Source organism: Furipterus horrens, unplaced genomic scaffold, assembly GCF_987537825.1.
Source record: "Furipterus horrens unplaced genomic scaffold, mFurHor1.1.pri manual_scaffold_12, whole genome shotgun sequence".
Lineage (NCBI taxonomy): Eukaryota > Metazoa > Chordata > Mammalia > Chiroptera > Furipteridae > Furipterus > Furipterus horrens.
Window position 1 is genome coordinate 48,009,772 of NW_028327182.1, and position 72,089 is coordinate 48,081,860.

Consider the following 72,089-nt stretch of genomic DNA (forward strand, 5'->3'; position numbering starts at 1 on the left):
AGATGTTCCTAAGCCTCTCTTTGTTTTTTTTTTTCAATTCTTATTTCTTCATTCTGTACTGGTTGACTATTTATTTCTTTTTTATGTTCCAAATTGTTGATTTGAACCCTGGTTTCTTTACCTTCACCATTGTTTTTTTGTGTGTGGATTTTCCTTTGTTTCATTTTGAATAGCTTTCATTTCTTCCCTTCTGTTTTGCCATACTTCAACATGTCTGTCAAGTCTGTGAGCATTGCTATCACCAGTGTTTTGAACTCTGCATCTGTTAGGTTGACTGTCTCCTCATCACTTAGTTCTCCCACTGGAACCTTGATCTGCTCCCTCTTTTGGACCATACTTCTCTGTCTCCTCAACTTGTCAGCCTCCTGTGTTTGCCTCTGTGTCTTAGGTAGAACTGTCACACCTGTTACATTGTAAATGGCGGAGCCTTAGGTATTCATCAGTGCAGGGCGACCCTTTTCACTATGTAATGGCACTGTATGTGGTGGAGGAGTCTGATAAGGAACAATGCTTCTTGATCAGCCCCCTCCCCTTTTCCAGGCACTTCTCCCACTTCCCATATGCAACTGGAGCCCCTCTAGCTGCTGTCTTGGTTGTGTTTCCCAGAGTGGGTGGGTTTGTGGACATTCTAGGACCATGGGGGCCCTCTAAATAAACAGACTCTGCTTTGAGGCCAGTAGTTTCTTCCTCCACTCCAACCACACTGGTTTGCACAATCAGAAGCAGAGGATTTATTTTCCCCAGCGCTGGAACCATGAGCTGTACAGTGTGGACTGGGGCTGGGATCACTCCCCAGGTGTCCCTGCAGGCTTTGATAATGTGTGACTTTCTGCCATCCTTGCTGCCACCACCATCACATCACTGCATCCTCTCCACCCTGGCTCTCCCCCTCCTACCTGTCTAGATGAGTATTACTTTTTTATATCTTTGTTTTTTGGACTTCTATGCAGTTCAATATTCTAGTAGTTCTGCTTGTTTTAGTTTTGAGGTAGTTTTATTCCTTCTTATGGTTGTAGAGGGAGGCGAAGCATATCTACCTATACCTCCATGTTGGCCAGAAGTCTGAACTTTTTACTTTATTTCTCTGAAACTCTCACTTTTCCTAGCTTTAATAAATACATTCCTAAAATCACCTGGACACCTGTTGTGAAATCTTGCCAGCACAAAGTGAAGAATCCACACACTACCAATCAGCCTGAGGCAAACTTGGCCCAGTCCCTGTCTGATGTTACCAACATGTATGATATAAACCCTTTGGCATACAGATATTACCCATTCACACACCAGCTGAGGGGTTACAGTTCTCTTCAAACTCTGACATTCAGTGAATGAAGGTATTAAACCAAGACATCTAATCAAATTAACCACCACATGAGTGCCTATTATCCGCAAGCTACTTCACTAAATGCTATAATGAATGAATAGGAATGAACACTTACCAGTATTTAAACCAAAGATAAATATAATTAAAGGCCATTTAGACATGAAATTGGGGTAGTTAAATGGGGGTAAACAAAGGATTATACTTATTCAATTTGTTCAGCTACCCTGTGTTAGGGTCCGAATTTTTGCGAGGCACTGTGTCAGCAGCTGGGGTATAACAATGACACCATGTGCTCTCTGCCCTCCTATGCTCATGGCCCAGCAAGGCAGACAGGCAATGCAATTATCAACCTCACGGTCCCAGCACCAGGGAAAATCAAGCCTCATTGCTTCTGACTGTGCAAACCAGTGGGAGTTGGGACAGAGGCAGAAACTGCCGATCTCAGCAGAGTCCACTTGTTTGAAGGGTCCTCACGGTCCTAAAACATCCGCAGTCCCACCCACTTTGGGAACAATGGCCAGGGCAGCAGCTAGAGGGGTGCCAGTCCAGTGCGGAAGTGGGAAAGGTGCCTGGAAAAGGGGTGAGTGATGGGAAGGCGGCATTGTTCCCTCTTGGACTCCTCCCCCACATACAGCACCACAACGTGGTGAAACAGGTCGCCCAGTACTGATGAATCCCTAAGGCTTCGCCCCTTACAACATAACAGGAGCAACACCTCTATCTGGGACGCAGAGGTAAACAAATACAGAAGGCTGTCAGAGTGAGGGGACAGAGAAGTATGGCCCAAAAGGGGAAACGGTTCAAGGTTCCAGTGGGAGAACTAAGGGACAAGGAGACAGCCGATCTACCAGATGAGGAGAGGGACAAGCTAACAGATGCAGAATTTAAAACACTGGTGATAAAAATGCTCACAGGCTTGACAGATATGCTTGAGTATGGCAAACGCATATGAGAAGAAGTGAAGGCTATGCTAAGTGAAACAAAGAAAAATCCACACAAAACCAATGGTGAAGGAAAGGAAACCAGGGTTCAAGTCAATAATTTGGAACATAAGAAAGAAAAAAACAGTCATCCAGTGCAGAATGAGGAAGCAAGAATTTTTAAAAATGTGGAAAACTTCCCAAATTTTGTGAAGGATATAGACATACAGGTCTGGGAAGCACGGAGAGTCCTGGGCGAGCTGGACCCAGAGGGGACCACACCAAGACACATCATTACTGAGATGTGAAAGGTGAAAGATAAGGAGAGTCCTGGGGACAGCAAGAGAGAGGTGAAAAGTTGCCTACAGGGGGGTGCCTATAGGACTATCAGCTGATTTCTCAGAGGATACTTTGCAGGCAGGAAGGGACTGGCAAGCAGTATTCAATGTGATGAAAAGCAACCTACAACCAAGATTATTCTATCCAGCAAAACTATCATTTAGAAAGAAAGGGCAAATGAAGTGCTTCCCAGACAAGGTGAAGCTAAAGGAGCTCATCATCACCAAGCCATTATTACGTGAAATGTCAAAGGGACTTACTTAAGAAAAAGAAGATCAATACTATGAACACTAAAATGGCAACAAACTCACAACTATCAACAACTGAATCTAAAAAATAAAAACAAAATCCAACTAAGTAAACCAAAATAGGAACAGAATCATATGTATGGGGATCATTTGGAGTGTTATCATCTGGGAGGTGTGAGGGGGAGAAATGGGGAAATGGTACAGGGACTAAGAAGCATAATCGGTTGGTACAAAATAGGATGAAGTTAAGAATAATATAAAAAAGAGTGAAGCCAAAGAACTTGTATGCATGACCCATGGACATGAACTAAGGGAGGTGGAATTGCTGGAGGGACGGGGGGTGCTGGGCAGAGGGTAGCAAAGGGGAAAATAATTGGAACTACTGTAACAACATAATCAATAAAATATACTTTTAAAAAAAAAGGACACAGGATAGCTTGCAGGATCCCTGAGAAAGAAAGGACCAGGCCCCCACTCTATGCAGCTGGAGCAGTGCCCATAATAAGGCCTTAGAAACACTGGTGTTGCTATAGACACCAGACAACACAGCTTCCTCCACTGAAATCATTGGATGCCACCAAGGTCACTGTCATTGCCTGTCACCAAAATAGATTCTGCCCTGCACCTGTCCTTCCAAATACCAGCTTTCTAGTTAAAGTCAGGGTAAATGTATCTGACTAGCATGTACCCTCATTTATATTCAAGGAGGCTGGGAAAGCAAGTATCCAGTATTTCTGATTCTATCGTGAGTGCAGGCTCTGTTCAAATAGAGAAAATGGCTTCAGCATTTGGATAACTAGCATGTTCTAGATTCCCCTCGTGCCTAGCTGTCCCAGACCTTAGGGGTAGGGTTGCCAGGTTTAGCAAAAAAAAAAAACAAAAAACCATGTCCAGTTAAATTTGAATATCAAACAGTGAATAATTTTTTAGTATAAGTATGTCTAATACAATATTTAGAACATACTTATACTAAAAATTATTGCTTACCTGAAATCAAATTTAATTGGAAATTCTGTGTTTTATCTGACAGCCTCCTTAGAAGTATATTTTTCATATGACACTATACTTTTCTACATTATACCAGGGCTTGCTTTCTGCGTATGCTAAAGATAATACTGTGCAAAATTTATATTCAAAGCAATAGCCTAACTGCCTAATCTTGATTTTGAATGCCAAAAATTGGAAATTATCTATTCTTTTTCTTTGCTTTTTTCCATAAAAAACTTTCATCTCCTCCACATCAGATATATATATATATATATATATATATATATATATATATATATATATATAATCTTTGGGTCAGCAAAGGAGAGAAGCACATTAAAATTTAAAAACCAATTACCCAGTTGCAACAAGAAAAAATAGGATAAGCAGTGCAAAAATATTTCATGAATTTTTTATACTAGGCTCTCTCAAATTCTAGGACCTCAATTTACTATGACTCACACATAACAAGGATTTAATAGAAGGTGAAACTATAAAGTAAAAAAACTGATTTTCATGAGTGGTGTATGAAAATGGATCTGTGTATGTCAACAATTACTGTTGCTCTCACCTCACATGTGGCAGGGTGGATCCATTTCCCAGCTCTCAATTTGTTCCTTTAATGTAAAAAGGCAAATGATTTTCTAAGCCACTGTATTTCAATATATTATAGACAAAAATCATTGAACTATTTCCTAATGTTGTTTAAAATAGTAAGTTACACAAATAGGATACACACTTTGCCAAATTCTTCTAAGGCTGTGCACACAAAGACTTTACTCATTTACCCAGGTCTTACACGGAGAATAATTAGACCTTCCCAACCACAGTCAGATTTCTCTGGGCTGCCAGATGAACCACAGTGGATATTTCTAAGGACAGAAAATAAATGGCACTTTACAGAGCTGTACAAACATTAGAATATATTTCACTAGCCATAAGGATCAAGTCCTTGGAAGAGAAATAATTTATGTATTTGCTTAAATTAAACCTTTTTAAATTCCTCAAACATACCTTGTCTCTCCCATTTGGTGCCCTTGTTTGTGCTGTTTCCTCTTCCTGGAACACACTTCCTTGCTTCATCTAGTTAATTCCTTTAGATCTCTGCTCAAAATCATTTCCTCAGGGAAAAGTCAATTCCTTGACTCCCAAGACAAGATCAGGACTTCTTTTAACATTTTCAGAGTTCATTATTTGCAAGTTTTATCATAGTTTATAAATATATAGTTAAATTTCAGAGTGAATAAAAAAAGGTACCCTCCAAAAGTTTTTTCGATATTTCTTCCTTTTCACTCAATTTTCATATATGGCTTTACCCCTAGGAGCCTCTTGTAAGGTCCCCTCCTATTATTATAAATAAGTAATTTGGCTCCCACATTCCAGACAGCCAACCATGATCAAGAGTCTTGATCTTAGAGGTCAATGTTGCTTAAGGCTGTCTCATCTCTCTGCCATTGAAAAGAATGTTTCAGAGATGCTGCGGTCACAATTAAAGAGCAGCCCTTTGACTTGGGGAAGGAAGTACGTAGTTAACTTTTTCTGTATAATTTTTTAAGTATATTTTATTGATTATATTGTTACAATAGTTCCAATTTTTCCTCCTTTGCTCCCCTCTGCCCAGCACCCCCCACCAGCAATCCCACCCCACCCCACCCCCAAGTCCATGCCCATGGGTCGTGCATACAGGTTCTCTGGCTTCACCCTTTCCTATATTATTCTTTAAAATTTTTTTAATTATTTTTATAACAATAAAAAATAACAATCCCCACCTCTCAGACTTAAGACCCTTTATAATCTTATCAAGGACAATGGGCAAAGATCTCGTGCTCCTCTAGCTGCTTCAAGCTAGACATTGTCATCGTCCTACCTACCCTTGGGTCCAGAAATCCCTAATAAGAGTGGGATGTTGAGGGGAGGGTGGCCTTCCCACATGGGGAAGGATCTTGCAAACTCCATATCAGCTGGCTGTCCCCAGACCACAGCGTGCTTAGTTTAACAGGCTGGCATCCTTGTTGTATTCTGGGGGCAACAGATTTGGCAATAGGGTTAAAAGGCATCATTCAATTCAAAACCACTAGATGACAAAAGACAGAGATTTATTTTTCAATCTCCCACATTAGGGAAAAAAGGGGCTCCTTTGGAGGAAGGTGTGCCAGGCACATCACACTTGTTTAAAACCCTTTTGCCCACTATACTTAGTTTGGGCTGAGGGGAATATTTCAGGTTTCCTCCTCTCAGAGCACTGGGCCCTTCTGTCCAAGCTATTAGGATAGAAAAGAGAAACCAGTTTTAAAGTGAAGCCCACAGACCACCCCATTCTTCACCAACCCAGCCACTTTGTTCAGTCAAACTGTTGAGTGTCAGGAGGCAGCAATGCAGACAGGGTTAAGTGAGGCCTATATGTACAGACAATCACTCAGATAATGAGATCATAGGCTTATGCCCTTTGAAAACAGAAAATACATGTTAATTTATGCAACATAACCCACAAACCAGTCTCTAAATCTGTAAGACTGTCTTATTGGAAAGACATCCAGTTGCAAGGCATTTGACATTCTTCTTACCTGTAAATTAAGCATCTTTGATGATGCCACAGACCTAGTTTAACTTTCAAATGAAAAGAAACTTTAAATGAAAAGAAACTTTAAAGACAACTGCATTACCTTATTATAGTCTACCATTTTTCTGTATAATTTTTAAACAACTTTTTCTATACCATTTATAATTTTGCATAAATGCATATTATATGTGTTTTTGTTGTTTTAATGTTTTCACTTTTTTTTTCTACTTGGTTTCTTCCTTTCTTCTTCTTTTTTTTTTTTACCAACATCAGACATTCTCACACACACAAGCCAGATCACCAGCCAAGTATGAGTCCTCCCATATTTTTCTCCATGCTCAAAAAATCACATATAGAGGGTTTTGTGTCATGTTTTTTCCTTTTTCTTTTTACAATACAAAGTGAGATTCCACTATACACTTTTCTGCGTCTTTTTCTTCTCATTCAACAATACCTCATGGAAACCTCTCCAAGTCAATTTATTTAGATTTGATTCAGTCTTTTTAATGGCTGAATAATAATTCATGGTGATGGTATGTCATAAATTACAGTATTCAGCCATGGGCTTTCTTTCCAGCTTTTTGTCAAAATAAATAATGTTGCAATAGCATACATGTACATGTGTTTTTATGAATAGTGGTTTTATCTTTGTGGGGTAGATTCCAAGGTGTGAGCTTTCTGGGTCAAAGGCACATTAATATTCAATCTTAATAAATATTACCTCCAATTGCAATTACATGTTTTTGTAGAGTCATCTTTTTTTCCCCTTTGCTCCCTATATTTTTCTTTACCACTTCTCTGCAACATCCTTTCTCTCTTTTATTTTTTATAATTAAACTCTTGACATGTTCATCTTAGGTAATTTTATAGTCTAAAATATAAGTTATTTGTGCTAATCCATGAAAATACAATATTTTAAAATATAATAAACCATCATTTTAAAAGGCTCAACAGAAGGAACCCTCTTCTTCAAGGAGCCAGGTGATTAAGAATATGACTATAGGTATGTAACATGATACTGATCTTTTTCTCTTTCTGTATTTAATTGAGATATTTTTTCACATCCCTGACAGGGTGGCTCAGTTGGCTGAAGCTCTTCCATGCACCAAAAGGTTGTGGGTTTGATTCCCAGTCAGGACACATACCTAGGTTGTGGGTTCAGTCTCCAGTTGGGGCACATACAGGATGCAATGAATCAATGTTTCTCTCTCACATTGATGTGTTCCTCTCTCTCTCTCTCTCTCTCTCTCTCTCTCTCTCTCTCTCTCTTTCTCTTCCCCCTTTCTCTCCCTCTAAAATCAATGAACATATCCTCATGTGAGGATTAAAAAAAAGATATGTGTTCACAAACACCCAAGCACTATGGCAACTGAAAATTATCAGCAGCATATAATACAATCTCTTCCCAATGTTCCCTAGGTAATTCACTATGTGGGACACTGATTTTCTGAACATACTCTTCCCCCAAAATCTCATTCCTAGGACTATTTATTCGCTTGACAAATATTTATGGAGTTACTGGTATGTGCTAGGCACTGTACTAGATGGTCGTAGGCATGTAGCAGTAAATAAGATGAACAAGGTCCCACTCACACAAAGCTTCTAGCTGAAGGGAAAAATATTAAACTAATTACACATGTATTTGAATAATATTTCCACTGTGATAATATACATATAACTTTAAACTTGTTTAAGCTACTGTACTGCATCTCTTATTAAAACAACTTATATCCAGTGAATGTAGATTTAAACATTTTTAAGTGTACAGTTCAATGGCATTAAGTATATCCACATTGTCGTATAATCATCGATACCATCTGTCTCCACAATTCTTTTCACCTTGCAAAACTGAAACTCTATACCCATTAAACAACTTCCCATCTCTCTCCCCCCAGCCCCTGATAATCACTCTTCCACTCTGTCTCTACATATTTGATTCCATGTATGTCTTTTTTGTGACTGACTTATTTTACTTATCATAATGTCCTAAAGATTCATCCATTTTGTAACATGTGACAAGATTTCATTCCTTTTTAGGAATGAACAATGTCTTATTGTATGTATATAGACCATATTTTATTTATCTATTCATCAGTGGATACTTGGTTTACTTTCACTTTTTGGATAATATTTTTAAATGTTGTTAGTTAACTTTTTAAAAAAGAGGTTTAAGCCTCCACAGTAGATTTACAGAGCTGGTAAAGACTGGCAAATTATTTCTCCCACATAACTTTAATTACATATTCCCAGAGTAAATGTATGTTTTACTTACTATTTTTTTTAAAAAAGGTTAACCAGAGTTTTTTCTTTATAGCTATTTTATTTCCTCTTCTTGCTTTATGCCTGTAAAAATAGTGAAGCTGTGTCCATTGTCCAAGAGGTATGGCAGGATAAAAAGCTCTTCTGAGGGTTTCTCTGGCTGCTGTTGTCCAATGGCCTAGATGCTTAAGGGAAAGGAACCAGATAGGACTCTAGGTATCTTCACAGACAGCTTCAGGAACAGATTATCACTAAAGACAAAGTGGTCACTCCCAATGCCTTCTTTTCCTCCTCTTCCTCTTGAACTATAAAAGCTTAGTGCTACAGAACTATAGAACCCTTTGGGACCCCAAATTGACTTAAATTACATTTCTACCACCATGGTTGAATGAGATCATGAAGTGTCTTGCTCACGTGAGCTATAGACTGGGATCTCTACTCTTATACACTATGAATGATTTAATTACAGTGGATTACATACTGTGATGAGAGCCCATGACAGGGACCTGACTCATTGGGGCAAGTTGGTGGCACGTAGTCAGGTTAGGGTTCATTGAATCTGAGCTGAGATATCAAGGATGAATATGAAGCATCCTGACAAAAGATAAGAGCTCAGCAGTCATGTCTTATCTCCAATGTTGTTAGCCCCCAACATACCCGTGTCATCTCACTGAAAAAATATTTCCACCATTGCTTTTTTACCAGGAAAAATTGTCCAGCACATTCCCTTGCAATAACCCTAGCTTCCCAACTCTTATCAGCATTCTTTAGATGCATAAAGCTCCATGTGGATGTCTTCATTTTCTAGTTTTACACTGAGAATTCTCAGTGTATATCTGTTAAACATCTGAGCATTCTTCATACAGCACAGACATATCAACTCAGATTTTTCTTCTGTAGTATCCATATTCAATCCTACCATCCATCCTTCATCATACAGAACCATCATGTTGAAAACCAAATAAAGAAATAATAGTTTCCCCACATCTTTAATTATTGTATTTTTAAGCAGACACAAATACATTTCCTCTTCGGCCTTGGAACAGCTAGTAGACCAGCTGGGCTTCCCGGGGGCTTTAAGAGTCTTAATCACCAGAATGAGCTTTATTCTTCTTAAGGAAAATAAGACTAATTAAAGGCACACTCAGATATTTTCCTTCTGGTTAGAACAGGCACAAAATCTAGTGATATATTTTTCATGCACCCACCACTGATTTTACTATAATTTCAGTAAAATGTTATTGAAATATAAGCAAATTATAATTTAACCACTTAACCTAAATCTATTTTCTGAGCTCCATAGTCATAAAATATTTCATGGGGCTCTAAAAGGGGAAAAAATATGTTTTAGATCCACAATGTTTCTGATTCTAAATGTGTAGGTTTTTTCCCACAACAAGAAATTTCTAATTCTCTATGGACACTGACTAAATGTTCTACAATTCATTTTAATTCTGATACTGTCTACCTGTAAATAGCCAAAGATGCCACAAGTTAAGGCCCCAGTCCCACAAGATCACCCCCACTTCAGACACCAATCACTGGTCCCAGGTGTTAACTAGCTATAAATCAAGGGTTCTCATGATGCCCTTCTTGGGTTTGATAATTTGCTAGAGTGGCTCAAAAAATTCATGGAAACATTTTACTTACCATTACTAGTTTATTATAGAGGACACAACTCAGGTATAGTCAAATAGAAAAATTGAGTAGGGCAAGATATGGAGGAGAGATGTATGTGTGGAGAGCTTCCACGCTCTCTCTGCATATGAGACCCGCCATCTTGAAAGGTCTCCCAAACCCTGATGTTAGAGTTTTTATGGAGATTTCATTACATAGGCATGATCAGTTGATTCATTGGCCATTGGTGATTAAGTCAATCTCAGCCCCTCCTTTCACCCTGGAGGCTAGAGTGTGTGTAAAAGGGTGGGTCAGGGGTGGGGACTAAAAACTTCACCCTCAAGTCACATGGCCACCTGCTATAATGACCAGCTCCATCCTCCAAGAGCCAAGTCACTAGAATAAACTAAGATATGGTTGGAAAGGGCTTATTATAAATAACAAATGATGCCCCTCTAAACCTGTCACTAAAAATTGCAAAGGTTTTGAAGGCTCTGAGAGCAGATATCAAATGTATATTTCTAGTTATGTCACAGCATCTCAAGGTAATCATATCCAAAACTGATATATTTTTTTAAAATGTATTTATTTTATCCTCACCCATGGACAGATGCACTGGTTTTATTTTATTTTACTTCTTTGATTTTAGTTATATTTTATTAATTATGCTATTATAATTGTCCAATTTTTCCCCCTTTTCCCCCTCCACTCAGCAGCCCCCCCACTCCTCCAGGCAAGACCCACACCACTGTTCATGTCCATAGGACATGCGTATAAGTTCTTTGGCTACTTCATTTCCTATACTGTACTTTACATTCCCCTAGCTATTGTGTAACTACTTGATTGTGCTTCTTAATCTCCTTACCTCTTCACCTATTCTCTCTCTTTTTTCTTTTTTTTCTTTTATTTTTTGGTTTTTCAATTACAGTTGTCCCATTTTTCCCCCATTGCTCCCCACAACCAGCCCATCCCTTCTCCCACAATCATATCCCTCCCCGTTGTCCATGTCCATGAGTCATTCATACATGTTCCTTGACTAGACCCTTCCCTTACTTATACCCTTTCTCTCCCTCCCCTCTCCCCCCTACTGACTACTATTCTAGTCTTTGCCTATTTAGTTCATTTGTTTGTGTTGCTCTTTAGTTTCCTGTATTAGCTGATATCATATGGTATTTTGCTTTCTTTGCCTGGCTTATTTCACTAACCATAATTCTTTCTAGTTCCATCCATGTTGTCGCAAATGGCAGGAGTTCCTTCTTTCTTTCTTTCTTCTACAAAGTATTCCATTGTGTAAATGTACCACAGTTTTTTGATCCACTCATCTACAGATGGGCACTTAGGCCGTTTCCAACACTTAGCTATTGTAAACAGGGCTGCTATGAACATAGGGGTGCATAGGTTTTTTTGAATTAGGGTTTTAGGATTTCTCAGGTATAATCCTAGCAGTGGAATCACAGGTTCAAAAGGCAGTTCCATTTTTAGTTTTTTGAGGTAATTCCATACTGTTTTCCATAGTGGCTGCACTAGTCTGCATTCCCACCAACAGTGCAGTAGGGTTCCTGTTTCTCCACATCCTCATAGGCATTTGTTGTTTGTTGATTTGTTAATGATGCCATTCTGACAGGTGTAAAGTGGTATCTCATTGTGGTTTTTACTTGTATCTCTCTGATGTTGAGAATTTTTTCATGTGCCTATGGACCTTCTGTATGTCCTCTTTGGAGAAGTGTTTGTTCAGGTCCTTTGCCCATTTTTTAATTGGGTTGTTTGTTTTCTTGATGTTGAGTCATATAAGCTCTTTATGTATTTTGGAGATCAGTCCCCTGTCTGTGATATCATTGACAAATATGTTTTCCCATATGGTTGGTTTCCTTTTCATCTTGCTGATGTTTTCTTTTGCTGAGCAGAAACTTTTTAGTTTGGTGTAGTCCCATTTGTTTATTTTTTCCTTTATTTCTCTTGCCTTACGAGATGTATCTGTGAAGATATTGTTACGTGAGATATCTGAAATTTTCCTGCGTATGTTTTCCTCTAGGACTTTTATGGTGTCACAGCTTACATTTAAGTCTTTAATCCATCTTGAGTTTATTCTTGTGTGTGGTGTAAGGTGATGGTCTAGTTTCATTTTTTTGCACACCCCTGTCCAGTTCTCCCAGCACCATTTGTTAAAGAGGCTCTTCTCACTCCATTTTATGTTCTTTCCTCCTTTATCAAATATTAGTTGACCATAGAGTCCTGGGTTTATTTCTGGGCTCTCTATTCTGTTCCACTGATCTATATGTCTGTTCTTATGCCAGTACCAGACTGTTTTGATCACAGTGGTTTTGTAGTATTGTTTGATGTCTGGTATCGTGATCTGTCCTGCTGTGTTCTTCTGTTTCAAGATTGCTTTTGCTATTCGGGGTCTTTTTTGGTTCCATATGAATTTTTGGAGTATTTGTTCTAGGTCAGTGAAATATGTCATTGGTATCTTAATAGGGATTGCATTGAATCTGTAAATTGCTTTGGGTAGTATGGCCATTTTGATGATGTTGATTCTTCCCATCCAAGAACATGGTATTTGATTCCATTTATTTGTATCTTCCTTAATTTCTTTCTTCAATGTTGTATAATTTTCAGTGTAGAGGTCTATTATCTCTTTGGTTAAATTTATTCCTAGGTATTTTATTTTTCTTGTTGCTATAGTAAATGGTATTTTCTTTTTTGCCTCTGTCTCTGATATTTTACTGTTGGTGTACAGAAATGCCTTAGATTTCTGTATATTTATTTTGTACCCTGCTATTTTGCCAAATTCACTTATTATATCGAGTAGTCTTTTAGTGCAGTTTATAGGGTTTTCTAGATATACTATCATGTCATCTGCAAATAGTGATAGTTTTACTTCTTCTTTCCCAATTTGGATGCCTTTTATTTCTTTGTCTTGTCTGATTGCTGTGGCTAGGACTTCCAACACTATGTTGAATAGAAGTGGGAAGAGTGGACAGCCTTGTCTAGTTCCTGATTTCAGGGGAAATGCTTTCAGTTTTTGTCCATTGAGTATGATGTTGGCTTCAGGCTTCTCATATATAGCCTTAATTATGTTAAGGTATGCTCCCTTTATTCCCATTTTGCTGAGTGTTTTCATCATAAATCGGTGTTGTACTTTATCAAATGCTTTTTCTGCATCTATAGATATGATCATGTGATTTTTGTCTTTCATTTTGTTTAGGTGATGTATTATATTTATTGATTTGTGAATATTGAACCATCCTTGAATCCCTGGGATGAATCCCACTTGATCGTGGTCTATGATCTTTTTGATGTATTGCTGGATCCTGTTTGCCAAAATTTTATTGAGGATTTTAGCATCGATGTTCATCAGTGATATTGGCCTGTAGTTTTCTTTCTTTGTTGTGTCTTAACCTGGTTTTGGGATTAGGGTAATACTGGCTTCATAGAAAGAATTTGGGATTTTTCCCTCTTCTTGGGTTTTTTGGAATAGTTTGAGGAGGGTAGGAGTTAGTTCTTTCCTAAATGTTTTGTAAAGTTCGCCTGTGAGGCCATCCGGTCCAGGGCTTTTGTGTGCAGGGAGATTTTGGATTACTGTTTCAATTTCCTTCTTTGTTATTGGTCTGTTGAGACTTTCTACTTCTTCTTGATTCAGTTTTGGAAGGTAATATGTTTCTAGAAATCTGTCCATTTCTTCTAGGTTGTCAAATTTCTTGTCATATAGTTGTTTGTAGTAATTTCTTATAATTGTTTGTATTTCTGTGGTATCAGTCGTGATTTCTCCTCTTTCATTTCTCATTTTGTTTATTTGGGTCTTCTCTCTTTTTTTCTTGATGAGCATGGCTAGAGGCTTGTCGATTTTGTTTATTTTTTCAAAGAACCAGCTTCTAGTTTTGTTGATTTTTTGGATTGTTTGTTTAGTTTCTATGTCATTTAATTCTGCTTTGATCTTGATGATTTCCTTTCTTCTTCTTGCCCTAGGCTTTGTTTGTTGTTGTTGTTCTAGTTCTTGTAGATTTAGGATTAGATTTTTTATTTGAGATTCTTCTATCCTTTTCAGATATGCCTGTATTGCTATGAACTTCCCTCTTAGGACTGCTTTTGCTGTGTCCCATACGTTTTGGGCTGTTGTGTGTTCATTATCATTAGTTTCTAGAAATTTATTGATTTCCCCTTTGATGTCATTGTTAACCCATTCATTATTTAATAGCGTGTTATTCATTCTCCATGAGTTTGGTTGTCTTTGATTTCTTTCCCTGAGGTTAATTTTTAGTTTCAAGGCATTGTGGTCTGAAAAGATGCTTGATATGATTTCAATTTTCTTGAATTTGTTGAGGCTTGTTTTGTGTCCTATTATGTGGTCTATCTTTGAAAATGTCCCATGTGCACTTGAAAAGAACGTATATTTTGCTTCTTTGGGGTGAAAAGTTCTATATATATCAGTTAGATCCATGTGGTTTAGTGTGTTGCTCAATGCCTGTATATCCTTGGTGTTTCTTTGCTTTGATGATCTGTCTATTGTTGATAATGGAGTGTTGAAGCCCCTACTATGAGTGTGTTGTTGTTAATATCCTTCTTGTGGTCTTCTAGTATTTTCTTTATGTATTTGGGTGCTCCTATGTTGGGTGCATATATGTTTATCAGTGTTATATCTTCTTGATGGATTGTTCCTTTAAGTATTATGAAATGTCCTTCTTTGTCTCTTTTTATTGCCCTTGCTTTGAAATCCATTTTGTCTGATATAAGGACTGCTACCCCAGCTTTTTTTTCAGGTCCATTTGCTTGGAATATATTTTTATATCCCTTTACTTTCAGTCTATGTAAATCTTTTGTTTTGAGGTGTGTTTCTTGTAGACAGCAAATATGTGGGTCCTGTTTTCTTATTCATTCCGTTACCCTATGTCTTTTAATTGGAGCATTTAATAAATTTACAATTAAGGTTATTATTGACATGTATTTATTCATTTCCCTTTGTATCTCTGTTCCTCTACTCTTTCTTTGTGTTTTCTCTTCCTTTTTCTTAGAATATTCCCTTTAGCATGCATGTCTTGCAATGCTGGTTTGGTGGAGATGTATTCTTTTAGTCTTCCTTTGTCTGAGAAACTCCTTATTTCACCTTCTATTTTGAACGAGAGCTTTGCTGGGTAGAGTATTCTTGGTTGTAGGCCTTTGTTTTTCATTGCTTGAAATATTTTTGACAATTCCCTTCTGGCTTGTAATGTTTCTGTTGAGAAATCGGTCTATAGCCTTATTAGAGCTCCCTTGTAAGTTATTTGCTGTTTTTCTCTTGCTGCTTTTAGGATTCTCTCTTTGTCTTGGAATGTTGCCATTTTAACTATGATATGCTTTGGAGTGGGTTTTTGGGGGTTCCTCTTTATTGGAACTCTCTGTGCTTCCTGGACTTGCATAACTTTTTCTCTCATCAGGTTTGGAAAATTTTCTGTCACTATTTCTCCTATCAGTCTTTCAATTCCATGCTCCTTTTCTTCTCCCTCTCTTATTCCAATGATCCTGATATTATTTCTTCTCATGCTATCCTGTAATTCCATTACATCTTGTTCATATTTTTTCAATCTTTATTCATTTTGCTGTATCGTTTGAGAATTATTTCCTACATTATCCTCTAACTCACTAATCCGATCCTCTGCTTTGTTTAGTCTGCTTTTGACTGATTCTACTGTGTTTTTCAGTTCAGAGATTGCATTCTTCATTTCTTCCTGGTTCTTGTTGATAGTTTCTATGTCTTTTTTTATGCTGGTGTAGTTCTCTGCAAGTTCCCTGTAATTTTCTTGGAGCTGTTGGTAACTTCCTTGGAGGCTGTCATAGTTCTTTTTGAGGTTTTCGAGCATATTGAGCTTCTTCACCACCATTGTTTTGAATTCCATGTCTGACATTTAGGCTATGTCTATTCCATCTACCTCTCTTTCTGGGGATTCCTCTTTTCTTTTCATTGAGAGGTTGTTTCTGCATCTTACCACGTTGGATTCTTCTTGTTTCTTTTTGTTATTTGGATTTGTCTGCTTTGCCTTCCCACCTTTGTGGTATGAGATTCTTTATGGTAGATCTGGGGGTTTCAGTGGTGCGGTCTCTTTGATCCCCTGAGCCTGATGTTCTTGGGGTACCTTTTATATCGTTTGTTTATTCTGTCTGGTTATATTGCAGATGTTTTTTGTTAGGATCTTCCTTCTGGCTAGTTGATTGAGAGTCACTCTATCCACTTTATCTTGAATTCTTTTGTGGAGATGTCAGTTCAGCCTTTGTGTGTTGTCTTGTTTTTCTGTATCCACAGCTGGTCTAATAAGGTGGGTCAGAGGTTCCTGTTCCTTGCAGCAGTGGGCCCCTGCATGGCGCGTTCCTTCGGTGTCTGTTGGAGCTAGCCAAGGTGTCTTTGCAGGCACGCCTGTAAGCGGGTAAGGTGGCCCAAGAGCTTGCCTCAGGCCTGTCACGCAGCGCTCCAGGAGTTTCCCAAGGTGGCCAGGGCGTTATCCTCAGGTCTGCCGCACTGTGCTCCAGGAGATGGTCTCTCGCCTGCCAGTGCTGGGCCCCAGATACTCGTGTACAGTGGAAGTGAGCGATTGGTGCCTATTGATGTCGGCAAGGTATTTTTGCACTTGCGCGCCCCTGCTCGTCCAAGGCAGCCAGGGAGCTAGCCTCTGCGCAGCACTCCGTGTGAGTGTCTGTGAGTCACTGCTGCCTGCAGTTCCAGCGCCACAGCTGCCCACCGTTCCCGCACCCGCCTGGGCGGCCATGAGCAGAGCCTGAGCAAATGCTTTATACTCCGGCCTGGCACTCAGGCCTGGCGCCCACTGGAGCTGGCCAGGGGAGACTGCACACAGTCTTCTGTGTATCCAGAGGTCCCTCCCTGCACCCGTTTGGGCACTGGACTTATGTTTGTTGGGGTGTGTCTGAGGGGCCCCTGGACTCTCGGCCCTGCGTACCTGGGCCAGTGAATGAGGGCACTTCCCTATGCACGCCCGCGACCCAAGGGGAGGCTTGGGGAGTGAGCACAAACACTTCTGTGCCTGTGCTCCTCAAGAATGTGCTTTCACCCCCAAACTTTCCCCCCCTCTCCGCAGTTCACAAGAGAAAAATATAAAGAAAAAAATTATGATTTCACTTGCTCAGCAGCACGCTGTCTCCCGTCTTTCAGCACCTATGCCGTCTGGTCGAGTCCTGTCTCTGCCAGCGGGTAGAGATCCGCTTTCCTCCTGACTTCCCTCTGGGGAAGCCTGTGGTCGCCAAAAAGCCTTTGTGTCCTTTCAGTCACAGCTCGGGGTGCCACCCCAGTCAGGAATTCCATCTCATCCCTTTTTCCTCCGCTATCCTCACTAAACATATTGTTCCCAGATGGCTTTTCTCTAATCCAGCAGTGCCAAGGCTCGACTCCTGCCAGTGTCCAGCTGCTCACTGAGATGTTCTGTCTGCAATTAGTCCAAACTACAGACGAATCTTGGGAGCCTGAGAGTGCAGCCTCCCCTCACTCCTCCACCATCTTCCTTCTCTTCAACTATTCTCATATACCCCCTTCCATCTGGCATCCATCAAAATTCTCTCTATAACCATGATCCTATGTCTATGTTCAATTAGTTTGCTTTTTAGATTCAGTTATTGTTAGATATGTACTTATTGCCATTTTATTGTTTCTAGTTTTTATCATCTTCTTTTTCTTAAAAAATAGTCCCTTTAACATTTCATATAATAATGGTTTGGTGATGATGAACTCTTTTAGCTTTTTATTGTCTGGAAAGCTCTTTATCTGCCCTTTGACTAAATGATATTTTTGTTTGGTAGACCGAATTTGGCTATAAGTCCCTGCTTTGCATGACTTTGAATATTTCCTGCCAATTTCTTCTAGCCAGCAAAGTTTCTTTACAGAAATTAGCTGACAGTCTTATCAGAACTCTCCTGTAAGTAACTAACTGCTCTTCTCCTGCTGCTTTTAACATTCGTTCTCTTTTTTTTTTAATATGCTTTATTGATTATGCTGTTACAGTTGTCCCAATATCTTTACCCTTTGTTCCCCTCCACCCAGTGACACTCCTCCCTCCACTTGTTCCCCCTCCCCCTTAGTCCATGCCCATTGGTTGTGCATATAGTTCTTCTCAACATCTTCCTGTCTACTCCACTTCCTCCTATGCTTCTTAATTCCTATACCATCTCCCTCCCTCTCTTCTTATCTCTTGCTGCTTTTAATATTCTCTCTTTATCCTTAATTTTTGACACTTTGATTATAATGTGTCTTGGTGTGGTTCTCCCTGGACCCAGTTTCTTTGGAACGCTCTGTGCTTCCTGGATCTGTAAGTCTATATCCTTCCCCAAGTTAGGGAAGTTCTGTTTCATTATTTTTTCATTTCTAGTTCTTCTTCTTCACCTTCTGGCAACCCTATGATTCAGATATTGGCCCGCTTATAGCTGTCCCAGAGGTTTCTGAGCCTCTCCTCATTTTCCTCACTTCTCGTTTCTCCTTTCTGCACTGGTTGACTGTTTGTTCCTTCCCTATGTTCCAATTTGTTGATCTGATCCCTGGTTTTCTTTACCTCACCACTAGTTTCATATGTGTTTTTGTTCATTTCAGCAGGACTAGCCTCCATTCCCTCCCCATCTTGTTTAAGATCTGCTGTTAGGTCTGTAAGCATTTTTATAACCAGAGCTCTGAACTGTGCCTCAGAAAGATTTCCTATCTGCTGCTTTGTTAGATTAGATATTTGCTGGCTGGTCAGCTGAGTCACCAGGATCTCTATCATGATCTGTGCCATCCTGACAGTTTTGTGTTTACCTTTGCTTCCTGGGCAGGGCTGTCACACCTCATATGCTATAGGTGGCAGAGCCCTGTGCACTTGTCACAACTGACTGACCCTTCTCACCATGCTTTGGTGTTTTCTGTGCGGGTGGGGGTCCAAGATGGATTTCTGCCATTCATTCTCTGCTGAGAGACCGGGAGCCTCCTCCTCCATTCCCACCCCCTCCAGGTCTCACAGTCCAAGGCAACAGAGGTCTGCCTTCCCCAGCATTGGAATCACAAGCTGACAGGTCTGGTCGGCAGCCAGGGCTACTCCCAAGGTCCTTCTTACCTCCCCATAAACATGGGTGTCTGTGCTTACTGCTGTGCTGCTGCCATCACCACTGCTGCCCACCACCAGCACAACTTGACCTCTCCACCCTGGCTTCACCCTTCTTACCTGTCCGGACAAGCACCATTTCCTTATAATTTCATACATTGGACTGCTATTTATTTTCTGGAACTTCTGGTTATTTCTGGTTTTGTGGTAGATGTATTCCTTCTTAGTCGTGGATGGAGACAAAGCACATCAGTCTAGGCCTCCACCTTGGCGGGAAGTCCAAGATTCTCTCTATCTTTAACTCTTGGCATTTTAAATGTGATGTGTCTTGCAGTGGGCCTCTTTGCATTCATCTTGTTTGGGACTCTCTGTGCTTCTTGGACTTGCATGTCTATTTCCTTCCCCAAATTAGGGAAGTTTTCTTTCATTATTTTTCAAATAGATTTCCAATTTTTTACTCTTTCTCTTCTCCTTGTGACACCCCTATTATGCTAATGTTGAAACGCTTGAAGTCCCAGGGGTTACTTACACTATTCTCCTTTTTTTGCATTCTTTTTTCTTCCTGTTGTTCTGATTGTTTTTGTTTTGTTTTGTTTTTTTGCTTCCTTATGCTCCAAATCATTAATTTGATTCTTCCCTTCATTCATCCTACTATTGTTTTTTTGTACATTGTTCTTTATCTCCATAACTTTATTCTTCATTTCTGACTGGATCATTTTTCTGCTCTTGAGATCCTCATTAAGTTCTTTGAGCATCCTTACAACCAGTGTTTTGAACTCTGAGTCTGATAAATTGCTTATCTCCATTTTGTTAATCTTCTTTTCTGGAGTTTTGATGTGTTCTTTCATTTGGGCCATGTTTCACTGTCTCTTCATTTTGGCAGCCTTCCTGTGTTTGTTTCTATATATTAGGTAGAGCTGCTATGACTCCATGTCTTGGTAGTGTGGCCTCATATAATAGGTGTCCTCTAGGGTCCAATGGCACAGCCTCACCTATCACCCAAGCTGGGTACTCGAGGTGTGTCTTTTGTGTGGGCTGAATACACCCTCCTCTTGTAGTTGAATCTCAGTTTCTGTTGGCAGATCAATGGGAGGGAGTTAACCAACAGGGAGGATCAGCTGTGCAGGGGCAGGGTAGTGGTGCTCTGACATGGTCTTTAGCTGTCCACTGGGTGCACAAGCCCTGGGGTTTCTGGGGTGGTGCAGGCCAAGTTCAGCCCCATTTGTGTTTTGTCTGGGGCTGCACTGCCTGAGATATAGAGCAACCTGAGATGGCTGCCACTTGTGCTGGCCTTAGAGATTCTCAGGCAAAGCCAAGCTGTGAATCTATACTGACTGCTGCTAGTGCTAGGCCTGGAGCCACTTAGCAAGAGGTATGGGAGCTGGGGGCTCACTGATGCCAGCTGTGGCTTATTTGAGAGGATTTAGGAAGTTGTGAAGCTTGAGCCAAGACCAGCCATTCATATGGGAGAGCCACTGTTAACAGCTATAAGCTGGGTGGGACGGAACCTCAAGGGATCTCCAGGGCAGGACAAACAGTGTTAGCCAGGTTGATGGAGCCTCAGATATGGTCCCTGCTTGCCACCTCCTGGCTCTCTGGCTCTGCCCACTTTTCTGTCTCAGAGAAAGCTGCCCCCCAAGCTCTTACCTTGATGCCAGATACTTCAGATTCTCCCTGTATGCCACTGGTGCTGGAGCTCAAGGAAGTAAGTCTGAGTTTGTATGTGGGTTCTTTAAGAGGAACTGCTTAAGACTATAGAAGTTTCTTCTACCGACTCAATTCCTGATGGGTTTTGCAGCCAGACATTATGGGGACTTATCTTCCTGACACTGAAACTCTGGGCTGGGGGACCTGACATAAGGCTGGAACTCCTCTCTCCCAAGATAATCCTCCCAAATTTTTACCGACCACATGTGTGTGTGGGACCAGCCTGTTCTGCATCTCCATCTCTCCTACCAGTCTGGATGGATGTCATTTCTTTAATTCCGTAGTTGTCAGATTTCCATTCAACTCAATTTCTGATGGTTTTGAGCAATAGTTGTTCTATAATTTAGTTGTATATTTGTTGTGGTTGTGCAGGGAGGCAAGCTCTGTTTACTAATGCTGCCATCTTTACTGGAAGTCCTTGCTCAGTGATTTTAGAGAGAGGGAAAAGGAGAGAGAGAGGGAGAGAAACTTCACTGTGAGAATCATTGATCAGCTGCCCCTAGCATGTGTCTCAATCATGGACAGAAACTGCAACCTACGCATGTGCTCTGACAAAGAATCAAACCCACAACCCTTTGGTATGCAGGATTATGCCCTAACAAATGAGCCACAATGGCCAGGGCCAAAGGTGAAATCTTGATCTTCCTCCCCAAATTAATAAATACTGTCGATATCCCTTATTTGTTGTTTCCAAACACACACTGTCCTTCCTGCCTGGAATGCTACTCCCCGCTCCTTATCTGAAAGTGTTCTACTTTATTTCAGGCTTGAACTTCAGTGTCACTTTGTCAAAGAGGTCTTCCCAGACCCTATCCCAGTCTAAACGAAACTCTTTAATATTCCCTAAGATTCTCCTTCATAGCACATCACAGTTTTTAACAGGTTTGGTGATTATTTGTGTGCTGTCTGGCTTCCCCACTGGTGTGTATGAAGAGACTGGATTGCTAGCTCTTCCTATGAGCTCCCAGCAAACTCCCTGCCATATGCAAGGTCTGTTCAGACGTATCCAGCCATGTAATGTGAAAAATAGAAACATTTACTGAAGAATATACAGAAGATAAGAAACATTGTACATAGGGCAATGATACCTCAGTCCCCTTCAAAGTAGGCACCTTGGGACCTCACACAGTTCTCTCAATCACCATCAGCTACCCTGTCATATTTTCTTGAATTTCATTGATGGTCTGAAATCTCTTTCCTTTCAAATGTGATTTTAGTTTTAGGAAAAGCCAAAAGTTGCAAGCTGCCAAATCTGAGTCATCTGGGTGATCTGATATTTTGCCAAAAATCTCTGCACAAGATATGATGAATTGGTCACATTGTTGTGATGAAGCTGCCAATAACCAATGCCCATAGCCGCTGCCTTCTGAATCACCTGAACAGTTTTTGAGGATGAATGTTCAAGCTTAATGAAAAATTTGATGCAGATTTGTTGCTCTATTCCCTCAATCATTTTGAATGTGAGGGCCACACAGTACACATGCTCACTCAACAGTGTCTACTGTCCCCAAGGACTAGTACAGTGAAGTTGTCATTGTTCATGATGTACTTTCCAATATACTCTCCTTGGATGCCAGGTTACATTGATATTTTGAAAACCATTCTCATCATAATAACGATGGCTGGACTTTTTCCAGACAGACCTCATATAGCAGCCACTCATATTTGTTGACTGAATGAGTGAATTGTCTATATCTGTGTTTCTTAAAGTAAGCTCTGAGAATTTTTTCTCCTGGATGATAATATGTCTCCCAATATAAAGGTTTGTAGCCAAATAAATGTAACAAATAACTGAATTAAACAAAGTTAGACAGGTTTCTGTATTGGAGGATATCTCACAGCTTATAATATGCTAAGGAATATTATGAATACAATACTCAAGAGGGAAAATAAATGTGAGGTTACATCACAGAATATCTTTCAAGATGAGTGTTCTGTGAACCATAGAAGGTAAAATCCTAATAAACAGTAATTATTTAGCATTTAACTTAATAAACACTCCATATATACATGTTGGAGCAAAAATAGGCAGTGTGAGTATGTGAAATGCAAAAATTACCCTTGTATTTTTACTTATAAATTATTGATTAACTACTGTATTATATTTTTTAATTTTTAGTTATTGATTTGAGAGAGAAAAAAGAGAGGGAAAGAATGAGAAAAAACATTGATTTGTTGTTCTACTTATTTATGTATTTATTGGTTGATTTTTTAAGTATATTTTATTGATTATGTCATTACAGTTGTCCCAATTTCTTTTCCCTTTGCTCCCCTTCACTCAGTACTCCCCTTCCCTCCAACAATCCCACAACCCCTAGTTCATGTCCATGGGTTATGCATATAAGTTTTTTGGTTTCACCCTTTCCGATACTATTCTTAACATCCCCTTATCTGTTTTGTACTTACCAATTGTGCTTCTTAATTCCTGCACCATTTTCCCATTTCTCCCCTATCCTCTTCCCAGCTGATAACCTCCAAATGATCCCCATACCTATGACTCTGTTCCTATTCTGATTGTTTGCTTAGTTTGTTTTTGTTTTCTTTTTTTTAGATATTGTTGTTGATAGTTGTGAACTTGATGTCATTTTACTGTTCATAGTTTTTATCTTCTTTTTCTTAAATAAGTTTATTTTACATTTTATATAATAATGGCTTGGTGATGATGAACTGCTTTAGCTTTACCTTCTCTGGGAAGCACCTTACCTGCCCTTCCATTCTAAATGATAGCTTTGTTGGATAGAGTAATCTTGGTTGTAGGTTCTTGCTTTTCATCACTTTAAATACTTCTTGCCTGCAAAGTTTCTTTTGAGAAGTAAGCTGATGATCTTACAGCAACCCCTTTATAGGTAACTGTTTTCTTTTCTCTTGCTGCTTTTAAGATTATCTCTTTGGCACTTTAATTATGGTGTGTCTTGGTGTGGTCCTCTTTGGGTCTATCTTGTTTGGAACTCCCTTTGTTTCCAGGACTTATATGTCTATTTCCTTCACCAAATTAAGAAAATTTTCCTTTATTGTTTTTTCACACAAGTTTTGGATTTCTTGCTCTTCCTCTTCTCCCTCTGGCATCCCTGATTTGTATGTTGACATTTAAAGTTGTCCCAAAGTTTTCTAAGCCTATCCTTGATTTTTTTCAATTACTGTTTCCTCATTCTGTACTGGTTGACTTTTTTCTTCCTTATGTTTCGAATCACTAATTTGAACCCCAGTTTCTTTTCATTCACCATTGGTTTTATGTAAATTTTTTTGTTTCACTTAACATAGCCTTCACTTCTTCCCTTATGCATTTGTCATACTTCAGCATGTCTGTCAAGTCTGTGAGCATCATTATCACCAGCATTTTGAACTCTGTGTCTGTTAGGTTAGCTATCTTCTCATTGCTTAGTTCTCCCACTGGAATCTTAATCTGCTCCCTCTTCTGGGCCATACTTCTCTGTCTCCTCAACTTGACAGCCTCCTGTGTTTGCCTCTGTGTCATAGGTAGAGTTGTCACACCTATTATGTTGTAAGGGGTGAAGACTTAGGTATTGTTCAGTGCAGGGAGACCCTTTTCGCCATGTTTGGTGCTGTATGTGTGGGAGGGGTCTGAAAGGAAACAATGGCACTTGCTCAGCACTCACACCTTTTCCAGGCACTTCTCTTAATTCCTGTATGCGACTGGCACTCCTCTAGATGTTGCTTGGTTATGGTTCTCAGAATGGGTGGGTTTGTGGAAGTTCTAGAACCATGGTTGTCCTCTAAACAAGCAGACCCTACTGAGAGACTGGCAGTTTCTTCCTCTGCTACAACCCTCACTTGTTTTCACAGTAAGAAGGAATGTGGCTTTATTTTCCCTGACACTAGAGCTATGTGCTGCACAGTCTTATCTGGGGCTGAGATTGCTCCCCAGTTTTATAATGTATGACTGTGCTTTCTGCCTGCCTTCCATGAAGTTCAATTACCTAGTACTGATGGGTTTTTTTTTTTAGTTTTGAGGTAGTTGTATTCTTTCTTAGTTGTGGAGGGAGACTAAGCATTCATCTTTGCTTGAACCATCATGGGTTGATTCTTATATGTGCCCTGACCAGGATTGAACATGCAACCTTGGCATATCGGGACGACATTCTACCAACTGAACTACCAGGCCAGAGTATGATTATTGAATTGTTTTCCGTATGAACAACAGTAAAACCTACTTTTGCCCGACCATATATATTAATTTTGTGATCACTATCTAAACTTCTTATAAAATATTATTGTATTTACCTTTTGTTGAGACTGTTTTGTTTAGAGTAGTTTTTGGTTTACAACATATTGAGAGAAAATAAAGAGTGGAGATAGGACTTCCTGCCAAGATGGAGGCATAGACAGATGCGCTGCTTCTCCCTCCACAACTAAGAAGGATTACAACTACCTCAAAACTAGAAACAAACAGAAATTCCAGAAAATAAAAATGAATGGAAGTCCAGAAACCAAAGATATAAAGAAGAAATACTCATCCAGAGAGGTAGGAGGGGCGGAGCCGGGGTAGAGAGGACACACTCTGGTGGCAGCAGCGGTGGTGGCAGCGGCAGGCTGGCAGAAGGTGCACTCACACTTTTTAAAGTCAAGAGGGACACCCGAGAAGCTTCTCAGCTCGTCACCGGACCTAGTGGCTCACAGTCCCAGCACTGGGGAAAATCAAGCCTCATTGCTTCTGACTGTGCAGACCAGTGGGAGTTGGGGTGAAGGCAGAAACTTCCAGTCTCTCAGTGAAGTACGCTTGTTTAAAGGGCCCCCACAGTCCTAGAATGTCCACAGACCCACCCACTCTGGGAACGACAGCCAGGGCAGCAGCTAGAGGGATGCCAGTCTGGTGCAGAACTGGGAGAGGTACCTGGAAAAGGGCAAGTGCTGGGTGGGTGGCTTTGTTCCCTCTGGGACCCCTCCCCCACATACAGCACCACAATGTGGTGAAACAGGTAGCCCTGTACTGACGAATCCCTAAGGTTCCACCCCTTACAACGTAACAGGAGCGACAGCTCCACCTGGGACATGAAGGCAAACAAACACAGGAGCCTGTCAGAATTAGGAGACAGAGAATTATGGCACAAAAGGAGGAATGGATCAAGGTTCCAATGGGAGAACTAAGTAATGAGGAGATAGCCAACCTCACCGATGAGGAGATAGACAACCTAACAGATGTAGAATTCAAAACACTGGTGATAATGATGCTCACAGGCTTGACAGATAGGCTTGAGTATGGCCAATGCATAAGAGAAGAAGTGAAGGCTATGCTAAGTGAAATAAAGAAAAATCCATACAAAACCAATGGTGAAAGGAAGGAAAACGGGGTTCAAATCAATGATTTGGAACATAAGAAAGAAAAAAACAGTCAATCAGTGCAGAATGAGGAAGCAAGAATTGAAAAAATTGAGGAAAATTTCCCAAATTTTGTGAAGAAGATGGACATACAGGTCCGGGGAGCACATAGGGTCCCAGGCGAGCTGGACCCAGAGGGGACCACAACAGGATGCATCATGATTGAGATGCCAAAGGCAAAAGATAAAGAGAGAGTCCCGGGGAGAGCAAGAGAGAGACTCAGAGTTGCCTACAAGGAAGTGCCTATAGGATGATCAGCTGATTTCTCAGAGGACACTTTGCAGGCAGGAAGGGGCTGGCAAGAAGTATTCAAAGTGATGAAAAGCAACCTGCAACCAGGGCTACTCTATCCAGCAAAGCTATCATTTGGAATGGAAGGGCAGATGAAGTGCTTCCCAGACAAAGTAAAGCTAAAGGAGTTCATCATCACCAAGTCATTATTATATGAAATGTCAAAGGGACTTACTTAACAAAAAGATCAAAACTATGAACACTAAAATGACAACAAACTCACAACTATCAACAACTGAATCTAAAAAATAAAAACAAAATCCAACTAAGTAAACCAGAATAGGAACAGAATAGGTACGGGGATCATTTGGAGTGTTATAAGCTGGGAGGGGGGAGGGGGAGAAATGGGGATATGGTGCAGGGATTAAGAAGCATAATTGATTGGTTCAAAATAGACAGGGGGAAGTTAAGAATAATATAGGAAAGGATGAAGCCAAAGAACTTATATGCACAACCCATGGACATGAACTAAGGGAATGGGATTACTGGAAGGAAGGAGGGTACTTGGCAGAGGGGAGCAAAGGGGAAAAAAATTGGAACTACTGTAACAATGTAATCAATAAAATATACTTTTAAAAAATTGAAAGGAACGTACAGAAATTTCCCATATACCTCCTGCCCCCACACATGCATAGCCTTCCCCATTGTCAACATGTTCCCCAGAGAGTACATATGTTACAGTTAATAAACCTGCATTGATTGACACATCATAATTATCTAAAGTCCTTAGTTTACCTTAAGTTTTATCTTCGGTTTGTATATTTTATGGATTTGGACAAATATATTATAACATATATTCAATTAAGGCTCCTTCATGTCTTTGTATGCCTTGATAGCTCATCTCTTTTTAGTACTAAAATGTTATTTCATTGTCTGGATGTTCCACAGTTTATTTACCCATTCATCTACTAAAGGACATCTTCAGTGCTTTCAAGTTTTGGCAATTATAAATGAAGTTGATATAAACATCCATGTGCAGGGTTTTGTTGGGGCATAAGTTTTCAGCTCCTTTGAGTAGATACCATGGAGAGCAACTGCCAGATTGTATGGCAAAAGTATGTTCAGTTTTATTTTAAGTATATTTTATTGACTATGTTGTTACAGTAGTTCCAGTTTTTTCCCCCTTTGCTCCCCTCTACCCAATATCCCTCTTCCCTCCAGCAATCCCACCCCCCTTAGTTCATGTCCATGGGTCATGCACATAAGTTCTTTGGTTTTACCCAAGGTTAAATGGAGTAGGAAAAGAAGACTGGCTGAGAATGTCATTTAAATGACACTTGGAAGGAGGGGAGTGAGCTTCATGGAGATATCTGGAAGAAGATGTTCCAAGCAGAAGAAATAAGACAACAAATAAAAAATCAAAAATCAAAATAGTAAAAACAAATGAGCTTAATATATCAGAAAACAAGCAACAAGTCACACCCAAAGTAGTAAGAAGGAAGAAATCAATAAAAATAAAAGCAGAAATAAAACAGAGAACATCAATAATACTAAAAGCTGTTTTCTGAAAAAACTGGCAAAAATGGTTTAAAAAAAGAGTAGATAAAAAGGAATAAGTTACAGAATAATAATAAAATAGTAAAATGGACAACTATTTGGTACCCAGATATGAGATACATTCTGAAAAAAAATAATAAAATGCCACATTTGGGGTTATAGGGGAGATCTAAGAAGGCGAGAGAGTAAGTAGAAACTACACTAAGCTCCTTCCAGGTTCATTCTGGAATTACAACTAAATTGTAGAGAAATCATCCAGAATAACCACCTGAATAATAGCTGGAGAGAAGCCTTATAACCATGAACACACAGAAGAAACCACTTCACAACGTGACTTGTACAAAGTGCAAAGGACATGCAAGAGGGCTGGCTGGGCTCCTATGGCAGCAGCTAAAGTGCCAGAGGGATATTTCAGCAGCTGGGGGTTTCCCCTAGAAGTGTGGGGTCTAAACCCCAAGCTGGGCTCCCCAGCATACAGCATCAGGACCAGAAAGGAACCCAGGTAACATCCAGCTGTGAAGTGGCAGGGTTTCTGTCTGCCAGGAACAGATGACTGGAGACACAGAGAGCCTCTTAAAGGGCCCACACTTAACATTTCATTTGCAGCCACTTAATCTGGGCTCCAGCAAAGGAGGGACAGCATGGACTAGAGATGCTTGAGAAGACTCTGGGGATGGTGGTTTTGGGGAGAGAACTGAGGGAACAGCCACATGAATCCCTGTGTTGAGTCATTCCCCATACTGCAGGAGCCATCTTGCTCAGATAGACCACTCCCCACCAAGTGACACCAGTCAGAGGGGAACCAATAGTTCTGGCAACAGGAATAACTCTACCATGTGGTGCTTAAGCCTGAGTTCTAATTACAGATTGACTGGACTAAGAATTGAAGGAGGCAGCCACAAACTCTAGATCACTGTAGTCTCAAACAGGCTGCCTAGGGCCAGACGGTGGCCCATCTGACATCATCAGGGGTGGACCCAGTAAGAGAAAACAGTAGTAAACGATATATTCTACTGAGACAAATTCCACTGCACTCCATGCTTTGTGTTATTTCTCTCCTGCAATGCTTTTTAATATCCATTTCTTGTCCTTCAACTTTGTGCCTATTAGGTCACTAATTTTGATATTATAGTTCATTTCAAATCTTATATCTGGCTCTGTGGGCAACCACTCCTCATGGTTTAAGGAATTGTAGACCCGGCCTGAGCATGACAAGCCGCAAGCGTCCTGGCTGCGCTTATCTCTAAGTCTCAACATAAGGCTGTGTGCGGAACATAACTGTCAACCACTCAGAGGGTCACTATGGAAATTAGATCAAAGAGTGCTTATTAAGATCATTGTGCTTTAAAACTTGCTCTGCTTTCCTTATCAGCAATGTAGTGTAAGCTATCTTTAGCAGGGAGTATATGGAGCCCTGCACCTGCTTTGAATGTTTTATAGACCTTGACTCTAATGAGTCAGTGTAACTCCTGAGTTAGTGTATGTTATCTGTTACTGTCAAATGCCTGACTACAATAGACAATTTATGAATTTTAACCTTTTATCTCTCGTATGTATCCTCCCCAATAAAAGACACGAGGAATGAAAGTTTAGCTGCTGCTCTCCACTAGAGAGGCAGTCACCTTCCTTCCCCCAGACATAACAAAGTCTCCTGGGTAAAAGTTTGTTCTGCTGTGGTAACGAAGCCTCTGCTGGACAGAACAACTTCCAACCAAGCCTAGGGTGTGTGTGGCACCTCCACCATATGGCTCCTCCCTTCCCTTACTTCATTTTACCTTCTTCTTTCCCATTCTTATTTTTGTTTCAAATTTTATTTACTCTCTTGCTATATTTGTTTTTATATGCACTTTTACTATTTCTCCCCTCTCCAGCTTCTCAAAACTATTTTTCTTGTTATCAGTCTCTCACATTCTTTTTCACATTCTTAAAATATCCTTATCTTCTCTCCACCTTTTTCAATCTCTGCTCATTGTTGTGGCTATGGTGGTTGTTGTTGCATTTCTTTAATTTTATTTTTATATCTTCACTATTTTTGTATTTCAAATCTCAAATTTTACCATTCCCCTCTCCTACTCACTTTGCCTTCCTTCTTCCCTTTCTTTTTTTTTATTTTAAATTTAAGTTTTTTCATGTCTTAGCCTGGTTTCCATTCCTCACTCTTAGTATTCCTTCTCCCTCTATCCTCTCAAAATCACTTCTCTTGCACCTAAGCTTTTCTTCCTTTCTTTCTTTCTTTCTTTCTTTCTTTCTTTCTTTCTTTCTTTCTTTCTTTCTTTCTTTCTTTCTTCCTTTCTTTCTCTATTTCTTTTGTTCCTCTTATTCCCATCCCACCTATATTAATCTTTGCTTATTTTTTGTTGATAGTGCTGCAGTGGATCTTTCTCTCCAGTTTGGTTCCTATTTTTTTCTCTTTCTCTCTCTCACTATATTTTTATACTTTCTGTTTAAACCTAATACTATATACTTACCATCTCTTACTCCATTCCACTTCTTCCCTCCCTTTTTAATTTACAATGTAAATTTTACTTTCTTTCTCTCTTCACCTTGTCTTTATTCCCTAATCTTATTATTGCTCCTTCCTCTACCCTCTCAAAATTATTTTTCTTTCATTTAGTCATCCCATATTTATTTTTACTATCTTATAGTAGTCTTAATCTCTTTACACCTTTATTAATATTGGCTTATTTGCTGTTGCTAGTGTGATTGTTGGTTGGGGGTATTTTTGAAGTGTGGGTTTATTTCCTGGGCTGTTTGGTTTTGTTCTGGCAGCACCTGTACAACAACATAGAAAATGTGGTGATCAGAGTGCCTCTCAGGCCATCAGCTGGAGGGAAGGAACCACCAAAGAATAACCCAACAGCAACCAAAACCCAATTACAATCAGAAAGCCCACATAAATAGCATAAAGGGTATCCCAAGAGCATCAAGTTCAGGAAATCGAGGAGACTCTACCACTGCATCCCATGGGTCTCCTACCACAGAAGGTCACACCATGAAAACAGGGAGTCAAAGTAGATAAATCTAAGAAGCAGAAACAAACAAGAAAATTCACCTAAAATGGGGAGACAAAGAAGCAACCCCTATTTGAGAGGAAAGGATGAACACCCAGAAAGAGTACTAAATGAAAGAGGCAAGCAAACTATCACACACTGAGTTCAAAATAATGGTTATAAGAATCCTCAAGGAGCTCAGTGAGCACTACAAAAACACTAGGGAAGCTACACGGAACTTACTATGAAATACACCAACATGAAAAAGGACTTTGAGGATGACAGGGTGGGAATTGACTGTGGGAGTGGGGGGAGGGCAGGGCAGTGGGGAACAATATTGGAAAAATAGGGAAAGCTGTAATAAAACAAAAATTAAGAAGATATCTTTAAAAAGGACATAGAAACTATCAATAAGAGCCAGGACAAAATGAAAAACACAGTAAAAGGAATTAAAATCAGACTAGATGAAGCAGAGGATCAAATTAGTGAGCTGGATGACAAGGTAGAAAAAAATTTCCATCAGAGCAATACAATGAAAAAAGACTCAAAAAGAATAAAGAGGGATTAAGGAAGATGCAGGACAACAAGAAACATAATAATATCCATATCATGAGGATACCAGAAGGAGAAAAAGAGGAGCAAGGAATAGAAAACCCGTTAGAAAAGTAATGACGGAAAACATACCTAACCTGATAAAAGAAAAAGCCACACAAATCCAGTAAACACAGAGTTTCCCAATCAAGATGAACACAGAGACTCACTCCAAGACAAATCATAATTAAAATGGCTAAATTTGACTTCCAGCCAAGATGGAGGCCTAGACAGACATGCTGCATCTCCCTCCACAACTAAGAAGGAATACAACTACCTCAAAACTAGAGGCAACCAGAAAATCGAGCTGCATGGAAGTCCAACAAACAAAGATATAAAGATGAAATACTCAGACAGGAAGGAGGGGTAGAGCTGGGGCGGAGAGGAAGCGGTGTGGTGGTGGCAGTAGCGGTGATAGAGGCAGACCTGTGGAAAGTACAGTCACACATTTTTAACAGTAGGGAGGGAGACCTGGGGTGTGCTCCCAGCACCAGACCAGACCACAGTGCAGACCAGTGGGGATGGGGGTGGTGAAAAAAACTGCCAGTCTCTCAGTAGAGTTTGCTTATTCAAAGGGCCCCCACAGTCCTAGAGCATCCACAGACATACCCACTCTGGGAATGATAGCCAGGACAAAAGCTAGAGAGGTGCCAGTCCCATATGGAAGTGTGAGAAGTGCCTGGAAAAGGCACAAATGCTAAGAAAGTGGCATTAATTCCTCTCAGACCCTTCCCTCACATAGAGTGCCACAACGTGGTGAAATGGGTTGCCTGTACTGACAAATACCTAAGGCTCTGCCCCTTACAACATAACATGTGTGACAGCTCTACCTAAGACACAGAGGCAAATAAACACAGAAGCCTGTCAAGAAAAGGAGACAGAGAAGTATGGCCCCAAAGAGGGAACAAATCAAGGTTCCAGTGGGAGACTAAGTGATGAGAAGATAGCCAACATAACAGATATAGAGTTTAAAACACCGGTGATAAAGATGCTCACAGGCTTGACAGATATGCTTAAGTATGGCAAACACATAAGGGAAGAAGTGAAGGCTATGCTAAATTAAATGAGGGAAAGTCCACAAAAAAAAAAAAAAAAAAAAATAACCAATAGTGAATGGAAGGTAACTGGGGTTAAAATCAATGACTTGGAACATAAGGAAGAAAAAAAAAAACAGTCAACCAGTACAGAATGAAAAAACAAGAATTGAAAAAATAATAAAGAGAGGCCTGGGAACTTCTGGGACAACTTTAAACATGCCAACATCTGAATCATAAGGGTGCCAGGAGGAGAAGAGGAAGAACAAGAAATTGAAAGCTTATGTGGAGACTTCCAGCCAAGGTAGAGGCCTAAACTGACACACTCTGTCTTCCTCCACAACTAAGAAGTACAACTACCACAAAACCAGAAATAACCAGAAGTTCTAGAAAATAAATGGAAGTCCAATATATGAAGTTATAAAGAAGTGGTGCTCATCCGGATGGGTAGGAGGGGCAAAGCCAGGGTAGAGAGGTCAAGCTGTGCTGGAGGTGGCAGCAGCAGTGACAGCGGTGGGATGGTGGTAAGCACAGACACCTGTATTTAAGGGGAGGTGAGAAGTGCCTGGAGAGTACCCTCGGCTGCAGACTAGACCCGTCAGCTTGCTATTCCAATGCCTGGGAAGGCAGACCTCTATTGGCTTGGACTGTGAGGCCCGGAGACGGTGGGGATGGAGGAGGAGGCTCCCGGTCTCTCAGCAGAGAATGAAAGGCAGGAATCCATCTTGGACTCCTACCCAGACAGAAAATGCAACAGTGAGGTGAAAAGGGTCGCCCGGTTGTGCCAAGTGCACAGGGCTCCGCCCCCTATAGCATAGGAGGTATGACAGCCCCACCCAGGAAGAAAAGGTAAACACAAAACTGTCAGGATGTCATAGATCATGATAGAGATCCGGGTGACACAGCTGACCAGACAGCAAATATCTAATCTAGAGCCATTCACATGGAAAAGCAGCCTGGTTGGGCTTGTAAATTGGGTGGTGCAGAGTCTCTGGGGATCTCCAAGGTGGGTCAAACAGTGTTAGTTTGGTTGATGGAATTGCAGATATGATACCAGCTTGCTGGCCCTGTGGGGGGAGGGTTTAGAATAGACACAATGGTCTCTGCTTGCCTTGATGCTAGACACTTCAGTTTCTCCCTGTATACCACTGATGCCTTTCAAGCTGTTACCACTGATGCCTTTGGAGCTCGGGAGGAGTGAGTCTGAGTAGAACTTGGTGGGAGGGCAAGATGGCGGAGGAGTGAGGAGAGGTTGCGGTTTCAAGCTCCCGAGACCCATCTCCAGTTTGGGCTAACTGCAGACAGAACATCTCAGTGAGCAGCTGGATACTGGCAGGAGTGGAGCCAAGGCACTGCTGGATTACCGAAAATCCATCTGGGAACAACCCGTTTAGTGAGGATAGCGGAGGAAAAGGGGACGAAAACGGGATTCCTGACTGGGGTGACTGCCTGAGCTGCGGCGGGAAGCACACAAAGGCTTTTTGGCAACCACAGGCTGCCCCGGACAGGAGTCAGGAGGAGAGCGGATCTCTGCCCTCTGGCAGAAATGGGACTCGACCAAGTGGCATTGGCGCCGAAGGACAGGAGACAGCGTGCTGCCGGGCAAGTGAGAATATAATTCTCCTTTATATTTTTCTCTAGTGGACGGTGGAGAGGGGAGGAAAGTTTGGGGGTGGTAGGCCATTCTTGAGGAGCGCAGGCGCAGAGGTGCGCTCATCCACACCCCAACCCTACCCTTGGGTCGTGGGGGTGCACATAGGGAAGTGCTCTCACTGGCCCAGGTGCGCGGGGCCGTGAGTCCAGGCGTCCCTCGGACACTTCCCAAAGGACATAAGATCAGTACCCCAACGGGCACAGGGAGGGCCCACTGAACACGCAGAGGACCGTGTGCAGATACCCCTAGACAGCTCCCGTGGGCACCGGGCCCCAGGCCGGAAAGCAGACCACTAGCACAGGCTCTGTTTGTGCCCACCCAGATGGGTGAGGGAAGGTGGGCGGCTGCAGCACGGGAACAGCCGCGAATCACAGACGCTCACTTCCACTGAGCACAAGTGGCCGCGGCCCTGCCCTAAGAGGCAAGAGACCAACTCCCGGAGCTCGGTTCAGCGGGACTAAGGGCATGCGAGTGCGAAAACACCTCAGCCCGGGGACAATAGGTGCCAATGCCGGGGCAAGCTCTCGGGCCGCCCGTGCATGCAGGGACGCGCGCAGGGACACCTTGGCGCGAACACAGAAACACCTCGGCCTGGCAGCAATAGGCTCCAACCGCAGGGCAAACTCTCGGGCCCCCAGAGCGCGCAGGGGCTCACGCGCAAGGGCACCTCAACTGGCTCCAGCGGGCAGGAAGGGAGCGCACCATGCTGGCAACTGCGGGCGCGCACCATTGCGGCAACCGCGGGCACACACCAGTGCTGCAAGAAACAAGAACCTCTGAACTGCCACACTAGACCAGCTGCGGACGCAGAAAAAGAAGACAACACCAAGGCTAAAACGTAGTAAAAACATCGCTTTTTTTTTTCCAACTTTTTTTCTCCCTTTCCTCTTTCTTTCTTTCTTCTTAATTCTTTCTTTTCTTTCTTTCTTTCTTCTCTTTTCTTGGGTTTTTTTTGGGGGGGGTTTGAGGGGGTATTTTTTTTCAATTTTTTTCCCTCCCTTTCCTCTTTCTTCCTTTCTTCTTAATTCTTTCTTTTCTTTCTTTCTTTCTTTATTCTTTTCTTTCTTCTCTTTTCTTGGTTTTTTTTTGTGGGGGTTTTGGGGGGGTATTTTTTTTCAATTTTTTTTCTCTCTTTCTTCTTTCTTTCTTCTATAGTCTTTCTTCTCTTTCTTTCTTCTTTTCTTTATTCTATTTCCTTGGGTTTTTTTGGGGGGGGGTTCTCCCCTTCCAAAAAGAATAACAAACTTTATCTCTAACGTGTTGCATATAACCTCTCCTTCTCATCCTTTCTCTTTAATCATTGTTTATTCATTTGTGTGTCTAGTTTAGCCCCCATATCACTCTAAATAATAGAATATAATTACTATATAAACCCAATACAATACAATCCCATTTTCTTACTATATTATGCATTTTTCAAACCTTTTCTTCTATTTTTATTAACATACAATGTAAATATTACCTACTGGCTTGCACAGTCTCAACTATTATTAATCTATCACCCCCTCTATCAAAAATTATATTTTTCCTCCCCCAAAACAACTCTTATCTATTCTTCTTATAGTATCAAAGCTCTAATCTCTTTACATTTATATTAATACGGGCTCGTTGGCTGACGATAGCAGGATAGAGTGGGGGATACTTTTTGAGGGTGTGGGTCTCCTCCCTGGACTGTGTGTTTATGTTTTTAATAGCATATCCACAAAAGAACTCAAGACAAAGCGGATAGAGTGACTCTCAACCAACTAGCCAGAAGGAAGATCCTATCAAAGAACATCTGAAATATAACCAAACAGCATAAACAAACGACATAAAGGGTAACTCAAGAACATCAAGCTCAGGATATCAAAGGGACTGCACCACTGAAACCCCCAGATCTCTGATAAAGAATCTCACACCACAAAGGAGGGAAGTCAAAGCAGACTACCCCCCCCCAAAAAAAACCAAATAAATAGATAAATAGAAACAAACAAAAAGAATCCAACATGGTAAGATGCAAAAATAACCCCTCAATGAAGAGAAAAGAGGAATCCTCAGAAAGAGAGATAGATGAAATAGACATAGCCCAAATGTCAGACATGGAATTCAAAACAATGGTGGTAAAGAAGCTCAATATACTCGACATCCTTAAAATCAACTATGACAACCTCCAAGGAAGTTACCAGCAGCTCCAAGAAAATTACAGGGAACTTACAGAGAACTACATCAGCATAAAAAAAGACATAGAAACTGTGAACAAGAACCAGGAAGAACTTAAGAATGCAATCTCTGAACTGAAAAACACAGTAGAATCAGTCAAAAGCAGACTAAACGAAGCAGAGGATCGTATTAGTGAGTTAGAAGATAATGTAGAGAAAAACTCCCAGACAATACAGCAAAATGAAAAAAGATTGAAAAAATATGAACAAGATGTAAGGGAATTGCAGGATAGCATGAGAAGAAACAATATCAGGATCATAGGAATTAGAGAGGGAGAAGAAAAGGACCATGGAATTGAAAGACTGATAGGAGAAATAGTGACAGAAAATTTTCCGAACCTGATGAGAGAAAAAATTATACAAGTTCAGGAAGCACAGAGAGTTCCAATAAAGAGGAACCCTCAAAAACCCACTCCAAGGCAAATCATAGTTAAAATGGCAACATTCCAAGACAAAGAGAAAATCCTAAAAGCAGCAAGAGAAAAATAGCAAATAACATACAAGGGAGCTCCGATAAGGCTATCAACTGATATCTCAACAGAAACATTACAAGCCAGAAGGGAATGGTCAAAAATATTTCAAGCAATGAAAAACAAAGGCCTACAACCAAGAATACTCTACCCAGCAAGACTCTCATTCAAAATAGAAGGTGAAATAAGGAGTTTCTCAGACAAAGGAAGACTGAAAGAATACATCTCCACCAAACCAGCATTGCAAGAGATGCTAAAGGGAGTGTTCTAAGAAAAAAGAAGAAAAGAACAAGAGAGGAGAGGAACAGAGGTACAAAGGGAAATGAATAAATACACGTCAATAATAACCTTAAAGGTAAATGGATTAAATGCTCCAATTAAAAGACATAGGGTAACGGAATGGATAAGAAAACAGGACCCACATATTTTCTGTCTACAAGAAACACACCTGAAAACAAAAGATTTACATAGACTGAAAGTAAAGGGATATAAAAAAAATATTCCAAGCAAACGGACCGGAAAAAAAAGTTGGGGTAGCAGCTCTCATATCAGACAAAACAGATTTCAAAGCAAGGGCAATAAAAAGAGACAAAGAAGGACATTTCATAATACTTAAAGGAACGATTCATCAAGAAGATATAACACTGATAAACATATATGTACCCAACATAGGAGCACCCAAATACATAAAGAAAATACTAGAAGACCACAAGAAGGATATTAACAACAACACACTCATAGTAGGGGACTTCAACACTCCATTATCAACAATAGACAGATCATCCAAGCAAAGAAACACCAAGGATATACAGGCATTGAGCAACACACTAAACCACATGGATCTAACTGATATATATAGAACTTTTCACCCCAAAGAAGCAAAATATACGTTCTTTTCAAGTGCACATGGGACATTTTCAAAGATAGACCACATGATAGGTCACAAAACAAGCCTCAACAAATTCAAGAAAATTGAAATCATATCAAGCATCTTTTCAGATCACAATCCCTTGAAACTAGAAATCAACCTCAGAGAAAAAAATCAAAGACACCCAAACTCATGGAGATTGAATAACATGCTATTAAATAATGAATGGGTTAACAATGACATCAAAGAAGAAATCAAGAAATTTCTAGAAACTAATGATAATGAGCACACAACAGCCCAAAACCTGTGGGACACAGCAAAAGCAGTCCTAAGAGGGAAGTTCATAGCAATACAGGCATATCTGAAAAGGATAGAAGAATCTCAAATAAAAAACCTAACCATAATGCTACAAGAACTAGAACAACAACAACAAACAAAGCCTAGGGCAAGAAGAAGGAACGAAATCATCAAGATCAGAGCAGAACTAAATGACATAGAGACTAAACAAACAATCCAAAAGATCAACAAATCTAGGAGCTGGTTCTTCAAAAAAATAAACAAAATCGACAAGCCTCTAGCCAGTTTAATCAAGAAAAAAAGAGAGAAGACCCAAATAAACAAAATCAGAATTGAAAGAGGAGAAATCACGACTGATACCTCAGAAATACAAAGGATAGTTAGAAGTTACTTCAGACAACTGTATGACAAGAAATTTGACAACCTAGAACAAATGGACAAATTTCTAGAAACATACAACCTTCCAAAACTGAATCAAGAAGAAGTGGAAAGTCTCAACAGACCAATAACAAAAAAGGAAATTGAAACAGTAATCCAAAATCTCCCTGCACACAAAAGCCCTGGACTGAATGGCTTCACAGGCGAATTCTACAAAACATTCAGGGAAGAGCTAACTCCTATCCTCCTCAAACTGTTCCAAAAAATCCAGGAAGAGGGAAAAATCCCAAACTCTTTCTATGAAGCCACTATTATCCTAATCCCCAAACCAGGTCAAGACACAACAAAGAAAGAAAACTATAGGCCAATATCACTGATGAACATCGATGCTAAAATCCTCAATAAAATATTGGCAAACAGGATCCAACAATACATCAAAAAGGTCATACATCATGATCAAGTGGGCTTCATTCCAGGGATGCAAGGATGGTTTAATATTTGCAAATCAATAAATATAATACATCACCTAAACAGAATGAAAGACAAAAATCACATGATCATATCAATAGATGCAGAAAAAGCATTTGATAACGTACAACACCCATTTATGATGAAAACACTCAGCAAAATGGGAATAGAGGGAGCATACCTTAACATAATTAAGGCTATATATGAGAAGCCTGAGGCCAACATCATACTCAATGGACAAAAACTGAAAGCATTCCCCCTGAACTCAGTAACTAGACAAGGTTGTCCACTCTCTGCACTCCTTTTCAACATAGTGTTGGAAGTCCTAGCCACAGCAATCAGACAAGACAAAGAAATAAAAGGCATCCAAATTGGGAAAGAGGAAGTAAAACTTTCATTATATGCAGATGACATGATAGTATACCTAGAAAATCCTATAAACTCCACTAAAAGACTACTCAATGTAATAAGTGAATTTGGCAAAATCGCAGGGTACAAAATAAATATACAGAAATCGAAGGCATTTCTGTACACCAACAGTAAAATAGCAGAGACAGAGACAAAAAAGAAAATACCATTTACTATAGCAACAAGAAAAATAAAGTACCTAGGAGTAAACTTAACCAAAGAGATAAAAGACCTGTACTCTGAAAATTACATAACATTCAAGAAAGAAATTAAGGAAGAAACAAATAAATGGAAGCAAATACCATGTTCTTGGATGGGAAGAATCAACATCATCAAAATGGCCATACTACCCAAAGCAATTTACAGATTCAATGCAATCCCTATTAAAATACCAATGACATATTTCACAGACCTAGGACAAATACTCCATAAATTCATATGGAACCAAAAAAGACCCCGAATAGCAAAAGCAATCTTGAGACATAAGAACACAGCAGGAGGAATCACAACACCAGAAATCAAACAATACTACAAAGCCACTGAAATCAGAACAGTCTGGTACTGGCATAAGAACAGACATATAGATCAGTGGAACAGAATAGAGAGCCCAGAAATAAACCCAGGACTCTATGGTCAACTAATATTTGATAAAGGAGGAAGGAACATCAAATGGAGTGAGAAGAGCCTCTTTAACAAATGGTGCTGGGAGAACTGGATAGGGATCTGCAAAAAAATGAAACTAGACCACCAACTTACACCACACACGAGAATAAACTCAAGATGGATCAAAGACTTAAATGTAAGCCGTGACACCATAAAAGTCCTAGAGGAAAACATAGGCAAGAAAATTTCAGATATCTCATGTAACAATCTCTTCACGGATACATCTCCTAAAGCAAGAGAAATAAAGGAAAAAATAAATAAATGGGATTACATCAAACTAAAGAGTTTCTGCTCAGCAAAAGAAAACATCAGCAAGATGAAAAGGAAACCAACCATATGGGAAAACATATTTGCCAATGACATCACAGACAGGGGACTGATTTCCAAAATATATAAAGAGCTGATACGACTCAACATTAAGAAAACAAACAACCCAATTAAAAAATGGGCAAAGGACCTGAACAAACACTTCTCCGAAGAGGACATACAGAAGGTCCATAGACACATGAAAAAATGCTCAACATCATTAGCCATCAGGGAGACACAAATAAAAACCACAATGAGATACCATTTTACACCAGTCAGAATGGCCATCATCAACAAATCAACAAGCAACAAGTGTTGGCGAGGATGTGGAGAAACTGGAACCCTACTGCACTGTTGGTGGGAATGCAGACTGGTGCAGCCACTATGGAGAACAGTATGGAATTACCTCAAAAAATTAAAAATGGAACTGCCTTTTGAACCAGCGACTCCACTACTAGGATTATACCCGAAGAATCTTGAAACACCAATTCAAAAGAACTTATGCACCCCTACGTTCATTGCAGCACTGTTTACAATAGCTAAGTGCTGGAAACAACCTAAGTGCCCATCTGTAGAGGAGTGGATCAAAAAACTGTGGTACATTTACACAATGGAATACTATGTAGCAGAAAGAAAGAAGGAACTCCTGCCATTTGCAACAACATGGGTGGAACTAGAGAGAATTATGCTTAGTGAAATAAGCCAGGCAAAGAAAGCAAAATACCATATGATATCACCTAATACAGGAAACTAAAGAACAGCACAAACAAAGGAACTAAATAGAACAAAGAGCAGAATAGCAGTCAATAGGGGGGAGGGGAGAGGAAGAGAAGGGGGATAAGTAAGGGAAGGGTTTAGTCAAAGAAACTGTATAAAAGACTCATGGACATGGACAACGGGGAGGGATATGATTGCGGGAGAGGGGGTGGGTTGGGTGGGGGAGAGAAATTAGGGGAAAGGGGGACAACTGTAACTGAAAAATCAAAATTAAAAATTAAAAAATAAAATCTAATCTAACGAAGCAGCAGATAGAAAATCTTTCTGAGGCACAGTTCAGAGCTTTGTTTATAAAAATGCTTACAGACCTAACAGCAGATCTTAAGCAAGACAGGAAAGAAATGAGGAATAGTCCTGCTGAAGTGAACAAAAACACATATGAAACTAGTGATGAGGGGAAAAAAACCAGGGATCAAATCAACAAATTGGAACATAGGCAAGGAACAAACGGTCAACCAGTGCAGAAAGAGGAATTGAAAAGTGACGATAATGAGGAGAGGCTCAGAAACCTCTGGGACAGCTATAAGCAGACCACCATCTGAATCATAGGGTTGCCAGAAGGTGAAGAAGAACTAGAAATGGAAAAATTATGTGAAAAAATAATGAAGCAGAACTTCCCTAACTTGGGGAAGGAAATAGACTGACAGATCCAGGAAGCACAGAGAGTTCCAAAGTAACTGGACCCCGGAGAACCACACCAAGACACATTATAATCAAAATGTCAAAAATTAAGGTTAAAGAGAGAATCTTAAAGGCTGCAAGAGAGAAGAAGAGAATTATATACAAAGGGGTCCCAATAAGACTATCAGCTGATTTCTCAAAAGAAACTCTGCAGGCAAGAAATATTCAAAGTAATGAAAGCAAAAGCCTACAGCCACGATTACTCTATCCAGTGAAGCTGTCATTCAAAATAGAAGGGCAGAGAAAGTGCTTCCAGGACAAAATAAAACTGAAGGAGTTCATCATATCTAAACCACTGTTATAGGAAATGTTAAAGGTACTTGTTTAGAAGGAAGAGGATCAAAACTATTGTGAGAAACGCTCACAATAAAAACTGGGACACAGGACTTGAACAGTAAAACGAGGCCTTTATTCACGAGTCTGCAGAGCCGGGCGCACCCTCACAGCCAGGAGAATGTGTGCGCCAAGTAGACAAAGGAAATTGGTTTTATAGTCTTAGCTTCCCCACCCTGAAATTGCCACCCTAAAGTGATTATCTTCTCCACCCTAAAATTGCCACCCTAAAGTGATTATCTTCTTTGCCCTAAAGTGAGAGCGATTAGCTTCCCCGCCCTAACGCAATTAGCTCCCCCTCCCCTCTCCTTCTTCCCCGTTTTTCCATTACTGGTTACTCCGGAGTTACAATCTAACACGGTTATCTAATTGTCCCTTCTGTAATTTGTAGATATGCCAGTGATGTCAGCTCCCTTCTCAGAGATCCTCTAATTACATTTGCCCTTTGTTACTAATGACTTTTTACTGGTTTGGGAGTCACTATGTCCTTGTTTCTAACACTATGAACATTAAAATGAAAACTGTATCACAACAACCAACAACAGAAGTTAGGGAACTAAAGCAAAGGCAAACCATGTAGGCAAGGAGAGTGGGAAAAGAATTATAGGTATGGGGAACATTATGGGGTGAGGTCATCAGGGAGAGGGAAGGGGGTAAAGGGAGGGAGATGGTACAGGAATTAAGAAGTATAGTAGGAGGGAGTGGAGTAGACAGGAAGATGTTGAGAAGAACTATATGCTCAACCAGTGGGCATGGACTAAGGGGGGGGACAACTGGAGGGAGGGATGTCACTGGGTGGAGGGGAACAAAGAGAAAGAAATTGGAATAACTGTAACAGCATAATCAATAAAGCATATTAAAAAAAGAATTTGGGTTAAGAAATTAAAACTTTATAAAAAGAAAAAAATAGAAAGAAAGCTTATGTGAAAAATAATGAAGAAAAACTTCCCTAATTTGGTGAAGGAAATAGAAGTACAAGTCCAGGAAGCACAGAGAGTCTCAAACAAGCTAGACTCAAAGAGGACCACACCAAGAAACATCATCGTTAAAATGCCAAAGGTTCAAGAGAAAGAGAGAATCTTAAAAGCAGCAAGAGAAAAGGAGAGAGTTTCCTACAAAGGGGTGCCTATAAGACTATCAGCCAATTTCTCAAAAGAAACTTTTCAGGCAAGAAGGGACTGGCAAGAAGTATTTAATGTGATTAAAAGCAAGAACCTACAACCAGGAATACTCTATCCAGCAAAGCTATCATTTAAAATAGAAGGGCAGATAACGTGCTTTCCAGACAAGGTTAGTTAAAGGAGTTCATCATGACCAAGCCATTATTATATTATATGTTAAAGGGACTTATTTGAGAAAAAGAAGATCAAAACTATGAACACTAAAATGAAAACAAATGCACAACTAGCAACAACTGAATCTAAAAAATAAAAACAAAATCCAACTAAGCAAACTAGAACAGGAATGGAATCCTAGGTATGGGGATCATTTGGGGGTTATCAGCTGGGATGGAGAAGGGGGAGAAATACGATAATGGTGCAGAGATTAAGAAGCATAATTGGTTGATACAAAATAGACAGGGGGAAGTTAAGAATAATATAGGAATAGGTAAAGCCAAAGGACTTACATGCATGACCCATGGACATGGACTAAGGGCAGTAGAATTGCTGGAGCAAAGGGGGTTACTGGGCAGAGGGGAGCAAGGGGTAAAAATTGAGACTACTGTAACAACATAATTAATAAAATATACTTAAACAAAAGTAAAAGCAAAGTTTATACTGGTGCTATGGGAGATTGAAAGATTATAAAAAAGAAAAAGAAAAAGAGACTGTACCACCGCATCCCACAGATCTCCTTCCACAGAAGGTCACACCATGAAAACAGGACATGGAAGTTTCTAGAGCACAGGACTGCCATGTGTCCTCTACAGTTAAGAAAAAGAACTGTGAAAGTAGAAACATTTGCATAGTCACTAATGTTAAACCATTAAATACAAACATTGTTATTGATGGAAATTATTCTTGAATTTATTCTGGTTTTCACTTAATTTGGACTTATTGGCAAATAGGTACCCAAAACATCAGAGAAGTTGTTAAGCAATCATTGTCTGGACCAGCAAACAATGCAGTTTATTTGCAGAATCCTTCTCCTTACCACCTGCAGAAAAGAAGGCAGACCAATGTACCTCCACTTTCAGTATGATTGGAGAACATTATTAATGAAACCCACGGAGAAGGTTCGTTGAGCCTCCAAGGAAAAGTCAGCACATTGTGAATTTAAGGCAGCCCACTTATGGGCAAAGAGTAGGAAATGCTCTTAAAGAAAATATGAGCAAGACAGACTTTAAGTGAGATGCTCTAAGTGTATTGCCCTTCTAGCTGAACACCAGTATTTCAGCCTAACCCACTGATCAAGGTAACCTGCCCTCTCTAGGCTTGCTGCTCTTCTTTCTACACTTCTGTATTGAGCCAATACCTGATTTCAAGTTTTCACATTTTCCCATTGACTTTGACTAGCTAATCCCATCCCTGTAATGGTAATACTACCTATGCATATATGAACTCTTCTGATAGTCCAGTTTTATTTCAACTAATACTGTTACCAAGCACTGTGGGGTTTGTTCATGTGGCACCTTGGTATAAGCCCCAACAGTTAGTGTTGAGAAAAACAGGTCTTTATTTACAATATTCCAACCTGGGGAGGGGGAGCTGGGAGCACTCCTGCTTAGCCTTGTTCTCTCCTGAGACTCAGCACTTCCTTTGCTCCCCAAAAGACTATAAGCCAAAACCAAACCCAATAGTTCTCCATTCCTTATCTGTCAGCTTTTTCAGGATCTGGGGTATGACGTCATCTGCCTCCGTATAACAGTCCAGAAAAACATGTGCCGTGTTGCACTGGATCATGGTGAAGTCCAGGAAAGGCACAAGTCGTAAGAGAGTCTCCTCTCCACATGTCCTGAGTTCCAAGAGTCCAGATAGAGTCCAGGTCTGCAAGGTAGAGTTCTTGGTGGCTTTGGAGTCAGCTAGTGCGGGTATAATTAGAGCAGCAGCATGCCTGCTTTCTTACTAGCCCAGGCCGCATGGCTATATTATCCCTATGAACTGCATAGCTGCTTGCTACTTCGTCCTTCTTACCGGAGACCAGCTTTACTACAAACTACATAGCTGTTATATTATGCTTCTCTCTCGCACACACCAGACTTCGTGGGGGTCCCTCTACATCCTTTCAAAACTACATGGCTCCCCCCACCCCCAGCCAAATGACTGCCACCTTTCCTTCTGCCTGACTCTCCTTTCCTTTCAAAATGGCATGGTTCCCTTCCTTCTCATTTCTTCTTTCCCTCTGGCCCTCTCCTTCAGGCAGGAAAGGCTTGACTGTCCCCCTTACCACCGATATGCAAAGTATCTTAAACTGTACCATACCCCTTTTACTGGCCCTACCTACCAGCCTGCCATAGATATGCAAAGTACCTTACCCCTTACCCCATTCCCAAAACCACAGGCTGTGGAGAATTTGGGGATGGCCTCCTTCCACCCTGTAACAATACCACAACAATTCATGTGTGACAGGTGATGGAGCAAAACTTGATTGAATTGTATGGTTCTAAGTAGCTGTGCATGGTCACATTCATAAAGGAAAAACAACAGGAGCAAGAACAACACGTTGCTGGCTGGTGAACAAATAAAGCAATGAAGACCCTTTTATGCACAGTTTTGCCACTTCTGCATTTTACCTTCTCTTTTTCCCCTGGCATTTCCTCCTGTTATAGGCAGGAGGGCAGTTTATGTCTCCTTACATAGTGAGGAAAGTTATGAAAAGCAGCTGGATTTTAAAATAGAAATAATAACAGATGTCCTTCCTTCCTCACAGTTATTGCAAAGATCTCATGAGAGTAGTTGAAATTTTTGAAATTCCTTTGTAAGCTGTAAAGGCAAGCCTGCACCTGTCACAGCCATCTTTCTCCCCTCCAATGTCTCCCTCAATACTTCGGAATGAAGTCTAGAGTCTGTGTAATGCTTTAAAATTCTTCCAGACCAGGCTTAGCTCTGTGGAGGTACCCTGTTTCTCAGCCACTCTAAGCTCCACCCATTTAGATCTCTCACAGGTCTGGTACCCAGCTGGTCTTTGTTAAAGCCAGTCCTTGTCTGCACCCTCCTTTGCTGCTCCTTCTTTCACCACTATATGGGGTGGGTGTTTGTCCTAAATGCCTCCTCCCTTAGCAACTCATGCCTTCCCAAGGCAGCATTTCTCAACACACCATTGACATTTGGTAGTTTCACTCCGAAAGCCTGTTCTGTGCATTGCAGGATGTTTAGCAGCATCGATGGCTTCTATCAACTAGATTTTAGTAGTAGTACCTGCCTCTGGTTCTGACCACCAAAAATGTCTCCTGACACTGCCAAACATCTTGCAGGGAGCAAAATCGCACCAGTTGAAAACCACCACTCTAAGGTACTGCTTATATTGGGTCTATTATACTCCAGATACATTCAGATGCCAAAGAAGAAAGAGTAGAAAAGGAGGGGGGGAGGAGAAGGGCAAGAGGAAGAAGACACTCTATTTGCAAATAGTGGTCTGATCTTGTATTAGAGCTACCATCACACTAGTGAGAGAAAACACTTGGTCTTTCTAATTAGAGGTGCCCTGTTCTCTTCTGTTTGAAAACCATCTCATTCACTGTATGAAATGTGAAAGGTCTGTAAAATTTGATTTCATGTTTACTCATGAATAACAGCTGCTTGCAAAAGTTGTTTGCCTTTGAGTACATAAATATATTAAAGGTTTATTTTGTGTGCGTGTGTCTCTGGAACAGTAAGTGAGACTGAATGAGCTCGGTGTTGATAAGTTTGCAAATAGGAGAGTTGGGCACTGAGGGGAGAGAAGGGAAGGGAACCCTATTTCTGGCCCTCCCTCTGCCTATATCCATTTATAGCTTACTGCCTAAGCAGAATTTAGTTAAATTTAGGACTTTTCTAAGGGTACTTGAAAATTTCCCATTATTTGCCCAGAGAGGAATAATATCCCTTGAAATCTTACCAAAACCTTTCTGGTTATTTAAAACCTCTCTCCCTCCCCCAATTTTGGGGAGAAAGAAAAGCCCCTCTGCCTTCTTCCTCTTCTGCCTATCCTTTCAGAACCAGATAGGATTTGTCTTTTCTTCTCTGCCCACCTGGAAAGGATTCCCTCATTTTATCCCCTTCCCATAAGGGCAGTAGGGCTGCAGTGAAAGAATCACACTCACTGCTGAAGGAGTGACAAGAGGAGTTAATTCACAAGTACTACTCCTTTACTTATTCATCAGGAAGTAGCTAGTTATCCACTTCCTTGCTTGTGTTCCTTGCCAGCAGTTTTGTGCTTGCATTGTGGACCACTGGATCCCCAGCATTTAGTGTGATACCACATAACAAATCACCCAAAGTGTAGTGACTAACAATAACACATATTTTATTATCTCTTGGTTTCCATGGATCAGGAGTCTTGGCCTGGCATAGCTCAGGGTCTCACAAAGCTACAATCAAGGTGTCATTGCCATGAATGGGGTCTCATCTGAGGCACCAGGTTCTCTTCTAACCTACCATGGTTGTTGGCAGAATTTGTTTCCTTGCAGTTACAGAACTCAGGGTAGCTTGCTTCAAGGCCAGCAGGAGAATCTTTCTGACACTTTCAAGGTTTTCATCTGATTCAGACCACCAGAATAATTTCCCTTTTGATTAACTCAAAATCAGCTAATGGGTAAAGTTCCTTAACATTTGCCATAATACACAAGCTCATCACAGGAGTGAAACCTATCACATGCACAGATCTTGCCCACATTCAAAGGGAGGCATTTATACAAGGGCATAGGTTGCTGGGGAGTCACCTTAGAATTTTGCTCACCACAGCACCAAAAAATATAGGTTGAGTGAATGCATGAAAAAGGAATGAAGAGATGCATCCCATTTGTCTGCACAATAACCTTGGGTTATTGATAATATCATCTTTAACTTGTAGAGAAAGATATTTGATCTAAGAGACAGCAAATGACTGAAGTCTCTCTGAGTCTCTCTTAAACCTTGGTCCTGCCACCATGTTTCTGGCCAGGCCCTACCACAAATAGGTCTGGCCTCTCTGCTCTGGCTAGAGCAGGATATGAGGTAGGAGCAGAGGCCCACGAGGCCAGGTCACCTTCATCCTCCAGGCACCGAGCCACCCAACAGGCTCCAGAGGTCAGTCCCAGCTAAGCCAGGGCTTCTGAACACTGACTGAGAGAGTGGATTAGCTTGCTCCTACCCGGAGATTTTGCCTTTCTGTCCATGTCTAGACCTTGGCACCAGCAGGTTCTCTCTGTTCCAACACCCTCTCAGTATGGAGGCGGGAAAGCTGGTGAACCATGTGTTTTTTACTCCCTCCACCCTTTCAGAAGCTTAGTAAGCTGTGCCTCTTACTTCGGCAGGAATTGGCTATGGGCAATGGTGTTCAGACCACAGAAAAGCAAGAGTCCTGGGAATCTCTACAAAAGACTGTAGATAATGATCATGTTTTATTTTAGTAAAAAATAATTTGCATGTGAATACAATAAGTTAGGCTCCTCCTTTGATTTGCTTCCAAATCACTCCATCACTATGCACCAGGTAGTCTACACCTTCTCTGTGTCTGGCTACAATGGCATCTTTTCCTCACTGCCCCTTAATTTCTCCTAGTTTATCTAGGATCTTTAATAAACAATACCCTTTTCAGCTGCCTTTGTGTTGATAGATTTACATTTTTATCACATGGGAAATCCATATTACATATTAAAGTCCCTCTGTTATAGTATAATACGTATAATGCATAAGCAATCATATCCAATTACAATTTCACAGCATGCCTGGCATAAATCCAAGGTACAAGATGTTTGATGTTTGTTTGTATATTTTCATAATCCACTTTAGGCTTTAATTACAATGAAGCAATAAAGATATTAATTCATTGATCTTGTGACTGGCATTTTTGTCATTCACTTCATGTTGACTATCCCCATTGAAATTCAAACATTTCTCCTTCTTAGCTGCTGTTCCTCAGTCTACTGAGTGCACCCAAAACAAGTTATCTGCAGCCTTATGAATATCTAACTCATTCTGTCCCACTTCTCTTGAGACAAAAAAACAAAACAAACCTCTAGGATATTTATGTGCTCAGAGACAAACTTATAATTTACCCAAAAGAAAAAGACTTTTGCAAGCAGCTGCTATTTATGAGTAAATATGAAATTAAATTTCAGGGAGGAACTTTTTACATTTCACACAAGGAAACCTTCTAACTGCTACTTACATAAAGCCAGACGAAATGGTAAAGGGACCTCCAGGACATAGCAGATTGTCCAAAAAAAGCTTTTATTGATGAAATGTGAATATTTGGAACCAGAGAGCCTATTTTCCTCATCCCCTAAACCTGTTCCCACAGCCCCTCATCCTATCAATTTTCAGTCCAACAATCAACTTAGTTAATTAAAACCAAAAGGGAGAACCACATATTCAAAGCATGGAGGCATGGAAAAACCTTTCATTTGTGGAAATGATAACAATTCAGTGGAGACTGAGGTCAGAGGAATAGTGGAGTTCTGGGACTTGAAAGATAGTGGAGGCATGACCATCAAAGGCTTCTTGTAAAGGTTTGTGTTCTCTCCCAGGGCTCCTCTGAATGGAGTGCTCTCTGCTATGAGTTGAATGGTGACCCTCCCAAAATATGTCTGCATCCTAAACCCTGGAATCTGTGAAAAAAGGGTCTTTGCTGATATAATTGATTTAAGGATCTTGCGATGAAATCATGCTGGGTTATCCATATGGGCCCTAAATCCAATGACAAATGTCCTTATAAATGACAAAGGAACAGAAAGCCACGTGAGTAGGGAGGCAGAGATTCAAAGTGATATGGGCACAAGCCAAAAAAGCTGGCAACCACTAAAAGGTAGGAGAATGAAGGACTGAACTCTTTACCCAGAACCTCCAGAGAAACTGTGGCCCTGCCAATGCCTTGATTTCAGTCTCTTGGCCTCCAGAATGTGAAAGAATAAATTTCTGTTGTTATAGACCACCTAGTTTGTGCCTCTTGCCAAGCTGTATTGACTCCGTCTTTCCCTTGGATCCTTCAGCTGCGAAGAGAGGGGGGGTCTGCTGCATGGGCAACAGCAGACCCTCCATATTACCCTGCCCAGGCTCTGTAGCTTCAGCGTCATCGCAAGATGTCGATTCAACACGGGAGGAGACAGATACTACCATGTCACTCCCGAGTCGGACTGCACAGCCATTCTTGGCGGTGCAGATAGACTCTTGAGAAGCTACACCATCGTCTCTCGAGACGGACGGCTGCCGACGACGAGTTTGTGCCTCTTGTTACTGCAGAGCTAAAAAACAGAAACACCCGTCCACAGTCTGGTCTTCATAGTGATCTATTCACCTTGCAAACTTCCCTGACCAGCCCATGGAGAGCCAGGCCCTTCCTGCTCTCAGCTTGCCAAGACTTTCACAGTGGCTAGCACACTTCCCACATTGTTTTTCCATTGCTCTTGTTTCATTCTCAAGCTGTCCTTGGTCTTCTCCTCAGCACAGTTCCACACTGCCTCAACCCTTCAGAGACTGTCTGCGAGGATCCTCAAGCACTTTTCCAAAGATGTGACTGAAACCCTGGGACTCAGCCTCACATTTAAGTGACTCCCTCACTCCCATTCACCTTCTCATATGGGTTTTGGAGGGAGGCTAAAATCAGATTTAGATTTGTTACCTAAAACAGCACCTAGAGCAAGCCTTCTAATATGCTTTCTCATCCATCAGTGACCATCTCACTGCACCTTCTTCTGCTCCTGCCATCAGAAACTGGCTCTCCTGGCTTCTCTCCACTGTGTTGAGACAACTCATGAAAGCTGTACATCTGCCTTCCTGGGAGAAAGGCCAAAACTAATCAACTCATGAAATCTCTAATCAGGGCTTAAATATGTAATTTGAGGCACAACTGACACAAACAAAGGGGAAGTTCATGAACTCTAGGAAACAGTACATTTACTTCCAAAATCCTTTTGTACTTGGCACTGTGTATGGGCTTACCTTCCTCTCTTTCCCCATCCCAGTCTCACCATCATTGGTTTCTGGGGCCTTCTTCTCAGAGTCCCCATCCCACGTGCCAACTTCAAATTCTCCCCTCTGCGATGAAGAAGGTTCAGTTATGTCTCTGGGCTTATTTCAAAATGCAAGTTTAGCAAAACCTACCCTCCCTATGAAGTTACTCAGGCAAGAACTGCACCTCCACCAAGCAGCTTATAACTTTTATAATTAGGAAAAAAACACCTTTTCAAAAAATTAGACAATGTGTATGAAAGTGTAATATGTGTCATACCCCAGAAGAAATGAGTGTGGTTAAGACAGCCTGACTGTTGATAAAATTACGGTATCAGAACAATCTTTTAAGAATTTTGCTAAGATCTATCACTGTTTGAATATGCTTTCTCTTAGACCTGGAAATCCTCCTCCTAAGACTCTATGCCATGAAAAATATCTCTCAGAAGTATACATAGATATACCTATAAGATATTGGTGTAATAGCAAAATATCAGAGAGATCATTAGTTACCAATAATTAAGAAAATAGTTAAGGGACTTCCGACCAAAATGAAGGCATGGAAAGACATGTTTCGTTTCCCTCCACAGCTAAAAAGAAATACAACTCCCTCAAAACTAGAGACAACCAGAAGTTCCAGAAAATCGAGCTTCGTGGAAGTCCAACAAAGACATAAAGAAGAAATACTCATCCAGATAGGTAGGAGGGGCAGAGCCGGGGCAGAGACGACATGGTGTGGTGGCGGCAGCGGCAGGCCGGCGGAAAACGCAGTCACACATTTTAAAAAGACAGGAGGGACACCTGAGGAGTGTTCCCAGCCCCAAACCAGACCACGCAGCTCAAGATCTCAGCTTTGGGAAAAATCAAACCTCATTGCTCCTGACTGCACAAACCCGTGGGGTCTGGGGCAGAGGAAGAAATTGCCATCTCTCAGCAGAGTCCCCTTGTTTAAAGGGCCTCCATGGTCCTAGAACATTTGGCAGACCCACCCACTCTGGGAACGACGGTTAGGGCAACAGCTATAGAGATGCCAATCCCATAAGGGAAGTTGGAAAAAGTGCCTGGAAAAGGGGCAAGTGCTGAGCAAGCAGCATTGTTCCCTCTCAGACCCTGCCCACACACACAGTGCCATAATGTGGTGAAACAGGTCGCCCATACTGACGAATACCTAAGACTCTGCCCCTTACAAAGTAACAGGAGTGACAGTTTACCTAAGACACAGAGGCAAACAGGAGCCTGTCAAGATGAGGAGACAGAGAATTATGGCTCAAAAGAGGGAAGGGATCAAGGTTCCAGTGGGAGAACTAAGTGACAAGGAGATAGCCAACCTAACAAATGCAGAGTTCAAAACACTGGTGATAAAGTTACTCACAGGCTTGACAGATATGCTTGAGTACAGCAAATGTATAAGGGGAGAAGTGAAGGCTATGCTAAATGAAACAAAGGATAATCTATACAAAACCAATGGTGAAGGGAAGGAGATCGAGGTTCAAATCAATTATTTGGAACATAAGGAGAAAAAAAAACAGTCAACCAGTACAGAATGAGGAAACAAGGATTGAAAAAAATGATGAGAGGCTTAGGAACCTCTGGGACAACTTTAAACATGCCAACATCTGAATCATAAGGGTGCCAGAAGGAGAAGAGGAAAAGCAAAAAATTGAAAGCTTATGTGAAAAAATAATGAAGGAAAACTTCCCAAATTTGGTGAAGGAAATAGACATACAAGTCCAGGAAGCACAGAGAGCCCCAAACAAGCTAGACCCAAAGAGGACCACACCAAGAAACATCATCATTAAAATGTCAAAGGTTCAAGAGAAAGAGAGAATCTTAAAAGAAGCAAGAATAAAGCAGAGTTACCTGCAAAGGGATGCCTATAAGACTGTCAGCTAATTTCTCAAAAGAAACTTTGCAGGCAAGAAGGGGCTGGCAAGAAGTACTCAAACTGATGAAAAGCAAGGACCTACAACCAAGATTACTCTACCCAGCAAAGCTATCATTTAGAATGGAAGAGCAGATGAAGTGCTTCCCAGACAAGGTGAAGCTAAAAGAGTTCATCATCACCAAGCCATTATTATATGATATGTTAAAGGGACTTATTTAAGAAAAAGAAGATCAAAGCTATGAATACTAAAATGACAACAAATCACAACTATCAACAACTGAATTTAAAAAATAAAAACAGAATCCAACTAAGCAAATGAGAATAGGAACAGAATCATAGGTATGGGGATCATTTGGAGGGTTATCAGCTGGGAGGGGGAATGGGGAGAAATGAGGAAATGGTGCAGGGACTAAGCAGCATAATTGATTGGTACAAAAAAGACAGTGGGAAGTTAAGAATAATATAAAAAAGGGTGAAGCTAAAGAACTTATATGCATGACCCATGGACATGAACTAAGGTGTGTGGGATTCCCGGAGGGAAGGGGGATACTGGACAGAGGGCAGCAAAGGGGAAAAAAATTGGGACTACTGTAACAACATAATCAATAAAATATACTTAAAAAAAAAAGAAAATAGTTAAATAAATAACAGTACATTCACACAAGGGGTCCCACAGGCATTCCAAAGAATGCCTAATGTATATATTCTAACTCAAAAGCATTTTTATGGTAAACTGATGAGTGTTTGTTTATTCTTCACCTCAGTCAGGATTGTGAATATACTCACAGTCCACTGAGGTGTATAATTATTATAGAATGGTATGCTATTATATCCCATGCATATCTGACCTTATGAAATCTCATCGTTTGGGATAAAAATTTACTCCAAAATCACAATGTTAACCTAGTCCAATGATTACAATAATAATTTCTGTTACTCTTTTTGTGCTTGGGTAACTCAGGCAAATGCTTCAGCCTAGTTCTCTCCCAGAGGATGTCTGAGTATATGGGGTGAGGGGTGGAAGGGAGATGGGGTTCGAAGGACCTCCTGGTACTGGAGGAAAGGGCTTGTCCTCATGCTTGCTCTGGTGGGAGTTTACAGAGTATGTACTGCGGTGTAGTGTGCCATCCTAATCCCTGGGCCCTCTGCTGGCATCACAGTCTCCCCTTCCCTCCAGCCTGTACCGTCATTGTAACCAGAGTGATCTTTACAAAAATGTGATCTAATTATGTCGTTCCTTTGTAAAAACAAATGTTAACACCTCCCCACTGCCTTTAGGAAAAAGACACAAACCTGAACTTCATCCAAGAGTCCTAGCATGTGCTATCCCTTACTTTCTGTCCTGCTTCATTCTGTACAACCCCACCCCACCCCAGTGCACATGGCACTTCTTTCAGCCCCTTGAATATGCAAATTTTTGTACCTGCCATACCCCCATGTCCCTTCCCTTAACTTCAGTTGTTCCTCCAGATCCTTTCATCAGGTTCACCTTCCTTAATCTCCCTGGTCTTCTGAAGTCTCCGAATTACATGCCACAGCATATCTCTCTTCAAAGCTCTTATCACAGTTGTAAATGTATATTTATTTGTGACACATATGGTACCTGAAACAGATCATATGCTTGATGAATATTAGTTTCCCCTTTTTCTGCCTGATTTATACTTTAGGTCTATGTGCCAAGTGCTGTGCCCTCAGAGAATGTTTATTATCCTGCCACCTATTTCCCACTGTAGATTAATAAGTTGAAATTTTGAGTTTATAAAGGAGTTGGTGAATTTTTATTAGAATGAGTCAGCTCTGCAAAGCCATAGGACACTGCAATGTTGAATTACTTTCCTGGGGCTATTATAACAAATTACCACAAAATTGGATGGCTTAGCGCATTTATTCTCTCCCTGGCTGGGTGGCTCAGCTGCTTGAAATGCTGGCCCCATACAGCAAAGTTCTGGGTTTGATCCCCAGTCAGGGCACATATAAGAAACAAATAATGAGGACTTCTGGCCAAGACGAAGGTGTAGACAGACATGCTGCAACTAGGAAGGAATACAACTACATCAAAACCAGAAACAACCAGAAGTTCCAGAAAATCAAAGTGCATGGAAGTCCAGCAAACAAGGATATAAAGAAGAAATACTCATCCAGACAGGAGCAACAGCTCTGCCTGGGACATGGAAGCAAACAAACACAGGAGACTTCCAGCCAAGATGGAGGCCTAGACTGACACGCTCCATCTCCCTCCACAACTAAGAAGAAATACAACTACCACAAAACCAGCAATAATCAGAAGTTTCAGAAAATAAATGAAAGTCCAACATATGAAGTTATAAAGAAGTGGTACTCATCTGAACAGGTAGGAGGGGCGAAGCCGGGGAGGAGAGGTCAAGCTGTGCTGCCCGCGGCAGCAGCAGTGACAGTGGCAAAACAGCGGTAAGCACAGACACCCTTATTTAAGGGGAGGTGAGAAGCACTTGAGGAGCACCCTGGCTACAGGCCAGACCCGTCAGCTTGCGATTTCAAAGCCGGGGAAGGCAGACCTCCATTGCCTTAGACTGTGAGGCCCGCTGGGGGTGGGGATGGAGGAGGAGGCTCTGGGTCTCTCAGCAGAGATTGAATGGCAGGAATTCATCTTGGACCCCCACCCCCGCAGAAAACGCCTGGTTGTGACGAGTGCACAGGGCTCCGCTCCCTATAGCGTAGGAGGTGTGACAGCCCCACCCAGGAAGCAAAAGTAAACACAAAACTGTTCAGGATGTCACAGATCGTGATAGAGATCCCAGTGATGCAGCTGACCAGACAGCAAATTTCTAATCTAATGAAGCAGCAGATAGGAAATCTTTCTGAGACACAGTTCAGAGCTTTGCTTATACAAGTGCTTACAGACCTAACAGCAGATCTTAAACAAGACAGGGAAGAAATGAAGGCTAGTTCTGCTGAAATGAACAAAAACACATACGAAACTAGTGATGAGGGAAAGAAAACCAGGGATCAAATCAACAAATCAGAATATAGGGAAGGAACAAACAGTCAACCAGTACAGAAAGAGGAAACAAGAAATAAGGAAAATAAGGAGAGGCTCAGAAACCTATGGGACAGCTATAAGCGGGCCAACATCCAAATCATAGGATTGCCAGAAGGTGAAGAAGAAGAACTAGAAATGAAAAAATTATGTGAAAAAATAATGAAGCAGAACTTCCCTAACTTGGGGAAGGAAATAGACTTACAGGTCCAGGAAGCACAGAGAGTTCCAAAAAAACTGGACCCAGGGAGAACCACACCAAGACACATTATAATCAAAGTCAAAAATTAAGGATAAAGAGAGAATCTTAAAAGCAGCAAGAGAGAAGAGAATTACGTACAAAGGATCCCAATAAGACTATCAGCTGATTTCTCAAAAGAAACTCAGCAGGCAAGAAGGGACTGGCAAGAAATATTCAAAGTAATGAAAAGCAAAATCCTACAACTACGATTACTCTCTCCAGCGAAGCTGTCATTCAGAATAGAAGGGCAGAGAAAGTGCTTCCAGGACAAAGTAAAACTGAAGGAGTTCATCAGATCCAAACCACTGTTATATGAAATGTTAAAGGGACTTGCTTAGGAGAAAGGGGATCAAAACTATGAACATTAAAATGAAAACTGTATCACAACAACCAACAACAGAAGTTAGGGAACCAAAGCAAAGGCAAAGTAAGTAGGCAAGAAGAGTGGAAAAAGAATTATAGGTATGGGGAACATTATGGGGGGAGGTCATCAGGGAGGGGGAAGGGGGTAAATGAAGGGAGATGGTACAGGAATTAAGAAGCATAGTAGGAGAGAATGGAGTAGATAGGAAGATGTTGAGAAGAACTATATGCACAACCAATGGGCATAGACTAATACGTGAGGGACAACTGGAGGGAGGGAAGTCACTGGGTGGAGGGGAACAATAGGAAGAGAAATTGGGACCACTGTAACAGTATAATCAATAAAGCATATTTTTTAAAAAAGAAACAAATAATGTGTGTATGGATAAGTGGAACAACAAATTGGTGTTTCTCTTTCTCTCTCTCTCTCAAAATCAATCAATAAAAGATAATTTTAAAGATTTTATTTAATTTTTAGGGAGAGGGGAAGGGAGGGAGAAAGATAGGGAGAGAAATATTGATGTGTGAGAGTAACATCAATCAGTTGCCTTTCTCATGCCCCCAACTGGGGACATGGCCCACAACCCAGGCATGTGCCCTGACTGGGAATCAGACCAGCAAACTTCAGGTTCACAGGCGAGCACTCATCCCAATGAGCCACACCAGCGAGGGCAATATAAAATAATTCTAAAAAAGGAACATTTATTCTCTCACAATTCTGGGGGTTAGAACTCTAAAATCAAGGTGTCAGCAAGGACATGCCCCCTCTGAAGGCTCTAAGGAAGGATCCTTTCTTGCCTCTTCCTAACTCCTGGTGGTCACCAGCAGCCCTTGGTGTTCTCTGGCTTGAAAATGAATCACTCCAATCTCTACTTTATCACCACATGGCATTCTCCCACTATGTTTAATGTCCAAATATCATTAAATATGTCCACAAGTTATTATTAAATATACCTCTATAGGCTTATTAACATGCTTACAAAGTATAAATAAACAGGATTCCTTTCTTTAGGCCTAGCATCTATGAGATGATAGGAGATAATAAAGTCCTGGAATAAACCCCAAAAGAAATTGAACTCTCCTTTAGAAGTAATAGCCACAGCATTTTGCTGACATGAAATAATCTTTACAAAACATTGTTTAGTGCTTGTTCTCCTGCATCATAACTATAAATTCACTCCCACTACACTCAGATCTATAAATGTTATTCCATTGTGTCCTATTAACATATATGGTCTAAGGAACTCTCACCTACTTCCAATGTGGTGTAAAAAGAAAAGATTGAAAGGAATACTGGAAAATAAATCAAAAGACAAAGCATCTCCAGACTATAGACTTTTATTCCTTGTGTGAGTTAAGTATTCATTATCTAATTCATTGTGGTTTGAGGTTTTCCTTTTGTTTGCTTTAGGTGTAATTTTTATGGCAAGTACATTTGTATTTAATACTATATATTTGGTCAATGATGAGCTTTTTCTTACAAACCCTGACAGCCTGGTACTTTCTTATTTGCATTGCAAAAGAGAAACTCAAAGCATAGAGATTCATTGTGTCTTAGCTAGAACTTGTTTAGAGTGATCTAGGTGGAGTGTTAGACTCCCAAGGTCAATGTTAAAGATTGGTGCTTTCTTTTTTTTTTTAAGGTTTTATTTATTTATATTTAGAGAGGGGGGAGGGGAGAAAGAAACAACAATGTGCAAGAGAAATATCAATCGGTTGCCTCATCCACACCCCCAACTGGAGACTTGGCATGTGCCCTGACCAGGAACCGAACCAATGAACTTTCAGTTTGCAGGACAATGCCCAATCCACTAACCACACCGGTCAGTGCTGGTGCTTTTTTACACTAGCAGGATTTTTTTGTTTGTTTGTTTTTTAACCATTTAACATTATAAATTCTTAGAAATTAAAAGAATTAGGGGATATAGCAACCAGCTACAATACAAATGTCTGCTTCTGAATTGATTCTTTTATGGACAAATTAATTGTAAAGGACATTTCTGGAACAACTAGGGGAAACTGAATGTAACTGGTATTAGATAATATGAAGAAATTATTATTAACTTTAAGGTGCTGATTATTTCAGCTATGTAGAAAAATGTTCCTAAACATTTAGCACTGCATACTGAATTAAACAAAGAAATTTTTAAAGCAACATTTTCAAGTTCTAAAAGTTAAATTATTAGCAACAGTTATTTATATTGAAGGAATTGAAGAAGAGGCAATTTTTGCCTTCTACTTTACATACATGTCTGTGAATTCTTTGAAAAACATGTAATATACATATTTAAAACTATATCTTCAAGAAACACCCAGATAAGTCTTGACTTGTACACTAAAAATGTTAAGACTATGAAAAAAATCAGACTGAAGAATTGTTCCAGTTAAGGGAAACTAAATTGGCTTGACAACTAAATGCAATTTGTGAGTCTAAATTGCATATTGAACCAGAAAAATCTATATACTATCTTTATTTTTGCTATAAAGGACATAGTTTGAACAACAGACAAAATCCGAAGTCTGCAGATTAGAAGATAGTATTTCAGTGTTTAGTTCCTGATTTTGATCATTGTACTGTTGTTATGTAAGTGAATGTTCTTGTTCTTAGAAAATACACACTAAAGTGTGATTATTTCTACAGTTTACTCTTAAACGGTTCAGAAGAAAAAATACTGTGTGTGGAGAAAGAGAGGAGGTAGCAAATGTATAAAATATTAACAATGGGGGAATCTGGGTAAAGAGAAAAAAAGAATTCTTTTTACTATTTTGGCAACTTTCTGTAATAAAATGTTACCTCCAAAATCCATCATGTAAAGGATTACCACCACCTCCAGTATGAAAACAAGTTCCCAAACTTCCAGTCAAGATAGCAGTGTAGACAAACATGGCTTGCCTCCTCCCACAACCACATCAAAATTACAACTAAATTAGAGAACAACTATCACTCAGAACTGGCAGAAATCAGGTTGAACAGAAGTTTGACAACTAAGGAATTAAAGAAACCACATCCATCCAGGCTGGTAGGAGGGATGAAGATGCGGAATGGGCTGTTCCCACATCCATATGTGGTGGATAAAAATTTGAGAGGGATCTCCAGAGCAAGGAGTCCCAACCCCACACCAGGCCTCCCAGAGCAAGGTTCCAGTGCCAGGAACATAAGTCCCCACAACTTCTGGCTGCCAACATCAGCATAAATTGATTTGGTGGAAAAAACTGCTGGAGCCCCAAGCAGTTCCTCTTAAAGAACCCACACATGAACTCACCTACTCAGATTCACTCTGTCTGAGTTTCAGCACCAGGGTAGCAGCTTGAAAGTCGCCAGTGTTATACATAGAGAAACTGAAGTGTCTGGCATCAAGGCGAGCAGAAGCTATTATCTCTTTTCTAAACCCTCTCCCCATAGAGCCAGGAACTGATGCCATATCTGAGACTCCATCAACCTGGCTAACACTGTTTGCCCTACCCTGGAGATACCCTGAGATTTCCTCCCACCCACCTTATGGGCCCACCTAAGCTGCTTTTTCATATGAATGGCTGGTCTTAACTCGTACTTCACAACTTCCTAAATCTTCTCAAAGAAGCAATAGCTAACCTCAGTGAACCCCAGGCCCGGCACTAACAGTAGCAAGCCTAGATTTATAGCTTGGCTTTGCCTGGGAATCTCCAATCCCAGCACAAATAGCAGCCATCTCTGATTGCTTTATTGCTCAGGCAGGGTGACCAAGGGCAAAACACTCATGGGGGCTGACCTTGCTCTGCACTACCCAGGATACCCCGGAGCCTGTGCACCCACTGGGCAGCTACAGACCACATAAGAGCACACCACCCTGCTCCTGCATAGCTGATCTTCCACAGAGGGCAGAGGGTGGTGGTCAGTGGTCATAGCCAATTCTTGCAGCTGCCTGGCCTATGTAAATACCTCCCATTGATCTGCCAATAGCAACCAAAGCTCAACTACAAGAGGAGAATGTACTCGGGTCACATGCAGGGTGCACCTTGAGTACCCAGCTTTGGCGATAGGGGAGGCTGTACCCCTGGACCCTACAGAACACCTACTACATTAAGCCACACTACTTAATACATAGAAACAAACACAGAAAGGTTGCCAAAATGAGGAGACAAAGAAATATGACCCAAATGAAAAAGCAGATCAAAACTCCAGAGAAAGAGCTAAATGAAATGGAGATAAGCAATCTATCAGGTGCAGAGTTCAAAACACTTGATGTAAGGATGCTCAAGGAGCTTAGTGAGGACCTCAACAGCACAAAAAAGATCCAGTCAGAAACAAAGGATTCACTAATCGAAATAAAAAACAATTTATAGGGAAACAACAGTAGAGTGGATGAAGCTGAGAATCAAATCAATTATTTGGAACATAAGGAAGCCAAAATCAACCAATCAGAACAACCAAAAGAAAAAAGAATCCAAAAAACAAGGATAGTGTAAACAGCCTCTGGGACAACTTCAACTATTCCAACATTCATATCACAGGGGTACCACAAGGAGAAGATAAACAGCAAAAAATTGGAACTCAATTTGAAAAAATAATGAAAAACTCCCCTAATATGGTGATGAAAATAGACATGCAAGTCCAGGAAGCACAGAGAATCCCAAACAAGATGGATGCAAAGAGCCCCCCTCCAAGATACATCATAATTAAAATGCCAAAGTTTAAAGATAAAGAGAGACTCTTAAATGCAACAAGAGAAAAGCAGTTAGTTAGCTACAGGGGAGTTCCCATAAGGCTATCAGCTAATTTCTCTAAAGAAACTTTGCAGGCTAGAAGGGATTGGCAAGAAATATTCGAAGTCATGAAAAGCAGGGATCTACAGCCAAGATTGCTCTACGCAGAAGAAATGTAATTTAGAATCTAAGGGCACGTAAAGAGCTTCCCAAATAAAAAATAAAGGAGTTGATCATCATCAAACCATTACTATATGAAATGTTAAAGGGACTTATTTTAGAAAAAGAAGATGATCAAAACTAGAAACAATAAAATGGTAATAAATATATGTCTATCAACAATTGAATCTAAAAATCAAACTACGCAAACAAGAAGAACAGAGACAGAATCATGAATATGAAGAGTGTTTGATAGTTGTCAGATGGGAGGAGGTATGGAGGAATAGGTGGACAGGTGAGGGGATTAATAAGTACAGTAGTTAGTCACAGAATAGCCACGGGGATGTAAAATACAGTATAGGAAATGGAGTAGCCAAAGAACTTATACTCATGATCCATGGACATGAATAATGGTGGAGGGATTGCCTAAGGCAGTGGTGGGTGCTGGGTGGAGGGAGGCAAAGGGGGAACAATTGAGACAACTCTAATAACATAAAAAATAAAATATAATTTAAAAATTTTAAAGCAAAAAGAAAATCCTTTACATTCAGAAGATACTGGAAAATTTCTTCCTCATCTGCTAGTAGAAGTAAAGAGTAGTATTTTTATCTCTTTGACATAGGGTGATTAAACTAAATATAGGTAAAGGGCTTAGCATGTTACAAAACAAAAATTCAATTGCCAACTTCCAAAATAGTTGAGAATAGATTTCTCTCTACTATGTAAGTGCAAACAGATTTATTAAGGTATATAAAAAGCTCACAAGACTATTGTGAGGGGTAAAAAGGAAAGCAACACACAAATAACTAAAAAACATAGATTCACAAACCAAAACCATGCTAACCAAAGAATTGGTCTGCAAAGATGGCTGCTGCCCCTGCCACTACTAGGAAGTTGAAAACTCAAGAAGCCACGAGCACAGCTGTTGCTTCACTGTACTGCCTCTATCAGCCAAAGAAATGATTCATACCTTGCCTCTCTCTCCACAGTCTTCATTTCAGGTCAACATTTCATGGGTGTTCATCTAATCAAGGAAGCTTAAAATATATTTACTAGTTGCAGGAATTTTCCACTGCATGAGAGGTCAGCGCCCCATCCCCCGACTTGTTCAGGGTTAGGATCAACTGTAGATCCTAGCTGCAAAAGATTCTGAGAATGTAGTCTTTAGTTTCCCAAGCTTTGTGGTGCAAATGGTCATACCAGCAGGTGGCTGGAATGAGTGCGGGTTGTCAATATCTATAAACAGTCCACAACTGTAGTTACTCAACCTCTGAACATTTTTATACTTAAATTTTTTAATAATATATTATTTTTAATGTAATCTTTATTGTATTTTTTCCATTACCATTTAGTTCCCTTATACCTTCCTCCCCCAACAACTGCCACATTGTTGTCCATGTCCATGAGTCCTTTTTCCTTTTTGCTCAATCCCTCCACCCTGAACAACAAAATACTACTAAACCTAAATTTCTCCCCTTCCTCCTAAAATGAAAAGCCCAAAGCCACATGAGACCTTGCCTTTATCCCTAAGGGATTTTTATTCATCTTCTAGGTTAATCACATCTTCTCTTTTTAAAAAAGAAATATTTTATTTATTTTTAGAGAGAAGGGAAGGGAGAGAGAAAAAGAGAGAGAAACATCAACGTGTGGTTGTCTCTTGTGCACCCCAACTGGGGACTTGACCTGCAACCCAGGCATGTGCCCTGACTGAGAATCAAACCAACAACCCCTTGGTTCGCAGGCCAGCACTCAATCCCCTGAGCCACACCAGCCAAGACAATCACATCCTTTCTTGATACCCTGTAACCTGCGGACTAAAATAAAATTTAACCCAGACCAGAGCACATGTGAAATAATAGGAAAAATTGTCAGGGAGAGAGAAAATAGGGCAGGGCAGGAGAGGTAAAATCATGTTAATACATATAAAAATATACACCCTACCAGAAATAGTTAACAGATATTATTGACTGAATGTTCAGTGACCATATGTTAAATACTTTGACAAAGGCAAGACCAAAGGTAAATATGACCATTATGGAATGGACTTTCAGGATATATGAATAAATCTGAAATGTTATTACAATGTTTAAATTATTATCATAAATTTTAGTGGCCTACTTAAAAGTTGTAGTGTTGAGCAATATTCTCAGTCCCTGGCTTTCTATCCTGCTCACAAAATCACACATTAGGAATACTAAATTATCACTTACTATCAACTGAACTTGAAAGAGTAGTGAAATTTTTTTCTAGCTCTGCCAATAGGCGTTAGCTGATGGGAAAATTTATCATTCCAGTATAAAGGTTTCCTTCTTTAATCACAGTTGACTAAAGTAAAGACTTATCTTTAGCTACTGGTCTTGAAGATCAATAGACCTGTGATAATGCAATTTCACTGATACAGTCTCACGGATTGAAGCTCTGTGCACCACTTGGAAATGTTTTCTGCATATTTTCAGAAGTAGACTTAAGACTAGTAGTGATTTGTGCTCTTCCATCGCTAATATTTTAGCATGTACTTTCAGCTTCAATCACTTGAGAAAGTTTCATCCTTACATCTTGGAAGTAGAAATTTTTCAGTGAAGAGTATCATTTGCTTGACTAGTGAGAACAAAACATTCTGTTTTCTCCATCACTTTCTTTTCTTCATACTTTTTCTGTTCTTTATTGCACGTGTATAGCAAATAATTGTCATACTCCACATGATTTTGGAGGTTTTGTTGCTTTGTGAAATTTTGAGGTAGTAAAGTTGATATTCTATTTTAAAATTAAAATTCAGCCTTACAAATGTGAAGAAATCTCTAATAGAACATCTAAAAAGTAAAAATAAACCCATGACCTAAACTTAATTAAACTCAAAAAATTCTATAAATTCTTAAACATGTTTGCCTGCCATTACACTTCAGCCTATTATAGAAGGGGACATGATAGAGGGGGAGCAAAGACAACCAGAAGACAATGAGGCAGACTTGGGAATTGTAGGTAGGGACCTCGATTTAAGGAAGCACTGCATTGCCGAGCTTGCACTTGAGAGTAAGTGCCTCCTTAAATTTTGAGCAGTGAACACCTTACTAGCCTCACCATTGGTTGCACTCTGAGTTTCCATTAGTATGAAGTAGCAAGAACGTAAATTGTGAGACAGCGGTCTTCTGTGGGCTGTCATAGTCAGGCAAGGTGACCCTACAAGCAGAGGCTGGGGATAGATATACTGTTGGGAAAGGAACTGGAATAAAGGGCTTTGTAGAGATTCAGGAACTGGGAAGGAAGATTGAGCCAATGCTCCCAAGGGCATTTTTTCTCTTGTATTCTTTTTTTCTAGCAGCCCTGAACCTTCCTGCTCCAATATGGACTAGTCTCTCAAGACACATGTTGAGATTTCCTTGTGTGCCTTTCAATATCCTCTTTCCCTTTTGGGGTCCCTTTTACCTGATCTTATGTGTTTCCTCTTATTGATGTACTACTAGACAATTTGGGATAATATTCTCCAATAGCTTCCTGAGAGAAAGTATATGAGAGGTTACTTTCTGAGATTGTACATAGCTGAATCCCCCTGGCTGGTTTGGCTCAGTGGATTGAGCGTCGGCCTGCGAGCTAAGTGTCGCTGGTTCGATCTTCCAGTCAGGGCACATCAGAGAAGGAAAACTCTGACTCCAAAAAACCTCTGCTGCCTTGCGGCATACCTCTTCAGGGGAAGGGCTAAGGGAGTAAACCCCGACAGAAAATCCGGAGCCGGAGTCCCTAAGGCGGTTTGACGTTGTAGTCAACACCGGCAACTCCTGCGGCGCACCTGAAGCCAAGCTGTATCGACTCCGTCTTTCCCTTGGATCCTTCAGCTGCGAAGAGAGGGGGGGTCTGCTGCATGGGCAACAGCGGACCCTCCATATTACCCTGCCCAGGCTCTGTAGCTTCAGCTTCACTGGAGAGGACACTCCAGCGTCATCGCAAGATGTCGATTCAACACGGGAGGAGACAGATATCGTGTCACTCCCGAGTCGGACTGCACAGGCATTCTCGGCGGTGCAGATAGACTCTTAAGAAGCTACACCATCGTCTCTCGAGACGGACGGCTGCCGACGACGACATAGCTGAAAAATTTTGTATTTTATTATCAAATCTTATTGGTAATTTGGTTGGAAATAGAACTTTGGGTAGAAAATTGTATCCTTGAAAAAAGTTGAAAGTAATGTTCCATTGTCTTTGGTTTCCAATGTGGTTGTTGAAGAACGAGAGAACATTTTTATTTCTTATGTTTTATCTGAGGCTTGTTTCCCATCTCTGCCCTCCCCAGCATCTCTTAGAATTTACTCTTGGTATACCTTTATATATATATTTTTTGCTGGGTAACCTGAGAATATGAATTAAAATATTTAAAGTTTCCCTTAAATTCTTCTTTTTTGTAAATATTTTTTTAGGTCTCTGTCTTTTGTGTTGGAGGCCTTAATCAAATACTCAGTGTCCCCAAGCTGTCCAATCATATTAAAGAGCAAGACACTAAAAATATGATTGGCTTTCTCTGTTTCCAGCCACAATAGAATAACAGTGACTAGGTTTACACAGATATTTGAAACAAACAAAAACAGAAAAAAGATATAAAACAATGGTTTTCAGGCATGTAGTATCAGGAAGCATTCTTGAGAATAGGAAAAACACATAACATAAGTCCTACAAATACCCCAGCTTTCTGGGTGTAGCAAGGTTGCAGGTCACAAGTTCAGTACTAAAAACCAGTTGTATTTATATATACTAGCTAAAGCCATAAGTTGAAATTTAAAAACGATACTACTTATCATCACATCACAAATATGAAATACTTAGGAGTAAATTTGTCAAAGGATGTGCAAGACGTGTATCTTGAAAACTCAAAACATTGGTGAGACATTAAAGACATACATAAATGGAGATATACACTTTGTTCATTGATTAGGAGACTCATATTATCCAGAAGGCTTCTATTTTTTCAATATGATCTCTAGAGACAATGTAATCTCAATCAAAACCCAGCAGGATTTTTTTTTGCAGAAATTGACAAGATGTCTCTGTCATTCATACAGAAATATACAAATGGCCTAGAATAGCTAAAGTAATTTTGTAAAAGAAGAACAATGTTGGAGGACTTAAAGTATCTGATTTCAAGTCTTATAATGAACAGCCATTATCAAGTCAGTGAACTATTAGAGTAAGATAAACCTATAATCCAATGGAACAAAACAGAGATATTGTCATATATGATCAATTGATTTTTTCTTTTTTAAAAATTTTTGTTCTATTACAGTTGTCCCATTTTTCCTCCATTGCTCTCCCCTGCCCCACCCACTTCCCCCTTCTCTCAGAGTCAATCCCTATCCTGTTGTCCATGTCCATGGGTCATTTATATTAGTTTCTTGACTAGACCCTTCCCTCTTCTCCCCCTCACCCCTCCCCTCTGGTCACTGTCAGTCTGTTCCTTGTTTTCATGCCTCTGGTTCTATTTTGCTCATTTGTTTGTTTTGTTCATTAGGTTCCTATATTAGGTGAGGTCATATGATATTTTTCTTGTGCTGCCTGGCTTATTTCACTAAGCATAATACTCTCCATGTTCCATCTATGTTGTCACAAAAGGTAGGAGTTCCTTCTTTCTTTCTGCAGTATAGTACTCCATTGTGTAAATGTACCAGAGTTTTTCATCCACTCATCCACTGATGGGCACTTAGGTTGTTTCCAGCATTTGTCTATTGTAAGTAGCACTGCTATGAACACAGGGATGCATAAGATCTTTTGAATTGATGTTTCAGGATTCTTCAGGTATAATCATAGCAGTGGAATCGCTGGATCAAAAGGTAGTTCCATTTTGAGTTTTCTGAGGAAGTTCCATATTGTTTTCCATAGTGGCTGCCCCAGTCTGCATTCCCACCAGCAGTGCACTAGGGTTCCCTTTTCTCCACATCCTTGTCAGCACTTGTTTGTTGATTTGTTAATGATGGCCATTTATCTCATTGTGGTTTTACTCTGCATCTCTGATGGCTAGTGATGTTCAGCATTCTTTCATATGCCAATGGGCCCTCTGTATGTCCTCCTTGGAGAGTGCCTGTTCAGGTCCTTTGCCCATTTTTAAATTGGATTTTCTGTCTTCTTGGTGTTGAGTTGTATAAGTTCTTTACATATTTTAGAGATGAAACCCTTGTCCAAGGTATAACTGGCAAATATGTTTTCCCATACCATTGGTTGCTTTTCCTCTGGTTGATGTTTTCTTTCACTGAACAGAAAGTTTTAGTTTGATGTAGTCCCATTTCTTTATTCTTTCCTTTGTTTCCTTTGCCTAAGAGATATATCAGCAAAAATATTGCTGTATGGGATAATTGAGATTTTGCTGCCTATGTTTTCCTCTATGATTTTTATGGTGTCACAGCTTTCATTTAAGGCTTTTATTCATCTTGAGTTTATTCTGGTGTATGGTGTAAGTTAGTGGTCTAGTTTCATTTTTTTGCATGTCCCTATCCGGTTCTCCCAGCACCATTTGTTGAAGAGGCTATTTTCACTCCATTTTATGCTCCTTTCCCCTTTGTCAAATATAAATTGACTATAGAGACCTGGCTTTATTTCTGGGATCTCTATTCTGTTCCATTGATGTATATGTCAGTTCTTATGACAGTACCACACTGTTTTGATTACTGTGGCCCTGTAATATAGTTTGATATCAGGTATTGTGATCCCTCCTACTTTGTTCTTTCTCAAGATTGCTGAGGCTATTCGGGGTTGTTTTTTGGTTCCATATACATTTTTGAAATATTTGTTCTAGGTCTGTGAAATATGTCATTGGCATTTTAACAGGGATAATATTGAATCTATAAATTGCTTTAGGTAGTATGGACATTTTAATGATGTTAATGCTTCCTATCCATGAACATGGTATATGCTTCCATTTATTTGTATCTTCCTTAATTTCTTTCTTTAGTGTTCTGCAGTTTTCTGAGTTAAGTTTATTCCTAAGTACTTTATTTTTCATGTTACTACAGTAAATGGAATTTTTTCCCTAGTTTTTATTTCTGATATATCATTTCTGGTGTACAGAAATGCCTTCGATTTCTGAATATTGATTTTGCACCCTCCTATTTTGACAAATTCACTTATTAGGTCAAATGGTTTTTTGGTGGAGACTATAGGGTTTTCTATGTACACTATCATGTTGTCTACGAATACATAATGACAATTTTACTTCCTCTTTTCCAATTTGGATGCCTTTTATTTCTTTTTCTTGTCTGATTGCTATGTCTAGAACTTCCAAAACTGTGTTGAATAAAGTGGAGTGAGTGGACATCCTTGTCTTGTTCCTGATCTTAGGGGGAATGCTTTCAGTTTTTCCCATTGAGTATGATGTTGGCTTCAGGTTTCTTGTATACAGCCTTTATTATGTTGAGGTATGCTCTCTCTATTCCCAGTTTTCTGAGCATTTTTATCATAAATTAGTACTGTACTTTATCAAAGACTTTTTCAGCATTGATTTATATGATCATGTGATTTTTGTCTTTTATTTTGTTTATGTGGTATATTACGTTTATTGATGTAATATTATACCATCCTCACATCCTTGGGATGAATCCCACTTTATCTTGGTGTATGATCTTTGTAATGTATTGCTGGATCCGGTTTTCCCATATTCTGTTGAGGATTTTAGCATCTATGTTCATCAGAGATATTGGCATGTAGTTTTCTTTCTTTGTTGTGTCTTGACCTGGTTTTGGAATTAGGATAATACTGGTTTCATAGAAAGAGTTTGGGAGTCATCTATCTTCTTGGATTTTTTGGAATAGTTGGAGAAGGATGGAAGTTACTTCTTCCCTAAATGTTTGGTAAAATTTGCCTGTGTAGTCATCCAGTCTGGGACTTTTGTGTGTCAGGAGTTTTTTTAATTACTGCTTCAATTTCACTAGTTGTTATCAGTTTATTCAGGTTTTCTGCTTCTTGATTCAGTTTTGAAGATTATATTTTCCCAGAAAGTTGTCCATTTCACCCAGGTTGTCAAATTTCTTGTCATATAGTTATTTGTAGCAATTTCTTACAATCTTTTTTATTTCTGTAGTATTGGTTGTGATTTCTCCTCTTTCATTTTGAATTTTATTTATTTGGGCGCTCCCTTTTTTTCTTCATGAATCTAGTTAAAGGCTTGTCAATTTTGTTTATATTTTTCAACAACCAGGTCCTGATTTTATTGATCCTGTGAATTGTTCTTTTAATCTGTATGTCATTTAATTCTCCTGTACTCACTCTGGGCTTTGTTTGTTTTTGTTCTTCTTGTTCTTGTAGCTGTAAGGTTAGGTTGTTTATTTGAGATTTTTCTATCCTTTTTAGTTAGACCTGTATAGCTATGAACCTCCCTCTCAGGACTGCCTTCTCTGTGTCCCATAATTTTGGGGCTGTTGTGTGTTCATTTTCATTTGTTTACAGAAACTTTTTGATTTCTTCCTTGATGTCATTGTTAACCCATCTATTATTTAATAGCATGTTATTCAGTCTCTATGAATTTGAATGTTTTTGAGTTTTTTCCTTCATGTTGGATTCTTGTTTCAAGCCATTGTGATCCAAGAAGATGCTTCATATAATTTCAATTTTCTTGAATTTGTTGAAACTTGTTTTGTGTCCTATCATGTGGTCTATCTTTGAAAATGTTCAATGTGCATTTGAAAAGAATGTGTGTTTTTTTGTTTTGAGTGAAAGGTTCTGTATATATCAATTAAGTCCATTTGATCTAGAGTGTTGTTCAATGTCTCAACATCCTTGGTGTTTCTTTGCTTCAAAGATCTGTCCATTGTTGTCAATGGGGTGTTAAAGTCCCCTACTTGATGTTGTTGCTGTTGATATACTTCTTGAAGTCCCTCAAGATTTACCTTATATATTTGGGTGCTCCCGTGTTGGGTGAATATATGTTTACGAGGGTTTTATCTTCTTGATGGAGTGTTCCCTTAAGTATTATGAAATATCTTTCTTTGTCTCTTTTTATGGTCTTTGTTGTGAAAGCTGTTTTGTCTGATATAAGCATTGATACCTCAGCTTCTTTTTCATGTTCGTTTGCTTGAAATATTTTTGTCCATCCCTTCACTTTCCATATATTTAGCTCTTTTGTTCTTATGTGGGTCTCTTGTAGACAGCATATACATGGGTCATGTTTTCTTATCCATTCAGCTACCCTATGTCTTTTGATTGGAGCATTTAATCCATTTACATTTATGGTTATTATTGATAGGTACTTTTTCATTGTGATTTTTTCTCTTTGTACCAGTGTTCCTCTTTCCTTGTTTCTTTCTGTTTCTTTACCTCCTAAAGCAGACCCTTTAGCACCTCTTGCAATGCTGGGTTGGTGGAGATGTTTACTTTTAGCCTTCTTTTGTGTGGAAAACTTCATATTTCACCTTCCATTTTAAATAATAGCCTTGCTGCATAGAGTAGTCCTTGTTTTAGGTCTTTGGTTTTCATTGCTTAGAATATTTTTTGCCATTCCCTTCTGGCTTGTAGTGTTTCTGTTGAGTAATCAGCTGATAGCCTTATCGGGGCTCCTTGTATGTTTTTCTCTTGCTGCTTTTAGGATTCTCTCTTTTTCTTTGAATTTTGCCATTTTAATTTTGATGTGTCTTGGAGTTGGCCTCATTGGGCTCATCTTCATTGGGACCCTCTGTGCTTCCTGGACTTGCATGATTTTTTCTCTCATCATGTTCATGTAGTTTTCTGTCATTACTTTTTCAAAAAGGTTTTCTATACCTTGTTCTTCTTCTTATCCTTCTGGTACCCTTATGATACAGATATCATTATGTTTCATGTTGTCCTGCAGCTCTCTTAAAACCTCTTCATTCTTTTTCAGTCTTTTTTGTTTTGTTTTGTTTCATTATCTGGGAATTTTTTTGTATGTTGTCCTCAAGCTCACTGATCCAATCCTCTGCTTCATGTAGGCTGCTTTTGATTCCTTCTACTATGTTTTTCAATTCAAAAATTGTATTCTTCATTTTCTCCTGGCTCTTACAGATAGTTTCTATTTTCTTTCTTTCTTTTTCTTTCCCATTTAAAAAAATTATTGCTCTATAACAGTTGTCCCATCTTTCCTATATCCTTTTTAATGCTGGTGTAGTTCTCAGTAAGTTCCTTGTAGCTTCCCTATAGTTCTCCATATTTCCTCTGGAGTTCTTTGTGTTTTCTCTGAGCTTGCTGAGCAATCGAGTTTCCATATAATTGTTATTTTGAACTCCATGTCTGGTTGTTTGCTTGCCTCTATTTCATTTAGCACTCTTTCTGGGGATTCCACCTTTCCTTTTAATGGGGGGTTGTTTCTTTGTCTCCCCATTTTTGTGACATTTCCTGTTTGTTTCTTCTTCTTAGATTTATCTGCTTTGACTTCCTCTCTTCATGATATGACCTTCTGTGGTAGGAGACCTGTGGGGATTCAGTGGTGCAGTCTCCTTGGTGTTG